The sequence below is a fragment of the Vipera ursinii genome (genome assembly GCF_947247035.1).
Source record: "Vipera ursinii genome assembly, chromosome: 1".
In the NCBI taxonomy this organism is placed as follows: domain Eukaryota; kingdom Metazoa; phylum Chordata; class Lepidosauria; order Squamata; family Viperidae; genus Vipera; species Vipera ursinii.
In genome coordinates, this window is record NC_139512.1 from 111,098,598 (window position 1) to 111,170,686 (window position 72,089).

General features: G+C 39.6%; 1 protein-coding gene across 1 annotated transcript; it reads right to left on the reverse strand.

Annotated features, from left to right (window-relative positions):
• Positions 1-22,040: 22,040 nt before the first annotated feature.
• On the reverse strand, positions 22,041-49,364 carry LOC310633166 (SITS-binding protein-like; the record flags this gene model as incomplete). Its single annotated transcript, XM_083350847.1, has 10 exons — positions 22,041-22,214; positions 25,464-25,643; positions 28,995-29,116; positions 33,776-33,912; positions 36,911-37,179; positions 39,119-39,322; positions 40,320-40,470; positions 41,112-41,319; positions 43,878-44,049; positions 48,897-49,364. 10 exons carry the CDS (start codon positions 49,362-49,364, stop codon positions 22,041-22,043), a joined length of 2,085 nt encoding a protein of 694 aa, XP_083206973.1.
• Positions 49,365-72,089: the final 22,725 nt, after the last annotated feature.

Below are 72,089 nucleotides of genomic sequence, written 5' to 3' on the forward strand. Positions count from 1 at the left end.
TCCCACTCCTGCCCAGGCCCCCATAGGCACCCTTGATGCGAACGATGTAGAGCTGGCCACGCCCACCCAGTAGGCCACACCCACCCTGGCCATATCCACCCGGCCCCCTGAGGGCAACCGCAATGCTGATGCGGCCCTCAATGAAATTGAGTTTGACACCCCTAGGATATGTAAACATATCTGCAGAATTTATTTGTTAACTTTTTTGCTCCCTTGGCTGCTCTTATTGACAGCTATAACTTACATAAGTAGAGGGCCTAACCAAAACAGATGCATAACTTTTTTCTGTTTTCAGAAAAAAAAATCTAGATCTCTTGATTCTTCAGTATGTCTGTGGCTGAAGGATTTAAGTAATTGTATTCAGTTTTGAAGCCTTTCTTGTTATCACGATTGTCTGTCTGTTGGGAAGGACTTGAATTTCGAACCATCTGTCTTGTGGGAGAGGCTAGAGGCACAGAGCCTCATTTGTATTGGATTTATATATATTTTTCATCTAGACCTCTTCCTGTACTTTAATTATTTCTTGTTACTTTGTAACTTCATTGAAAGTCTCATTAATGAAGGAGCATTTCATAAAAAAGCGAGAATAAATAGACGCAACATACAGTGATCCCTGAAAATTTGGAAAATAAAATATTTGGGTGTGATGTACAGGATTGGGGAAGAATTAGATGAATCTGCAAGTCATTCTCAAAAGCTTCCTCTAAAAACAGATCATATACAGTAACTTTTACGGAACTGGACCTTATTTAGAGCTCTTGAGGTGAAGTGGTTAGATATTTGCTGGAATTCGTTGCACAACATACCTGCTGAGCTCTGCTGAACAGAGGCAACAAATCACATCTTCAGTCCGCCTCACTGGAGAAAGATGGATTAGGAAACATTGAATGAGTTGATTGTCTTGATGGGAGATCCAATCTAGAAGCCCTCAAAACTATCTTCTTGAAGAAAAAGCAGAATATAAATGTAAAATGTTTTCCAATAACAAATACATAATTATCAAGTCATGTACACTTCCTGTGTCTTTAGTTGTGATGCAGATGAACATTGATAAATATGTTCACTGCAGGCAGTTTACAATTATATGAAAAAGAGTTTGCAGTATTTCTGGACAGGGAGGTAAATTTTCATTCCTTTTTTTTTAAAAAAAAATTCTACAATGAGCTAGCTAATATATAGACAGCATTGCCATCTACTGGACAGAGAAATAACAGTTGTTTAATGGTTTTCCATAATCACAGCTGAAGGAAAATATTTTGAAATACAGGATTTGAATTTGTTATTAGTTCCACAATGCTGTAACTATAAACATTCTAAGAAATCTTAAAATAACTTCATTATAAGCATTGGTTGAATATTACTTCCAAGAAGATAATTGGGAAGTAATAAAACTAATATAGTTTCGATATTAAAAATCAAAAGGGACACTTAATATTTTAGAACACCAATGGCAAGATTTTAAAAAGAACAGTCCTCAGTTTAACAGCTTAAGAAGAAAACATACTTAATGAGAAATAAAACAGACAGCTATTTTTACAGCCTGCTCAACTGGAAGTCCATTCAAGTACAATGGCTTTCTTCCATCTAAAGGAGACCTTGTTAATATACAACCTTAAATTTATCCTTCCCAATGTACAATTATCATGAATTTTGTAGCCAAGAGAATTATTCTAATGTGTCTGAGCAATTTTACCATTTTGCACAATTAGCTTTTCAAGTAATTCTTGGCATTCCACCTCCTTGCAGTCAGCAAAACTCCACAGCAAAATCATGGAGAAAGGGGTACTATAAGACAGATAATTAAAATGAAACAACCTACCAGATAGTATTGTATAGCCTTGATGGGGTCTTGTTCTCAAGTGGAATAGTGCTATAAGAAGGGCCTTGGACCATGACAGGTGTGTCTCTTGGCAGAGCTTGCCCAGTAGAGTCTTAAGCTCCTGTTCTGGTGTTCTATTCCCTCCCCCCGCCGCCAGGGTGTGTGAAGGTGTTGTGTGATCCCTAGGGCCTGAGGGATATGGGTGATGACCTGTGACATAAAGTGTGTCCCTCAGTCCATGTCCAAGACACTTGGAACTCCAAACCTGGGCACAATATCTTTCAGTAGGTGTGCTGTCTCAAGGGCCTGGTGGCAGGGAAAAGCTTCTACCCAGTGGGTGAGCTGGTCCCTGCATACTAAAACATATTGGTAGCCATTTGCCTGAGGAAGCTGGATATAATCTAATTGTAATTTTTCGAAGCGGTGTTGTGGTCATGGTCTTCCTCCTGCATATATGGCTTTTCTGGAAGAGACATTGTTGGCTTGGCATATTTGGCAAGTATTGGCTATGCAGGTGGCTTCACTATATGCCCCTGGGATGACTCGCCTGATGGCATCTACCATTGCCTGAATCCCGATATGGACCTTTGAATGCAGTTTTGGCGTAGCAGTTGTAACAGGCTACGGGGGCTATTAGTCTGCCATCTGGGACCCACCAGATCCCATCTCTAAAGCTAGCCTTGAATTTCTCCATCCATGTCTCTGCCTCCCACTCCTCTAAAAATCTTTGTGTTGACTCCTGAGGCTGGGAGGGTGATTGATGCTGGCACAGGTTGGGTGGTGACCCATTTTGCGGTGGCATCTGCGTGCTGATTCCCCTTTGTGACTGGGGAGTCATCCTTCTTGTGGGCTTTACAATGATGACTGCCAGGGCTGAGGGTAGCTGGATAGCTTTCAGCAGCTCAGAGACCAAAGCAGCTGGGTGATTAGATGCCCTGTTGAGGTTAAGAACTCTCATGGCTTCCACAAAGCCCCTGTTGCATGGCAAACCCCAAACACATATCCAGAATTGGTGTATATGTTAGTAGACCAGTTCCCAGCTGCTTTGCACGCTTTTGTTAAAGCTAGAAGCTCAGCCGTTTGGACGCTGTAGGAAGAAGGCAGTGGGAAAACCTAGAAGTTTCATGGAAGGAAATGACTGCAGCCCCTGAAACTTGTGTCCTCTCATGTATATAGGACGACCCATCTGTAAAAAATACTACATCTGGGTTTTGCAAAGGTACAGCAGTCAAATCGGGCTGGGGTAGTTCCACGTCATGGACCAGATGGAGGCAGTCATGTGAAGTTTCATCGGACTATTCCATGGGTAGTAAGGTGGCGGGATTGAGCATAGTGCATCACTCAATGGTCTGAGGTGAATAATTCAGCCTCGTACCGGGCTAGCTGCTGCTGGGGGAAAAGCCTGAGTTTGGGACTTGAGGAGAATGGCAATGGCAAAAATGTCATTTTAGGACTAGGGGATGACCTAGGATCAAATATCTTGAATGCTTAACTATTTCTATGGTGGCTGCTACAGCTCTTAAGTAGGGGACTGTCCCCAGGTGTTATGTACAGAGGGGATGTCACACACAGATAAGCCACTATCACCACCAGATGGCAGGGTGCCCTGTCAGGATTGGCAGGGCATCCTCTGGCGGGAAATCCGGATATTTTTTTATTTTATTTTTTATTTATTTTAATTCCATTTATATCCCGCCCTTCTCCGAAGACTCAGGGCGGCTTACAAGCTTAGCAGTAGCCTTCATTCTATGTATATGCCTGCTTATTAGGGCTTTCACACACACCCCAAGCGGCATTATTACAAAGTCAGCTTAATTGCCCCCAACAATCTGGGTCCTCATTTTACCTACCTCGGAAGGATGGAAGGCTGAGTCAACCTTGAGCCTGGTGGGACTCGAACCTGCACTAATTGCAGGCAGCTGGTGTTACCTAAGGAGGCATTAGCCCACTGCTCCACCAAGGCTCTTGGGATTGGTGCAATGTATACCTGGCTAGGTATATAAAAGGGTAGTTGCCTTTGTTCTCCCAGTCTGTGCTGAATCAATCAAGTGTGCTATGTGAACCCTGTTGTCCTAAGTCATCCATCTTGGCCATGCGGTCCAGAACTCACGATCTAACACCAGGGCCATTGGATCTAGCTGGATCGAATAATAAGCCTCTGGTCATAGTGGGGGGGGGCGGCAAACCTCTGTACCAACACACTGAGCCCACCCCCCTGGTTTTCATGGACAAATGGGTTTGTGGTAGTCTGGGAGACTAGTACAGGGGCTGAAGCTAATTTTGTTTAATTTTCTGGAAAGTCTGAGCTAATGGCTTTGTCCATGAGATGGGGTCTGTCATGTCTTTGGCTGTTATCTGAATTAGGAGTTTTGCTAGTTCCCAAATGAGGGGATCCAGGGGTGACAGAAACCCAGGATCTCTAAGAGGGCTGTGACTTGTTGCTTTGTGTGTGAGTTTTCATACCTAGGATAATCTTAACCTGTACTGGGGCTAACGTACAAGTCCTTTGGGTGATGATTTAACCCAAATAATTAACTTCCTATTGTAATTTTGTTAATGAGGCCCCTTCTCAGATAGGGACAGGCATATGTGATGGGTGTCAATTTGGCAGTCTTCTTTGGATTCTGAGGCCAGCAGCAAGTCATCCACATACTGGACTAGAGTTGATTTTCAGGGTAGGAGAATAGATGAGAGGTCTGCTTTCAGGATCTAGGAGAAAAGTGTGGGGGACTCTGTATAGCCTTGGGGAAGGCGAGTCCAGGTATATTGCTGATCCTCCCAAGTGAAAGCAAACAGGTACTGGGAGGTGAGGTCGCATGGAATGCTAAAGAAGGCTGCGCAAAGGTCCACCATATTGAAATAGGTGGCTGATGCTGGCACGTCTGTGACTATAGTGACTGGGTTTGGCACTACTGGGGTCCTTGGTATTACATGGTTATTAATGAACCTGCATGAAACTGAGAATTGGTTTGCCATCTGGGTTGGGTCTTGGTTTTCGGACTGGAAAAATAGGGGTATTACACTTGCGGAGGACTCCCTGTTCTAAGAATTCTTGTATTAATTCCCTGATTGGCACGACCAGGGCTTTTTTTCTCATAGAACGCTCAGAACGGAGTTCCGGCACCTTTTTTGGATGGAACCTTGTAGGGTAGGCAAAGCGGGTTGTATGACATGTGTGAGTTCCGGCACCTTTTTCTTTTACAAAAAAAGCACTGGGCACGACTGACTCAGCTTGGATCTTAAATTGGGAATGCATGGATGTGGCTTTGCTTTGACTTAGACTTTGACTGGGGTGGCTCCCTTCATTAAACCCACTTCGGTGGAGTCCCATCCCACAGGGAGGGAGGCAAGTCCCTGAGGTCTGGATGCAGCTGACTTTCTTCTGTAGCGAGGTGTGTGGCTAGGAGGTGTGCCTATTTTGCTGGGATGTCTAGTGTGAGCCCTTCAGGGGTGCAATTGATGGTGACCCCAGGTTTGCACAGCAAATCTCTGTCCATCAGGGATAGTGGGGACTGGGGGCAAACAGTAAAGGAATGCTCAGCAACTCAAGAAGCAAACAGGATAACTCCTTTTCCTAAACCTTACCCACAGCCTACTCCTACCTAGGAGCAGCTCCTAGAAGCTTCAACTTCACAGTTACATTTATTGCTTTTTAGATTCTTAGCTTTACCTTTATGTAGGGGATATGGGGAATGGCCTTGAAGGATAGGAGGGTGAACTGCTACTAAGGCAAACAATCTAACTTAAAAAAACATCTCAGACAGGCCCCTCCCCATAAAGTGAGAGAGGGGGAAAATCTAGCTGTGGACTAGATTTTCTTTTCCTAGTGCTGCATCCCAGCTACAGAGCAGGAACTTGCTTCCACTGTATTTCTCCTATTGAATATGTATGACTGTGTAGTCAGGCAATCTGTTTTTTTTAATTGAAAAGTTTTTCAATACATTTTATCTTTAACAAAACAACCCCTCCCCACCCACCCACCCCCTTCCCAACCCAACCCAACCCTCCCCCCCTCCCCTTCCCCCCTCCCCGACTTCCCAGAGCTAAATACAAGGTATAAAAGTAAAAACAATCATAAACTACCATATGCTAACAACAATAAGCTATTAAGTCTACCGCACTTTAGCTCCTGTAAAATGACTACAAGCAATATAAATATCACATCAATACTTATTCAAATGCTAAATGAAACTTTTTAGTCCCATATTTATTCTGGATATAATCAATCCATTTTTTCCACTCCACAATATATCTCTGTTGCGAATGGTCCTTCAAAAGCCTTGGTGGAGCAGTGGGCTAATGCCTCCTTAAGTAACACCAGCTGCCTGCAATTAGTGCAGGTTTGAGTCCCACCAGGCTCAAGGTTGACTCAGCCTTCCATCCTTCCGAGGTAGGTAAAATGAGGACCCAGATTGTTGGGGGCAATTAAGCTGACTTTGTAATAATGCCACTTGGGGGGGTTGAAAGCCCTGATAAGCAGGCATATACATAGAATGAAGGCTACTGCTAAGCTTGTAAGCCGCCCTGAGTCTTCGGAGAAGGGCGGGATATAAATGGAATTAAAATAAATAAATAAATAAATAAATAAATAAATAAATAAATAAATAAATACGCCAAAATCTTTGCCATTTCCGCCAGGTTGGAAACTTTTAAAGTCCATTCTTCTATAGTCGGCAGTTCTTCCTTCTTCCAATATTGCCCTACTAAAAGTCCTGCTGCCGTAATTAAATTCAACATCAATTTAATGTCCACAACAGTAGTATCAGTAATAATACCCAGTAAGAACAATTGCGGAGAAAACTTTATCCTTCTCTTAAATATCTTCTGCATATTCCACCAAATTTTGATCCAAAAAGCTTTAACCTTTTTACAGGTCCACCATATATGAAAATACGTTGCATCTTCACCACCACACCTCCAACATTTAGGCTGGTAGTTCGGATACATACTTGCTAATTTTTTGGGATCTAAATGCCATCTATAAAACATTTTATAAAAATTCTCTCTTAAATTTTGGGCTTGCGTAAATTTTACATTTCTCACCCAAATCTTTTCCCAAGTATCCATTGTAATAACTTCTTGAATATTCTGAGCCCACTTTATCATGCAATCTTTAACAAGTTCTGTCTCTGAATCAATTTCTATCAATGCAAGATATATCCGTTTGATATGTGCTTGACCCTGATTTCTAATTTGCTTTACCAAATTTTCATCAGTCATTGAAAAACCAATTTTCTGATCTTCTTTCCACCTGGCCTGTAGTTGCCCATACTGAAACCAGGTTTGAACAATCTTTTCTCCTCGTAAAAAGTTATACGGCTTCAAATGCCATACATTACTTTCCAAACTTAAAATTTTCTTATATGTAGTCACATCATGTTTAAACCCAACATTTATGTTTTCTATTGCATGCTTCGGTATTGCCCATAAAGGTATCTTATAGTTTAACTTGTGTCTATACTTTTTCCAAACTCGCAACAGAGCATGTCTTAAAATATGCACCTTAAACACATTATCCACCTTCTTATCATACAATAAATATGCATGCCAGCCAAATAACAAATCATGACCTTCAAGATTTAATAATCTTCCTTGCCTCAAATATACATCAATATCTGCTTCATTAATCTTATCTCTAGCATATAATTTAGAATAAAAATCAACAAAAGTTTCCTTAATAAGGTTCTGTTGATACACTACTTTACCCTTATGTTCTATTTTATCTATATTAGAAGCCCTTTGCTTCTTCCTTAACATATAAGCTAACCATCTACCTGGTTTATTGGCATTACAAAAAGTATTATGTCTAGCAAACCGTAGATTAGTTGCCACCTGATCAGCCATTAACTTATCAAACTGTCCCCTTAATAAATTAATAACCTCTTTAATCTTCACATCCGATGGATTCAAAATTAAGGCCTTTTCTTTTTCCCTAATTTCATTCTCTAAATCTTTCCTCCTAAATTCCAAATTACGTCTGTATTTATTATTCATATATATTAACACACCTCTCATGTAAGCCTTACTAGCGTCCCAAACCATTTTAGTCAGGCAATCTGTTGACCCCTGTAGTTAGTGGAAGTGCTGTAGCGTGTTTGCTGAGTTCAAAAGAGGACAAACAGGGGTTTGAACCTTATTCTTCCCTACCAAAACCAAATGACCATACCCATACCATAGTCATTTTGTAAGATAACCCATAGCCATAACCCTCCCAGTTTGGTTAGATTGGCTTCAGGCCACTTTTATAGATGGTAAGGGATCGTGAGTCTTAATCCATCATTGAAATTGCAGCCAAGATGATTTTCTAAGGTCCCAACATTTATATCTTAAAAAAATATTTTCAATTTTTAAATCTGTCCACATTACAGCATATTATGATGTGAAAAGCAAAGCCTTTTGTCTAAGCTTGAAACAGCTTGACTCCAGATTCCATCAGAGTGGCCAGCAGTCTCCCCCCTTTTCTGCTGTAGAGAGCATTTTGTGACAGCTGTGAAGTGTTCAATGGACCTTGCTCTTGTGCAAACAAAACTGGACTGGTGGTGACAAATTTATCCTTGGTGTAGCATGCTTGACTCTTCCACATTTACAGAAGGAACAATTTTGAACCCTGAAAGCTGAAAAGCATGATGTTGACCAAGATTTAAAAACCAAGCTGGAGTTTTGTACCTGCAAGTGTAAACATGTTTTGCTAAAGTATCCGTTCAAAAACAAGAAATAACTTTTTCAAATTTCCCAATGTGTTTTTCAATATTGGGAATAGGAACACTGAATATCACAAATCAAAACCTTACTGCGTCACAGTTGCTTACACGAATCCAAAATTGAGTAAAGATTATTCAAGTGGCAACTAAAATCTCAAGAGAAAAAAAACTGGCTATCATTTTAAAAAGCTGTCACTGGGTAGAATTATTTGTCCAAAAGATTAAAAAGCTCCAAATGTAGCAAAACATAAATTCAATTTTAAAGAGATACTAGAATTTTACTTTAGAATTCCAGAATAGAAATAGATTAATTTAGAATTAATCCAGGACAGTGAATCTTAAATGTGTGTTATCTTTGTAAGATAGAAAATTCTAAAAATGAATGTTATGCTTAACTAGAACTTTCAAGCATAATTAATAAGTTATTGGTAATGGTAATGGTAATGGTGTTTAAGGCCCTACATGGCATGGGTCCGGAGTACCTTAGGGAACACCTGCTGCCGGCATCAACTTCCCTCCGCCCTGTGCGTTCCCACAGAGAGGGCTTCCTCAGGGTGCCACCGATCAGAGAATGCCGATTGGTGGCCCCCAGGGGGAGGTCCTTCTCTGTGGGCGCCCCGGAGCTATGGAATCGGTTACCAGTTGAGCTCCGGATGGCGCCCGACCTTCGCTCCTTCCGTCGCGATCTAAAGACATTCTTATTTGAACAAGCTGGCCTGGCCTGATGGGGGATGGGTGGTTTTTTTATTGTTATTCTAATATTTGTATTCACTGTTTTTAGTTGGGCATATGTTTAATTCCTTTTAACTTTTGTATTTTTGTATTTTTTATATATTTGCCCTGTTCACCGCCCTGAGTCCTCCGGGAGAAGGGCGGTATATAAATAAAATTAATAATAATAATAATAATAATAATAATAATAATAATAATAATAATAATAATAATAATTTAAAGATCCCACTTCTGCCAGAAGGTTGCTTGTCTAGGTCACAAAAGAGGTCTGTTCCCATAAGGGTCCCAGAATGCCTTCCTTTCTTGTAATATTTGTGATGCAAAGTCAGAGTATGTAGAGCCATTACACAGTCCTCAGAAATCAGAAAGAAGGAAAAAGAAACCTAAAACAATTCTGCCTTAATTTTGTTAAGTATAACAGAGAGTTGACCTTAACTTTGGCTGGCTTTTAAGATCTTGTTATAATACCTTAACTGCAATAAAGTATATTACAGAACTCCAAGTTCCTTTTGTTTGCAGACCTTGCTTATCTCGAATGCAAGACAGTATGTAAGGAAATGGCAAACTTTCATGTCTTCAAACTTTTATTTTTAGTTGAATGGATTTTGATTTAGTGGCATTTTAATTGTCTTTATTTTTTCATTCTAACATTTGTGTTTAAATTGTAAGTTGCATTGAGTAAGGATGTCATCTAGCCAATTGGGTGCTGTTCATGAGACATTTTCCATGCTCTTCCCAAATGGTATAATACACAGCCTTTCAGACAACTTGAAGCATCTGTGCATCTTCTGTTTGTGGCAAGAGGATGCCTTGGAGTGGAAGGCCAGTGGATCATCATACAGATTGGAGAAATCACGTTTCTATTAGGCAGCAGAAGAGCTTTTAGTCTCCTTGCAGTTAAGTGTGAGATGACATGAGGCAGGAATAGGAACTGAAGTTGATCTTCCATGTTTGAGGAAGAGGAAGAGAAGAATAGGAAGGGTTCATTATTCTAATTAGGTCTCTCTGTGTGTCTCTGTTTGTATGCATGCATACTTAGGCAGTTCCATTGAAAATGAGACTTGTGGAAGAGAAGCTGAAACTAGTTATTGCAGGGGACCATCCTCTAATTTAGCTAACACCTTATGACTTTAAATGTTACATCAGCAGAAAATGGGATATACATTCAATAATTAAATAACCTTTGATTCTAACATTCAGTGACAAATTTTAAGACCAGTCTTCTATCAAATGCAGCACTTTTCTACCATTTCCTGGGAAATTCTGATCAATAATTGACTGGAAGATTCACCTTAAAACAGCCTGGGGTTTTCTAAATATAAATATTTACCAATTATTCGGATTGGATGTAGGTCATGGGTATGGGGAAAGGACATCTTAGCTAAAACCAGTTCTCGGAATTCATTGCTTTTTTTAAGCAGGCTGCTTGGACATTTCAGCAAGAGTAAGAAAAGCAGACCAATGGGCAGGCTTGCCATGTATTTTCCAACTTATCAGGAAAGGACGGGAAACATGATGTCCCTCCTCTGTTACAATGACCATAGGTCTGTCACATGAGGGGCTTATAGTGGTAGGAAGAGTGATCAGGATATAGCCCAAGGACAGGTTATCTGTGGTATCCCTTGTGTTGCTATTTCTGCCATTCCATATGATTTGGCAAGATGGGCATGGTCCAAGTCCCTTCTATCAAACGACGTCATCTGATGAGATTCTGGTAGCATGGCTACTCTGTCATGGTGCCTGCCCTATGGAACTGTCCCCCTTTACCTCCTATTACAAATCTTTGAGCTGGTACACCATCCGTGGGCTTGGTATCCTCTTTTCAAACAGAGTTCTGCATATACCATACAAAAATCTGCTTTATTCTCAAATAGGTCTTTTGCCAAAAGCAATCAAAAGAAAAGTCTACACGTTCCAGTTGGTCTTCTTGCAGACAGAGCTTGAGAAAGCAGTGCTACAACTATTGCTTAGTTTGCATGTCAGTACAATCATTTTTGCATTTGGGAAATGTGCCATTTATATTTATAGAAGGTACACGAAGATTCTTGCAAAAATCCACCCTCAAGTCTTCAGAGTAAAAGCTTTATTTATTTTGAGAATAGGGTTGTTTAACTTTTGCCTAAACATAATGTCATATAAACTGAAGAGCTGTGCAGTATTGCACATAATTTACTATCCAGTCTTCTAGGCGAACATTTTGTTAGCAAGCACAATGGAGCATCAGACTTCTACTGAACTGAGCAGGAGTTGACAGAGTTCAGTTCCCACACACAAATTAGTTTGAGAAAAATTCAGGGGAAAGGTAAACCAGGGATGATACGAATCCCTTGTTTCTGCTCACTCCAGAAATAGTTTCGCAAAAGCATTTTTTTTTCATTTTGTCATCCATTAGATACTTCGGAGTCAATGTCAGAATTCAGTTTGGAATTCAGTATAAATCCAATGTATAGTTGTTGCTCCATAAATACATGATGTCACTATCATCATGTCACTATCACTATGTCATCCTATGCAGAGTCTTGTCTTGCCATGGCATTTCCTTTGTCTGACCTTCCTCCCATATCTGCTGCCGCCTCAGGCATTCTCTTAGTAGCTCATCTTTGGGTGCCCTCAGTGGTGGGAGTCAGCCAGTTCGCACCACTTCGGCAGAACCAGCAGCTAATTTTTTGTTGCCCAGGCTCAGAATGGACTTCTGGAAGTAGCACCCACACAGAGAACCGGTTGTTCACATATTTGAATCCCATCACTGGGTGCCCTCTTGCTGATGTACTCTTGGATGCCCTGGGTTTAGTCCAGGGCAGTGGCTTTGACGTTTACCAAACCCTGTCTCTGCCCTCTTTCAAGCTGATGTGCAGTCTCTGGGTTTTAGACTCTGGACTCTGAACAACTATAGCAAAAAACTGAGGGGGATACTAACATGATAACAGCCTTTATTTTAGGTACTGACTCTTCTAAGTTGTTGGCATAAATATGGGTCATAAATGCCTAACATGGAATATAAATGGAGCAAAAAGAAGACAATTGTTCACTGTTTTAAAATATTGAAACAAGATGTAGTCTGTTTGCAAGAAACAACAACAACAACAACAACAACAACAACAACAATAATAATAATAATAATAAAAAGTTGGAAGGTACCTTGGAGGTCATCTAGTTGAACCCCCTGCTCAGGCAGGAAACCCTATACCATTTGGGACAAATGGCTGTCCAGTCTATTCTTAAAAACTTCTAGTGTTAGAGCATTCACCACCTCTGGAGGTAGGTTGTTCCACTGGTTAATTGTTCTAACTGTCAGGAAGTTTCTCCTTAGTTCTAGGTTGCTTCTCTCCTTGATTAGTTTCCATCTGTTGCTTCTTGTCCTGCCTTCAGGTGCTTTGGAGAATAGCTTGAGTCCCTCTTCTTTGTGGCAGCCCCTGAGATATTGGAACACTGCTATCATGTCCCCCCCCTCGTCCTTCTCTTCAGTAAACTAGACATACCCAATTCCAGCAACCGTTCCTTATATGTTTTAGTCTCCAGTCCCCTAATCATCTTTGTTGCTCTTCTCTGTACTCTTTTTAGAGTCTTAACATCTTTTTTACATCGTGGTGACCAAAACTGGATGCAGTATTCCAAGTGTGGCCTTACCAAGGCATTGTAAAGTGGTATTAATACTTCACGTGATCTTGATTCTATTCCTCTGTTAATACAGCCTAGTACTGTGTTGGCTTTTTTGGCAGCTGCAGCACACTGCTGGATCATATTTAAGTGATTGTCCACTAGGACTCCAAGATCCCTCTCACAGTTACTATTATTGAGCAAGGTACCCCCTATACTATACCTGTACATTTGGTTTTTCCTGCCTAAATGTAGAACCTTACTTTTTTCACAATTGAATTTCATTTTGTTAGATAGCGCCCAGTGTTCAAGTCTGTCCAGATCCTCCTGTATCTTAAGTCTGTCTTCTGGACTGTTGGCTATTCCTGCCAGCTTGGTGTCGTCTGCAAATTCGATGAATTCCCCATTTATCCCTTTGTCCAAATTGTTGATGAAGATGTTGAAGAGCACTGGGCCCAGAACAGAGTCCTGGGGCACCCCACTGCATACTTCCCTCCATGTAGATGCGGTTCCATTGAGGACCACAGACTGAGTATGGCTGGTCAGCCAGCTACGAATCCATCTGGTGGTCATTATGTCTAACCCACATTTTTCTATCTTATTAAGTAATAGGTTGTGATCTACTTTATCAAGTGCCTTACTGAAGTCCAAGTAAATTATATCCACAGCATTCCTCTGATCTACTAATTACATAACATATTTGATTTGCAAAAATGTGGGTAAAGAATTTATTTCAGCAAGAGTAAAAAGAGAAATTGAGTTGTTTTGTATATAAATCTCCAATTACATCCCATGTAATATTGATTGATGATCATAATAAATATGTGGGGATGGAAACTACTTTACACGGGGCGTTGTATAATTATCTGATATGACATTCTGCCACAAATTAGGCAGTCATGCAAAGTATAGTATGTAATTAAATGTTGCAGCGCAACTGCTTATATGTATGAATGAGTATAGAGATCAAGTTTTTTTTTTAAAAAAGCAAAAACTGCTGAAAACATTGCTGAGAAAACTCTATTCAGGCAAATGTTACAAAGTGAAGTATTCTCTAAGAAAACAATGCAAGCTTTTTTAGGGGTGATGAAGCAGCAGATGGTCCAAAATACAAATTACACATTTCTGAGTTCCTTAATGATGTAGTGGATGAAACAATTGTGGCAATGAAAGGAGTTTAGGGAGAAAGGTGGAATCATATTTCCTACCAATTCATTAACAAAAATAATTGGTGGAAGTATTGAAAAATGATGCAAAACTGTATCTTCACACCATAAAACAGAATTGATTCTGCCAGACTGATGACTGTAATAGCATTTCTTTAAAGTATATATAGCTTCAGAATATCATCAATGTGTGTCTGCTCTAGATGTCTGTCTGTCTGTCTATCGTCTATCTAGTACAGTGATCCCCAACCTTTCCTTGACAGCCTGGTGTGGTGCAAGGGGAGTGTGTGTGTGTGAGTGGCATGTGCATATGTGTGCACACAGCTCCATTGGTGCGAGTAGCATGCGTGCTATCCACTCGTGTGAATGGACCTTTGTGTGTGAATCTTTGCATTTGCATGTGAAGCTCCACTTGTGTGAGCAGTGGGCACTTTTGCTTATGCATAAAGCTCCACTCGCACAAGCGGAGGGAGCTTGAATGGAGGGCTTTTGTGTTTGCGTGTGAAGCCCCACTCGTCTGAACAGAGACTGCTCACACACAAAACTGCATTCGACTGAATGGAGCTTCAAGTCTGGGCACAAGTGCTCTCCACTCAAGTGCCCTCTGCACACGTGATTGGAGCTTTGTGCAAGTATGCTTGCCTATTGCTTGCACAAGCCGGTTTGAAACAGGCCGTGGCCCGGGGATTGGGGACTCCTGTTCTAGTAGTTTGCATTCTTCTCATTGTACAAGTAACAATTGTATCTGATGGAGGTCATTTACAAAATTGAAAATGTTATCTGTGTTAAATACCTAGTTGAATATGTAATGATCTCAATTGAGAACACAGTTGAAAAAGAAGCAGATTAGATTTTACTGAGGATTTTTCATTTGAAAAGGAAAAAGCTTCAAAAGTTTCATTTCAGTAAACTATAGCCATAATGTTATCTTATGAAATCAAACAAATACAGAAATTCTTCATCTCATGTGTAGGACTTCAGTATAACCTTACCGATCAAGAGCATCCTGTCATACAACATCACAGTCTGGTTTGGAAGCATCACTGCTTCAGACAGGAAGGTGGTGCAGAGAGTGGTGAGGATGGCTGAAAAGATCATTGGCAGTTCCCTCCCTTCCATCAGGACGTAGCACAGAAGCTATGTTTGAACAGGTTCCGTACAATTATCTGGGACACTACTCATCCTCTTCACAACCTGTTTTCCTTGTTACCTTCTGGGAGGAGGCTTCATGGTATCCGTAGCAGAACATCCAGATTCAGCCATAGTTTCATTCCATACAGCATTAACCTTGTGAACTCTCAAGCTTCCTCCTTCCATTATATATTCAAGATGGACAGTATTTAATATTTTATTGTTATGTATATGTAGGGGTGTGGGTCTATACATATGTTGTATGTAGTATGTTTTAGGTGTGTGTCATGTATGTGTTTCACTTTGAGAGCGGGCAACTAAATTTCATTTTTGATGTGTGCCATTGTGCCCACAGTAAAATGACAATAAAGATTATCTTATCTCTTATCTTATCTTACTATACTTTCTATGGTCTAAGCAGCTGAGGTTTTGTCTTCAGGATACCTATTCTGGATTTCACTTTATAGGAAATAAGTATCTGCAGTGGAAATGAAAATTTGGCACATCTTCAGTTTACAAGATATGACTAAAATAATAAAAGAAATTATCCAGAAAGTGCAATTAAATAAGGGTACTGATTTAAAAGTCCTTATCCACTAGATGTCACTACAACCCAGCATTCAATTGCATAACCGATCAGCATCATGGCAAGAAATAAAGTTTGATAAAGGATAACTTGAAAAAGCCATAATGTCTTAGTTGGAATCACAAAACCTCTCAACGCAAACTTTTTGCAGTTAAATAGTTACACTAACTGAATGAAATCATATGCACACTGAGCTGATTTATTAATTAATTTTTTTAATGTATGGATTATGTTCCATATGAAGGAGGTTTCTGCTGTGCATACTATAAACTTCAGAAATCAGAATCAGAATAACAGAGATGGAAGGAACCTTGTAGGACATCTAGTCCAACCCCCCACCCAAGTAGGAGACCATACACCAAGGGTAGGCAACCTTGGCTCTTTTATGACTCGTGGACTTCAACTCCCAGAATTCCTGAGCCAGCATGGCTCAGCATGAAAACCTCTTCCTTCCCCTCAGCATGTCTGGCTCAGGAGTTCAGGGAGTTGAAGTACACAAGCCATAAAAGAGCCAAGGTTGCCTATCCCTGCCCTACACCATTTCTGACAGATGGCAGTCCAGTCTCTTCTTGAAAGCTTCCAGTAATGAAACTCCCACAGGATCTGAAGGCAGACTTCCACTGGTTGATTGTTCTCACTGTCAGAAAATTTCTCCTTATCTCTAGGTTAAATCTCTCCTTGATAAGCTTCCATCCATTATTCCTTGTCTGGATTTCAGGTGGTTTGGAAAACAGGCTGATCCCCTCTTCTCTGTGACAGCTCCTCAAATATTGGAAGACTGCTATCATGTCTCCCCTGGTCCTTCTCTTCACTAGATTAGCCATGCCCAGATCCTGTAGCCATTCTTCATAGGTTTTAGCCTCCAGTCCCCTAATCATCTTTGTTGCTCTTCTCTGCACTTTTTCTAGAGTCTCAACATCTTTTTTATAATGTGGAGACCAAAATTAGTTGCAGTATTCTAGGTGTGGTCTTACCAAGACTGTACAGAGTGGTATTAGTACATCATGTGATGTTCATTGAATCCCTCTGTTAATGCAACTTAGAATTGCATTGGCTTTTTGGCTCATCCGTCGGAAACTTGACACCAGCACACTATTGGTGCATATTTAATTGATTATCCACTAAGACTCCAAGATCCCTCTCACAGTTACTGCTATTAAGCTTGGTTTCACCCAAGTGCTGTGGGGGTCCAAGAGAAGCGTCCAATGGACTTTGCTCTGTTTTGATGGAGGCCCAACCCAGAGTGACCCCTAGGTCGGGCTTGGGGCATTTCCTGACAGATTATTCTGCTTTAATGGGGCAGATCCAGCAGCCAACACCCATTGTTGCTTCCCCATAGTATAAACTATAGTTCATACTTCCCCATAGTATAAACACAACCCCTCTCAAACATCGTCTATTCTTCTCCGCCACTGATAGGTGGGGCCTGGTGGCACCTAATTCCATAGGTTCTTCCCACAGAGTCAGGTTCTTGTACACAACTGGGGCCACCTGGGTCTCCAGGGAGGCACAGTGACTCCTCCGCCACTGCAGCTGAGTGTCGATCCTTAAACCAGAGATGGACCAACGCATTGAGGTTCGGGGGAACATCGACATGGACCAGCCCATCCAACAGATCTTCCGACAAGCCATCCTGGAAAGCATCCATGAGGGCAGCTTCATTCCAGGCTGAATCTTGGCTAAGCAGCTGAAACTCACTAATGTATTCCAATAAAGGGTGTTGGACCTGCTTCAGGGCTTTTAGGCATCGAGTAGCGGTCTGTGTCTTGATGGGGTCCTCATATATGAGCCGAAGGTGGTCACAAAACTCCAGGAAGTCATCCAACAATAGATTAGGCTGGAAAAACAGGGGTGTGGCCCAGTGGGCCTCAGCACCTGAGAGAAGGCTGATCATAAACCCCACTTTATCCTGGTCAGTGGAGAAGTTCTCTCCTCTTGGGCTGATGAAGAGCTGGAATTGTTCCCCAAATACTGGAAACCTGGCATGATTGCCATCAAATTTTTCTGGCGCTGCCACTGGGCATTTCCAACAGGGTTGTGGAGTAGGTGAGCTTGAAGCTGAGCAACTTGCACTGACAGCAATGTCACGTGTTGGAAGAGCTGGGCTTTCTCTGTACGTAGCTACTCCATGTTAGTAGGGAAAAGGTAGCAGACAAACTGTTCTGACCCAGCCCTTGTGAGTAATGATTAATGGTTTATTCATGAGTAGAAGCCCCTTTTATTTACAAGGCAGGAACCAGCTAGGTTCCCAGGACAACTCCTGTTAGCAAGTCTTTCAAGGCTTAATCAAGCCGTAGCAGTCTCAGCTCACACTGGCTGAAGCATTTTCAATGTCTATGAATGTCCTGCTAGTGTCAATTAGCACTTCAAACATAAACAAATAGCCCGGGGAAAACCTGGGTCTTGGCAGGGAATCGTGGCAAAGAAGTCCAACTGATTGAAATCTCCAGTAACATGAATAACAGCCAACCACTCCCAAACCACTCCCGAACCATTCCTATTTATGTTCCAGCCAGGAAGGGGCTAGCTAATGTCTCCTTCTTTCTCTTAAGAGCTGGCCCATAAACCTCCGTTGCTCTGGTCTCCTCTCCTCCTGGCAGATACGTGCGTATGGGACAGGCCCCATCTGCTGCTCCTCCCCACTCAGCTCAGGCTCCAGCTCTGCGCCTGGTTCTGAGTCTTCTTGCTCATCGGAGCCTTCTAAAAACTCCAATGACAACCCAGGCACCCCCTCCTCATCCTCATCCGACTCAGGTGCCAGCTCTGCTGGCAGACGAACTACAACAGCAGTGCAGATATTGTTCCAAGATTCCAATTGCTTTCTCAATTCCGCCATCTGTTTCAGGATGATGTGCTGATGACAGATATATTTGCACATCTAAGGCCTTCAGTAGCACTTTCCAGAACCTGGCCATAAATTGAGCCCTCCTATCCGAAATGACCCTATCCGATAGGCCATGCAGCTGGAAGATATGCTGAATGAACATGCGAGTTGTGGCACGGGCTGTCGGCAACCCACGACAAGGGATGAACTGTGCCATTTTGTCAGCATGTCCACTACAACAAACACTGTCACGAACCCAGAAGATGCGGGCAAGTCCATCAAGAAGTCCATGGACACTGCTCCCCAAGATCTATTGGGCATCAGCAAAGGCTAGAGGAGATACGGTGGGGCTCCCATCACCGACTTGGTCCGCCGGCACTGTACACAAGGTGTGACGTAGGCCTGGATGTCGTGTTGCAATACGAGCCACCAGAAAGTACAGGAGACCAGATTCAGATTCTTGAAGAGGCCAAAATGCCCTGTCGCAGGTTTGTTGTGCCATTGAGGGAGGATGAGTCCCCAGAGATCCCACAAAATCAAACAGCAGTGTAGAGTCCTCCAAAAATTTAAATCCTTAACTTTCAAAGGTAGTTTCCACAGTGATTTCCAGTTCCCTTCCTCGCCATCTTTAAAGTCATGGAGCTTCAGAAATGACAAGAGTTCCACAAAAAGCAAATGACAAGTTGCAACTAGAGGAAGCCTCTCTTGGCAAGAAAGATAATTATATAGAAAAATTAGTGTCTAAGAACCTGTGGCATCCTTTATTTTCCATTTAAATGGCCGGTTCTTCCACATTGAACTTGCATGGTTGCCCTGCCCCAGCCAGGGACTCACCCAATTACTTCTTCTTCAAGAAGCAGTCTGAGAGTGTCCAGCTACTCAGGGGAATAAGAGGGTTGATTTCCAAAGCTTCCCCTTTCCCAGGGAAGTTTCTTCTGGCTTAGAAACTGTTCTAAGTCTAAAACTGTAGAGAATCTTTAGGAGATCTAAAGACGTTTCCTACCGGCCAGGAGCATCTTCCTGCGGAAGTGCAATCTTGCAAAATTCTGTTATTATGATTTTACAATAAAAGTAGTATTGTCCTATATTGTTTGGGTTTCCTAGTATGATCTATCTGGAAGGCTGACAGTGCTGAGGACAAAATGAGAACACTTCCTAGGTTATTGCAGTGATTTATTTACTACCAACGTCTGTCAACCAACTGGAGAACAAATATCCTGGACAATTTGGGGAGCTTTCCAATTACCTTTTCTGTCTAATTTTTTTTTTTAAATTCTAATTTAAAATGCTTTTAATGTGCTATCAGCTACAGAAATAGCCAATTTTCTGTATTATATGTGTTTTGGTTTTAATATGATGTTTCATTTGTTTTTCTGTGGTCATGGTATACACATGTGATAATATATTATCCAAGAATTCACTTTACAAATGGAGGCTGGATAGGTGTGTGTATGTATTTATGTGTGTATCTGTGTTTTAAAATGTTATTTGGTTATACTTGCTTTAAAGCAGACATGTCAAACTCGCGATGTCACGTGACATCGCGCAACGTATCGGAACTTTTTCCCCATTGCCAGCAATGGGGTGGGCGCGGTTTCTTTGTGACACGTCCGGCCCACAGGCCAGCGGTTTGACACCCCTGCTTTAAAGGGTCTGTTCTGTGAATTTGTTTTGGAAATGGTGCGGTTGGTAAGAGAAGGTGATTTAGATACAAATGTGTGCTTGGAGTGGTCCTGGATCTGGTCTCTTGGAACTAAATGGTAGGCTGTACAATATTGGCTTGGATGGAGCCAGATCTATATACCAGGAATTTGGCTGGCTGCAGAAAGCAAAGCTTAGGACAGAACTGGAAGAATTTAGTTGTTATTGGCATAGCAACAGTGAAAACATCTGATTACTAAATTATCTCATCTGGCAGTGACGGCAACAAATAAGGCAATGGACTCATCTCTGCCGTTCGGTGGAGTTGCGGAAACAAAGGTCAGGCAGGTTAACATTATTGGCATAATGACAAAGGTAAAAGCTAGGATACCTGACGAAGCTTCTTGAAGCTTCACCGCTTCAAGAAGTGGAGCTCACAGTAATGGTGGAACTGAGAGGAGCTGCAGATTTTACCACCATCTGCACTATGACCCAGGGGACACCTTGGAACCAGCAATGTTGCTAGACACTCCGAAGCTTTATTTAGTCCAAAAGGCAGCAGTCCAGTTGCTCTTGTCATCGTGAGCCTATTACATGTATGCTCTGGGCTCTGCAGAAGCTTCCTATTAGCTTCTGGCTACAATTCAAAATGCTGGTTGTTAGCTATAAAGTCTTTTCTTTCTTGGCAGCAAGAAAGCACCTCCTCCCAAGGATACGACCCACCTAGAAGAACCTGCCGATCCTGATTGATAACCCAACATCTAGGATTATTTGACTTATTTTACACTTATAGTTTAATGGCTTATAATGTTTATTTGAGTCTTGCTGTGGATATTTTTAATTCCGAGTGCCTTGTGTTTATTTGCTCTTAGTTATTGTAAACTGCCGAGACTCTGATCAGTTGCAGTGGGCATAAATGAGACAAATGAAATGTAAAATGCATGGATGGATAAGGCAGATAATGGTTTAAGTATTTTCATTCACAGAGTTTAAAATAAGTTTTGGTTCAACTAATTTTGAAACTAGGTTGGTCAGGTAAACAAGGAAAGCTCAGCATTTTTTTATTAACCAGAGTAATTTAATACCTCCATCATATCCTTGATGCAAATAATGTATTGTCTATTCCCGTGGTGGCAAACCTATGGCACATGTGGCAGCATGCAGAGTTCTCTCTGTGGGCACACGTGCCATCACCGCAGTCCTAGGCCTTCAGTCCTGTCCATGAGCAACCTGCATCAAAATTTCCCCGGGCAAGTGGCTTTTTAAGCTGGGTTTTATAAAACCTTTTCGCTTTAGGTGTCCACCAACATGTGCAAAAAACAAAAAGTTCAATCAATTAATTTCAACTTCTCACGGGGAAAAAAAAATCTCGCAAAGTTGTAATTGATTGATTGAACTTTATTTTTAGTCCCACACAGCGGCAGAGGAAGTGATGCATCGGAGCTCAAAAAAAGGTGCTGCGTTTTGGACAGAGAGGACCACTGGTTGAAAGAGAGGCAATTTATGTTAAAACTGAATGGCCCTCTCTCAACAGAGCGGGGGGGGGGGGAATACAACATCATCTATCTCCAGTCTACAACACAGTCCTTTCAGCAGTTCCAAGAAGGTTCCACACCCATTTGCACTACTGAGGTGACCCTGATGACACAGATAAGCCTCCAGGTGGCCTCAATGACTCTCTAAAAGAATGCAAAAGACCAGCTGTCTGCAAGGAGTGTAAATCCTTCCATTCCCCGCCATCCGGTCAGAGCTGAAGAAGCTTCTTGGATGAGAAGTGAAAGGTCTTCAAAGAGAAAAAAGTAAGTCCAGTTGTCTCGTGAAAGAGTACGTTTGGGACTAGAGTCTAGGAAATCTTAATAAAAACAGGGACATTCATAAGAGGCACTGAATAATTCCTGAGGAAGCTTCCTCCATAAAACACCTGAGCAGTGTTGGTATCCATCCATTTCTGACCTTCTCTAGGTAGGTAGATATCCCTCTGGAATTGTCCTTGTTCTGTTACTGGGGCAACAATAACCTGAATTTAACAAAGATAATCTCATTAATAGTATCTGAGACACAAAATGTGTATAAATACACTTGGTCTTAACAAAGAAGATAGGAACCTCACTTGAAACATGTCCACAATTATTTGATCAGACCAGCTCGAGGCACATCACAAAGTTGCCCAGACACACTTTAAAGCAGTAAGAGACATTTTTATCCTGCATCTGTAATTCCAATTTTTATATATAATAAAAATGTAAGGCTTTTAATCGTAATTTAGTTGTTTTTATTATGTGATGATATATTTTGACTATATAATATGGGAATTTCTCTTTTATATAAAGTAGCAGTTTCAAAGAAGGAAATCCAGAGGGAGATAAAAAAAAACCTGCTCTGCTTATTTTTAATATGTAACAACCAGATGTTTTAAAGAATTAGACCAAAAATATTTATTTAAAGGTTTCCCCTGAGGCACTGATTTTTAAATCAACACTGCAAATTTAAATAGGTATCATTATACACCATAGCACTTCAGAAGCTTATCAAATACAAAATGATAAAGAAGATACAGGATCTAGGCTGCAAAAATTCAATAGATATTGTAATGCTATGATAAAAATTTTCTTAATAGGAATAAAGACAACACTGGAGATCCTGCCGTATAGCAGTATTATAGCAAAAGATATTAAAGATCAATGTCTTGTTGCCTTGATACAGCAGCAATTAATTTTTTTAGATGAGTCATAATCAGCAAATAATGCTTTAACATTTAATTAGATATTGGCTGTATTTGAACTTTAACTAAAAAGTAATTAAAGCATTAATTATTCTCTCATCTCTTCCAGATGCCTATTAATGCTACCGTAATTAATGATATCACATAGCACACAATTATCTTAATCATGTAGGCAAACAATATTTGAAATGGTTGGGATTATTGTGGACCAGACTATCTCATAGAAATATACATTATAAACAGGAGAGCTGTGCAATGCTTTGGCTTTGATTCAGAAAGGCACTTTAAGTAATGTGTACATAGCACTGGCTTGCAATTTCTTATAGCAGTTTTGATTTTCCACATATCATGAGGAAATTGCAGAGGGTAGACATGCAAATCAGTGAAATGACATGGCTGCTTTAAAGACTAGCAGACAAAGTGCTATGCTCACACTCCAAGACAATTTTTGGAAACAAATCTGAATAGCCTTCAACACTATTTAGATCAAAATGGGGCAACCACATTATTCACTTCTCTTGTGCTGATCCCTAACCTGCCATATAGGGATGCTATTAAAGGGTTATATCCTTCTTTACTGTGGGCAAGGCAAATTAAGGAATGGGATGGGTGGATTCTATCATCTTAGTTTTGCTCATTTTCAATCAAATGTCACTAGTTCATGAGAAAGCATCCACCAATCAACCTCTTAATTGGGAGGGAAATGGGATACAAAGAAACAGTTTTGATAGACTGACAGATCTGATCATCTCTTCAGTCTCTCCAGGCTTTGCACAAGGCATTTTTTGGGATTGGGAGAAGAGGTAGGCAAAGGGAATGACTTGACTATTTACCAATTGGCTCTCCAATCCTATGGCATTTATCCATGGGATCAGAGACATGGTACGTAAAAAGCCTGTTTTTTACTCACCGTTTCTTGGAACACTGTGCAGTGGAACAGCAAAGATCCCGCTTCAGTGTTCAGCCTTCCCACTGCTTTTTGACGGTTGATATAAAATAATTGTCATTAAATCAGTCAAATCTTTTTGTTCTTCCAATTCTATCTGGGTTAGGTAGAAAGTAGTAACTGGTATTATGATTGTCCTTTGATTAATTGAATTCTCAATATATTGTATTTGAAGGCCTTTAGTGTCTTCATTCTTGGTGTTGTTTTATTCAGGTGCTGCTGCTTTTTGGGTTGCAAGTTTTGTAGTTGCCATTAAAGTTTGGACTTTAAGGTCTTCTGTTGGTTGCTTTTGTTGTTCTTTGAAATCTCCTATTTTAGTATTAGTTTCCACTTCTTCTATTTGATTTTGGGTTCTTTTCCTCATTTAAAATCAAAATTTGATTTGGTGGCTTTAAGTTGTCAGATTTTTCTTGCAGTTTGGCTTTAATTTGCTCTGTCATTGCCAAAATCGTGTCCAATATCAGTTTATAATCAAGTGGTGGGATGTATTCATCCATTTCATTGTTGTTTGCAGTTAAATCTTCCATGGAGGCTGTTTTAATAATAGTCATAGATTTTCCACCTCCTGAAAATCTATTCAGTGCCAGGTGTTCCCACCCTTATCTTAGTGTCAAGGACAGCTCTGTTATTCAGTGAGCTCTCACAACAACAAAAAAAGGAAATTTACTTGCTGTACCAGGTTTCGCCACAAGATGTCATCAGTAACATATAACTTGCAATGTAGGGATTTTCTTTTCTTTTCTTTTTCCAAATTAATATAGAAATTTTGTAGGATTAGTCCAAATTTTTTCCTTAATTCACAGCTTAGAGAAAAGATAGGGTAGTGGATTCCCAGCAACAAATAGAAGCTTTTTAGTAAATACAGATGAAATTACTTAATTTCTTTCCTGAATTAATTAAAGTTCTTTTGTAGCTTTGAGGCTTTAAGATTTGTTCCCAGAGTAGATATTCGCCGTTTTCTCAAAAAATGGGGAAGGAGGTTTTCAGGAAAGTCCCACAGGAAGATGGTTAGGGAATAAGAATGTTAAAAGCTCACCCAGGTCCTCCAGATTGCTTCTTAGTGCTAGGTAGTGCTTTGGCTTTCGGCAGCGAGCAGCTTAATGATCGGCCATCGTTATGGCTGGTCTCTTCTTCTTTGGGCAAAAGGAGATGACTCTGGATTCCAGCGGAGGGCTGCTGCCCTTCCGTGATCACAGGAATGTCCTCCTCTCGGTAATCGCCCCCCCAGGGTGATTTTTGACCCTTTTCAGGGTCCTCCAAAAAAGAAAGAAATGGACAGCAGGAAGCAGGCTGTTCCTGCACATCCAGAAGTGCCGCGTGCACAAACCGGAAGCCGGGAAGAGTAGATTATGTTTTGACAATGTCAGTTTAATAAATACTTTTTGCTGATGTGCTATATAATATTCTTTTAAAATATTTTCAGAAGTGATACTGTGATGCACTCAGGTTTTGGTTTTGTTTTTTTGTTAACTGGAGAGAGATTTCCAGAAGACTTTAGGGAGCTGACATTTTCAGGTATTCTAATACACATGTAAAATGGTGTCAGCCAGCCCTTTGGAGCTGACCTAAAATATGCTAGAAAAGAATCCATGTCTTACCTCCTCGCCTATGAGAAACTGGTCATCAATGGTAAAGGCAGCTGGCTCAGTGGGGCTGAGCCACCAGGTGGGCCGAAAAATTGGATCCCCCCTAGATAGCCATTCCTTGCTGTATTTCTCAATGAGTGGAACCACAAAGTTCTGGTGTCTCTGAATATAGTACCTGGTGAGGTTCAACACCTGAAAGAAAGGAAGGACAACAGAACAGCTTTCTTTAAAAAAAATACAAATCAAAATAAAGAAAAGGTTGTTTTAAAGTAGTAGATGCAATAAGCATTATTTGCAAATGCTTCACCGAGTAGACACAGAATTAGGCAGAAAACATGGACTTCTTGGTATTTCATCAATTTATTCAGCTTCTCATCGTAATTAGACACTGATGGAAATTTCCTCCTGAACTGAATGTGGTCAGGTTTTATCATCATTACCAGTGGAAGCAGCAATTGCACATGCCTCCTGGAATATAATCTAATGAAACACTTCAAGAGAGGAAAAGGACAGAAAAGCAACTTGTCTAAAGTCAGCTGGTTCAAAGCCTAGAGTTCTAAAGACAGGTTAAAGCCAACAGAGAAAGAGGGAGGGAAGGGAAGGAGAAGGAAGGAAGCAAGGAAGGAAGGAAGCAAGCAAGGAAGGAAGGGGAACAGAGCGGAGAGGAGAAGAGGGAAGGGAAGGGAAGGGGAAGGGAAGGGGAAGGGAAGGGAAAGAAAGGGAATGGAAGGGCTTCCAGAAGTTTTTCAAAAGGAGCAAGATTGGAAATAACTACAGTGGGGAAGAATTCCAAATGTGGGAGGTAGCAAGGCACAGCTAATCGACAGAAGAAAATGCTAAAGGACTAAGAGGAAGGAGGCCCATATGCAGAGATTGTACCTCTGAAAGGACAGCAATGTTGTAAGGCTTCTGGAAATCTGGGCTAATTTGACGACAATAGCAATAGCATTTTAGACTGACATACTGCCCCATAGTGTTTTAAAGCACTCTCTGGGTGGTTTTCAATGTCAGCATTATTTGCATATTGTCCCCAACAATCTGGGTTGTTGTTTTACTGACCTTGGAAGGATGGAAGGCTGAGTCAACCTTGAGTCCCATCAGGATCAAACTCCAGACTGTGGGCAGAATTTGCCTGCAATATTGCACTTAACTACTGCGCCATTAGAGCTCAGGACTTTACAGCATTTCCCGTAGAGTAGTGGGGTAGGGATTTCCACATTGGTGGCCATTCTCACCTTGCTGGCCTCCTGTCTTACTGCCCTCCCTCTTTTTCCATAACTGCCTTACTATTCCTCTGATACAATCTCCAGTTAAGACCTTTTACAACTGTTTTTTTCCTTGCCTTGAAAAGAGCCACAGGAAGGAAAGAACAAGGAATGGGGAAAGGTGCCAATTAGCTGCCTTTTTAGTGCCTCTTCATGGCCAGTTGAAGGGAGTCCTGGCCAAGGCAACAAGAGGAAAGTGAGGGCAGTTCCAAATGTCCCGCAAAATTACTGCTAATGATTTGGATTGCAAAGCTGGCAATCGCATGGAAAGGCATGAGGAGAAGGCTAGTAATAGCTAAATTGAAGGAAAGAAGTAATACAAAAGGAACTGAGGGTTGGGTAGAGGGACAAAGAAGGAAGAAGGTAAAGGAGGAAGAAGAGAAGGAAGGAGAGGAACAAGTTTGAATTGGCTAGCCTATGAATGGCATTGTGGAGATCACAAACAAGATTTTAGCTAAATTTAGAATTAAAGCATGAGGCTTAAAATGATAGGTTGGAAGCACAGTAAAATATTATTATCACTGATGAAGGAGGAAAGTTAAGAACATAAATTAGTGTTAATAAATTGAGAAAAGAAAAAAGCAAAAGTTTGCAATATTAAGAAGGAAAGTATGACAAGAACATGTACTAGAATTTGAGGACAAAAAGAGGCATTCTGTAGAGGCATAAACACTCAGACTCACAAGAGAATAGAATGTGAAATAGAAAATAGAAATAAAGAGGAAAATGAAATGGATTGTTTGAGAGGGCCTTCAGGGATTTCTACTGTATCCATCTTAAGCTTGGAGATGATTAATCCTTCCAAAGAATACATTGGAGAGATAAAAACAGTAGGGGCCAACAGAGTACATGAGAGAGACAAATCTTGATAGTTCAGTGGGAAGTTTCAACAATTTTGTAAAGAATTCTGGGAGAGTGATTTATGTCATCAAGTTTTTGTCAACACTTAGGGATCAGACGGACAGATTTTCTCCATGATGATCTGTCCCTAATCTGGTTCTTCGGTTCTTCCAATTATACATTTATCGCTACTGTAACTGAATCCATACACCTTGCCTCTGGTTTTCCTCTCCTCCCCTTTCCTTCTATTTTGCCCAACATTAGGGCCTTCCCAAAGAGATGGATCTTTGCATAATATGCCCAAACTAGGATAATTTGACCCTGGTCATTTGTACCTCAAGGAAGAATTCTGGGTTGATTTGTTGGATGATCCATTTTTGTAAACTTGGCTGTCTGTGTATTCTCAGAAGTCTTCAAAAGCATCAAGATACATTTATTCTAATTACATTGAAATAATTTAGGATTCATATCAGAGGAGAAATAATGGATGGCAAGCTACTATCTATCTGCATTAGATCTCAAGTTTTAACAACTAAAAAAAGGACAAGGACATTTTTTTTCAGAGGAACTTGAAAGGTAGCAAACAACCAGCCTGGAAAAAAAGTTTTTTTTTAATTTTAGTATCATTAGAAAGCAGATGATACCACTATAATGGCAGAAAGTGAAGAAGAACTAAAGAGCCTCTTGCTGCGGGTGAAGAAGGAGAGTGCAAAACCTGGGTTGAAACTAAACATTAAGAAAACCAAGATCATGGCATCCGGCCCTCTCAATTCCTGGCAAATAGATGGGGAAGAAATGGAGGTAGTGACAGATTTTATTTTCCTGGGCTCCAAGATCACTGCAGATGGGGACTGTAGCCAAGAAATTAAAAGACGCTTGCTCCTGGGGAGGAAAGCCATGGCAAATCTAGACAGCACACTAAAAAGCAGAGACATCACCCTGTCAACAAAAGTGCATATAGTCAAGGCTATGGTCTTCCCAGTTGCAATGTATGGCAGTGAAAGCTGGACCATAAACAAGGCTGAGCACCAAAGAATCGAGGCCTTTGAACTATGGTGCTGGAGAAGACTCCTGCGAGTCCCTTGGACTGCAAGGCGATCAAACCGGTCAGTCCTAGAGGAGATCAACCCTGACTGCTCTTTAGAAGGCCAGATCCTGAAGCTAAAACTCAAATACTTTGGCCACCTAATGAGAAGGAAGGACTCACTGGAGAAGAGCCTAATGCTGGGAAAGATTGAGGGCAATAGAAGAATGGGACGACAGAGAATGAGGTGGCTGAATGGAGTCACTGAAGCAGTAGGCGTGAGCTTAAATGGACTCCAGAAGATGGTAGAGGACAGGAAGGCCTGGAGGAACGTTATCCATAGGGTCGCGATGGGTTGGACACGACTTCGCAGCTAACAACAACATCATTAGAAAACAAAAAAAGTTTACCTACCCTATCACCACAACAGACCCATGGTGGAATCCTGAAAGACATGACTGGAAGGAAAGTGACAATTTGGAGCCATCTAATATACAGCTCTTCATCAATCAGAAATTCACCTGGAAGTGTTCCACCTTTACAAAACATACAGAAAACTAAATTAGCAGGCTATATGAAATGTAAGATAAATCATTAATATTCAGCTTTAATTTTAGATTCAATAAATGAGTACGGTAACCTCTAGAGTGAACTGATAATATAATTCAAGTCATTGTAACATCACTTCTCTGTTCTCTCGATAACCAGGGCAGTATTAAAACATGACACAATCAATATCATAGCCCAGATCTGCCCAGTTCCTGGGCTTTTACAGTCTCAATCCTTTAACTGCTAATACAGAAACCAGGGAAAGGTGGTGTGGGATGGGGGGGGAGCAGAATTGCTGTTAAAAACCAGCATTTTTCCAAAAGAAACAACTGAAGATAACAAATAACAAAGAAACTAAACCAAGAAAGGCCTGACCCTTCATACATTTTGCCACTGATTAAATCTGAACAGGGCAAGTGTTCTGAAGCATGTCAGAAAACTGTAAACAGTATAATGATTGTAGTGGAAAATAACATTTCTGACTATCTGACTCTTGAGAGAGAAAGCAATATAATTGGCCTGATTGGTTTAGGTTATGAAAAATTAAACTGATACACATTTCCAGCTGGAACAGTACAATACAGTACTAATATAAATAGCTGAATTTCAGATAAATGACCCAGATAATTTCCTGTTAAAAGAAGGGAAATGTTTCATCTCCCTCTGTCAAACACATGCTTCACATTCATTTTTCAGGCAGCATTCCTCTTATATAACAATAGTAATAAAAAAACAGACAAAGCTATAAGAGTCGAAATAGAGGACTGATCCTTAAATGTTTCATACTTCTGGGCCTTTTATTTCTTTTCTCTCTTTTTTTTTTGCTAAACATTATATTCCTACTAACACATGTTTATTGCATCTGGATGACTTAAAGACCAACCCAACTCAACAGTAATTATTTTCACTTTAAACTACTAGAATTAAAATACCATTTATTTATTTATTTATTTATTTATTTATTTATTTATTTATTTATTTATTTATTTATTTATTTATTTATTTAATTTTTATACCGCCCTTCTTCCGAAGGACTCAGGGTGGTGTACAGGGCAATAAATATTAAAAAGCAAAGTACAAAAGTTAAAAAACAATTAAATAATTTATGCCTGATCTATACAATAGTTAAAACCATATTAAAAACCCAACCCCAAACCCATCAGACCAGGCCGGATTGCTCAAATAAATAAGTTTTTAGATCCCGCCGGAAGGAGCGGAGGTCGGGGGCCATCCGGAGCTCAACCGGCAAGCGGTTCCATAGGTCTGGCGTGCCCACAGAGAATGCCCTCCCCCTGGGGGCCACCAGTCGACATTCTCTGATTGGAGGCACCCTGAGGAGGCCCTCTCTGTGGGAGCGCACTGGACGGAGGGAAGTTGACGCCGGCCGCAGGTGCTGCCGTAGGTAATCCGGACCCATGCCATGTAGGGCTTTGTAGGTCATTACCAGCACCTTGAATTTCACCCGGAGGGCAACCGGCAGCCAATGCAGCTCGCGGAGCAAAGGTGTAACATGGGAGTATCGGGAGACTCCCAACACATTGAGAGTCTGTAACTCTTGATCAACCCAACATCTCTGATATCAAGACAATGAGTTGTTTATTTATTCCCCATATTTCTGAACCACTCATCTCCCTCAAAGAGGGACTCTGGGTGGTGTATAATAAAATATAAACACGGCATATAAAAATTAAAATGTTAGAATTAAAAATTTAAATTAAATTTAAATATTTTTAGAAGGGGCAAGAATAATTAAACCTGGTTAAAAAATAATTTAAAAGGTGAAGGAAGGGCTCTCAGGGTATCAAGTAGACCCACAGCTGCCTGCTCCTTTCAGCTTCACAAGTGAGGCTGCAAAAGCGAAGAGCAGGAGAATTGGGGGCCTGTCTCACCTCTGGGGGAGAATATTCCTGGTGTGTGTGTGTGTGTGTGTGTGTGGGTAAACAACAGGGAAGGCTCTCTTCCTAGGTCCTACCAGTCAGGTGTGTGGCATGTACGTGTTTCACTTTGAGAGCGGGCAACTAAATTTCATCTTTGATGTGTGCTGTTGTGCCCACAGTAAAAAAAAATGACAATAAAGGTTATCTTATCTTATCTTCTTCTGCCAACCTAGCAGTTCGAAAGCAAGTAAAAAATACAAGTAGAAAAATAGGGACCACTACGGTGGGAAGGTAACAGCATTCTGTGCGCCTTTGGCGTCTAGTCATGCCGGCCACATGACCACGGAGACGTCCTCGGACAAGCGCTGGCTCTTCGGCTTTGAAACGGAGATGAGCACCGGCCCCTAGAGTCAAAAACGACTAGCACGCGTGTGCGGGGGAACCTTTACCTTTACCTTTACGGTGGGTAGGTAACAGCGTTCCGTGCGTCTTTGGCATCTAGTCATGCCGGCCACATGACCATGGAGACGTCCTCGGACAAGCGCTGGCTCTTCGGCTTTGAAACAGAGATGAGCACTGGCCCCTAGAGTCGGAAACGACTAGCACGCATGTGCAGGGGAACCTTTACCTTTACCTTTACCTTTACCTTTACTCTTATCTTATCTTATCTTATCTTATCTTATCTTATCTTATCTTATCTTATCTTATCATCTTATCTTATCTTATCTTATCTTATCTTATCTTATCTTATCTTATCTTATCTTATCTCATCTCATCTCATCTCATCTCATCTCATCTCATCTCATCTCATCTCATCTCATCTCATCTCACTTCTTTAATTGAGAGGGTCTGCAACATACCTTCCCTGCCTGACTGAGTGGGACAGGCCAATGTAATGGGATGAAGCAGGTTCTGTAGGTAGGCCTGGCTTTTATGAAAAATAAGGCCACCTTTTACAATACAAGGAAATTACTTTGTTATGCAAAATCGAATTATATCTGCAAGTAAGTTATAGCATGTCTCGAAGCAATACATTATGCATATTCTGGGAATGGCCTACAAGAAAGCAAAGTGCATCAGGCAAACTGGACAGAAACATTTGAACTAGCACAAGTCAGACAGCACCGCTTTCCACACTTAGGTCAGGAAATGTAAGACTACGAGGATTTACATTGGCCAAGAGCCACTGGAAGACAACAACATCATTTCCACCCTCCAGAAATGTTTGGTGGCCCATATTCAGATCAGGGCCATCTAGCAAAATAGGATATGTCCTTATTATGATGTGCAAATTTACTTCCTCTGGGTTGTAAACCATGGCTTAAGGCATAACACAGTATGTCAATCTAGTTTTTTGTGTTTTATTCAATGAAGCTTAATTTAAAAAGGCAATGCTATTACAGCATGATTGTTGGAGATTATGGGAACAGAGTTTAAAGCAGTCTATTCCAACGTTCAGAGAGAATCTTGAAATTACAGAAACAATTTTTTATTCTAGGCAATCTGAAATCATCTCAGGCTTTTAGGTAAATTTGTATGGATATGGCTTAGGCCATTTTTTTTTTACAATACAACTACGGTATTTGCACACAATCTGCCCTGTTCAATTCCATTTTCAGCAGAATGCCTTTCCCCAGGCTTGTGATGGATGCATTTGACATTAACAGCTAGCTTTGCTTATTCGGTGACAGATTCCTCATTGCTCCTGAGGCTGGTTGCCTTCTTCTTTAAGTTTAGGAAAGGGCTTCAGTCTCTTTGCCCAGCTTTTAAGCGTCTGTCTTTTTTTCTGCTTGCGTTCAATTATTTTAAGACTAAATGTTGAGTGCTGCCTGAAGCCATAAAATGAAAGTCAGTAGACTAAAAGAAATAAAGTTGATGACATATCCATGGATTTGGAAAAATACCATGTTTCTTGTCCTCCACAAGTATAGAAGATAAGAGGTGACATTTTAGATATGCCCAATTGCTTTATTTTAGATTTTGCAGATGTACAGAAAGCTTTTTGGCATAACTTGAGCAAAATGGTGCAAATTGATGGCTAATGAAGAACAGCCAAAAGTATCTGGGAATTTTCATTCATAATCAGATATCTGAAACAAAGTTTCATGTCTTATCAAAGGAAACTGCCTCTTAATCAGGTGATTTGTCAACATAACACATTATTATGATGATTGGCTTTACATCTTCAGTTTTCAGATCAAAACAATTTTAGCTCTACTTGGAGTCTGAAGGCATTAAACCTGGGACACTTTCACACAGAAAACATACTATATCTTTGAGCTCTGGAATACAAATGTAATCCATGCTATGAATCAATTGCAAAACCAAAAAGCCTTGTGTTTTCATCAGTTAGATGAATGAAGCCAGGATTAAATGCATATGGATTTTTTACTTATATCCTTCAAGTGTTTTTACTAGTACGCAGACTAATGCCTAATAACTGAAATCAAATAACTCCAGTGTGGTGGCAAAATTGGACACTGATGTCAGATTGTGTACATTTGTCTCCCAGTAGGTATGTAAAAAGCTGCCTTTTATTGTCAGACCAGTAATCCATCTAGGTATACAAATTGACTGGCAGTGACATAGTGGAGCTTCAGAAAGGATTTTTTTTCCCCCTGAACATTACATAGAAAAGGGGGCACTGGATTTGTAGCTTTCTGTTTATAAATATTTATAAATTTATAAATATTGCCTGATTTTTCATTTATGTCTGTAGTAGCCTTTTAAAACAGCTTTTGAAAGAAACAGACCATATAATAATATTACCTATTGCCTCTGGAATGAAAAAGTTATAACCAAGAAGACTATAATGAAGCACAGATGGAATAATCCCTTTCAAACCAGCGTAACTCCAGTCAGATTGTCGTGGATTCATTTGGAAAAAGAGTGGCAGGTGGCTGGATCTGTAAGCAATACAAATAATTATACAGTAAACACGAAGTTACTCAAGTGCACAGTAAGTGCTTACTGGAAATACCAAATGCTGCATCAAAATCACAAAAAGTCAAATGGACCTTGAACATGGAAACAGACTCTACTTTTGATGTATTACTTCTTGTTAAACAGAAAGGATAGGCCAGAATAGATGATTGCATACATGGCTTTGGGGGAATCAACCGTTCCTGTATTCACTAGAATACAACAAACAGAGGAGGAGTGCATCTAGTTGAAGTTTCCTCTCTAGAATCCCACTAGAAAACGAACTTGGTCAAAGGAGGGCCATGGAATAAATATTTTCCGATGTGCAGTTCAAACTCATATGAAGCTCTTTTAAGACAGTTGGGGGATTAAAAAGACAAGAATTACATCACTCAGAAAGCATGGAAAGCAGCTATTCAAAAAGTTCAGATTAAAGGCTGAACTCAAAAACACGAACTGGCATTTCTATTGTTCAGAACTATCCCAGTGAAATGACAGCATTAAGGTTATTAGAATTAATGCTGGGGTCGTTGACTTGCATGTGTAGAAAACTCCTTTTAACAGAAAATAATGGGGGAAAAAATGAGATGAAAACACGTGCTTATGTGGGACAGAGCAGAGAAAGGGTGCTTGCAAATGCATGGAGTTAGGAGACGTTTGAGAGATATTCATGCAGGATTTGGGGAGGTCTACAACAGTGATGGCGAACCTTTTAGAGACCGAGTGCCCAAACTGCAACCCAAAACCCACTTATGTATTGTCGGATGCTAGGTGGGTGTGGCCCATTGGGTGGGTGTGGCCCATTGGGTGGGCGTCGCTGCTGTGGTAATGGCAGACTGGGACTAAAAAGTTCAAATGCTGCATCAAAATCACAAAAAGTCAAATGAACCTTGAACAGGGAAACAGACTCTACTTTTGATGTATTACTTCTTGTTAAATCGAAAGGATAGGCCAGAATAGATGATTGCATACATGGCTTTGGGGGAATCAACCGTTTCTGTATTCACTAGAATACAACAAACAGAGGAGGAGTGCAGCTAGTTGAAGTTTCCTCTCTAGAATCCCACTAGAAAACGAACTTGGTCAAAGGAGGGCGTGGCCCATTGGATGGGCGTAGCTGCTGTGGTAATGGCAGACTGGGACTAAAAAGTTCAATTAATCAATTCCAACTTTGCGAGATCTTTTTTTCCCCCTTGAGAAGTTGAAATTGATTGAACCTTCTTTTTTTTTGCACACAGCAACAGAGGCCTAAAGCAAAATGGTTTTATAAAACCCAGCTGAAGGCCTAGGACTGGGGTAACAGTGTGCGTGCCCACACAGAGGGCTCTGCGTGCCACCTGTGGCACACGTGCCATAGGTTCGCCACCACAGGTCTAGAATTTTGGTGGAAGAGCACTTTCCTAGACCAGGAAGGAGCTTAATTTAGAGTGTAAAAACTTCTTGAGTAAGAAAACAAAGGAAGGATCCTTATTGAGACTGTGATCAAAGCAATCTGCCTAAATCATCTAGTTTCTGGCACGGGATGGTAGATCTCCACAAAATTTCCCATCGGCAGGAACTCACAATTGTGCTAAGGGACTAAGGGTCATGACACACCGGCATTCTTTCGTTCTTCTGCTTAAAATGAGGTGAACTACCAAATGATGTTATAGTGTCTTTGCCCACAGTAGCCAATACTTTATGTACTTATTGTGAAGTCGGGATAAGTAGGGTGCTTGTTTTGCCTTCCTTTATTGGCCAGCCTGAAGGAACACATATTGTCTTAAGAATTAGCAAATAGTGATAGTGAGGATGGACAGGACAATCTGTCTGTGAAGGGGTTGAGAAGGAAAAATACAGCTGTGTGTAAGTGTCCTAGGAAAATAAATCCAGCATATTGAAATAGGACTATAACTTTGAGTCCCATGAGCATGTCTACTTTGCTTCTAAGCAAAACCAAAACAACTCTGCATTTCGCAGCTGAAATAGAGATCTTTTTCAGAGGGAATCAATTTTTATTTATGGATGTTCAAGTCACACTGTACAAATTCAGAAAAAGTTACTCAGAAATTGAGTCCACGTTGGAGGGAGGGGGGTTGGCAAAGGAGTTCCCTTACTTTTCCAATTGTAGGCTATTAGAGAAAAGGATACACTGTAAAAGGAATCACAACCCAACTGTTGAACCCATCTTGATCCCTATGTGCACTTTCACCCTCTTGGATTGTATGCTATGTCCCCTCCAAAGGAATGGGCTTTCTCCATCCCAGTGCCTTTAACATGGGATGTAAACTATGAATCTCATCATTTACTGCTCCAATGTTTGCCATCATCTTGGTACCCTAAAGGTCCTGCATCACTGTACTATATGTTTTGGGGGATAAGATGGAACTCTTTGTCATTTCCAAAATGCTGGAAAGATCATTTATTCCATGATATACTGCTTTTTCATTGCAGAAAATTAATGGGAAAATTGTCCCTTAATAAATATGCATGATAAGTCTTTCCACTTGTAACTGATAGGGGGAAAGCATTATTATAAAAAGTAGATGGGCTTCAGGGCTAGTCAGCGCTTTCCTTAATTCTTTCTTAAACTTTTTTCTGAAAAATAAACGAACCCAATGTTCTTAATCCCATATCGAACCTAAAAAAGGAAGAAGAAAGAAGAAAAAAAGACATCTTTGAGGACAGCCACTTTCCCCAAATTAGCGCTCTCTGCAGTGTGTGTGTTTGAGGTCATTTCCCAAATTCCCATGATACTCAGACAGACAACATATTTGGAAATGGGAGAGAGAGATCTAATTTGGGGAAGGTGATTGCAGAGAATTCTAAACCAAAGATGTAGAGCATTGACAAGTATTGTCTGTCTCCAAGAACTTTCACTTTCTTTTCTAAAGACATTGAAGAGTCACTTTGCGGCGAGATGGGTGACAAATTTAATAAATAAATAAAAGATTGGCTTGCCTTAGGACAAGAGACAGTGTGAGAATGTTTCCTGAAACCAACCTTGTAGCGCCAGTAATTATTGATGAATTTCCCAACATTGTTGCTATTGAGCCCAAAATACGAATGTACTGATCCCCACGGAGTTCCGCAGGAGGTGGGATCGCTTGTTCCATAAATATGTTGCCTTCACTACCTTCAAAAACCACATACTTTGCTCCCAGTTGTTGTTTCAGGAGCTTCACCTGGCCCAGGTACCAGAGTACTGCAGCCTGACTGGTTACATTCAGACAGGCTGAAAACTGCCCTTTCCATTTGGTGAGGAGTGGCACCTGTAACAGGGAAGGAGGACATAAGAAAGCTGTAGCAGAAGTGGAGACTAATTCCTATAAACTGATTAGCCAACAGCATGCAATTCATCTGCTAAATTGGAGGACTAAAAAGGTCAGCTTTGATTATATAATGTTAGACTTATAGAATTTATGTACGATCTGCAAGTGGGCGAATTGGGTGAACAGAGGTAAAAAACGTAGCAAAGAAAAGTCAATAGATGAAAGGTGAATGAATATGTGGTAGCATAACTGGTTTGCCAAGACAGAAAAGGTATAGTGAATAGTGTTCACCATATAAATTTTAATTTTCTTTTCCTGTTTCTTATCTCAGGCGTATTGTTTCTTTGGCTTACTGTTTCTTATTGTTTTTCTGCACACAATGTACACTGAAAGGAAATAGCATGATAGGTATATAGTTATTTAACAGCATTTTTGTACTGCTCCAACATAAAACATTCTGGATCATCATACAAGATGCTTTGTGTATGCGATGTATAAAATATTTCCATGCCAAAGTTTCCATTTCTTAATCTTTCATAAATCGCTTTGGAGTATAACTGTGGTTATCTTTTCAGGCAACCCAAGAATGCTGAAAATATGTTGAAGTCACTGCAGTCCGATCAGCACTTGTTTTCTAATTGATCAGGAAAAGAGTATTGCCCAATGAATGTCTCTCTCTCTCTCTCTCTCTCTCTCTCTCTCACACACACACACACACTGACTTCCCATAGATTCTGGAGAAACAAAAAGTCACTCAGAGAAGGAAACACAATACAGGTAGTCCTCAACTTAAGACCGCAATTGAGCCCCAAAATTTCTGTTGGTAAGTGAGAGAGTTGTGAATTGAGTTTTGACCCATTTTACAACCATTCTTGCCACAGTTATTAAGTGAATCGCTGCACTTGTTAAGTTAGCAGCAAGGTTGTTAAGTGGGTCTGGCTTCCCCATTGACTTTGCTTGTCAGACGGTTGCAAAAAATGATCACATGACCCCAAGACATGGCAACCATCATCAGTACGAGTCAACCGCCAAGCGTCTGGATTTTGATCACATGACCGTGGGGAATTCTGCAATGGTCGTAAAATGTGAAAAACAGTCAGAAGTCCTTTTTTCAGTGTTGTTGTAACTTCAAATGGTTACTAAATGAACTGTTGTAAGTCAAGGACTAGCTGTAGATCACACATGTCAAACTCGCGATGTCACGTGATGTTGCGCAACGTATCGGGATGGTTTTGCCATTGCCGGCAATGGGGTGGGTGCGGCTTCTGGATTATGTGTCCGGCCCGCAGGCCGACAGTTTGACACCCCTGCTGTAGATGTTTAGGGTTTCCCCAAGGTAGTCCAGTATTTTGCAAAAAAAAAAAGTGGTTAATCACAGACCTAGTCACAAACACATGAGTAGAGGGATGCTGTAATATAAGTGCAAGGACTGATCAAAAGTCCCTTTTTTCATTGCCATCTTAAGTTCAAACAGTCACTAAATAAATGGTCATAAGTTGAAGATTACCTATAATGTGATTTTTTTCCTTCTGACATTTGCTAACTCTAAAAAAAAAAGAATTAGAAGTTCCTGCAACCTGAACTGGGGTGCTTGCATATCCCTCCATCCTGATTAAGCCATAACCTGCCTATGTCCATGCAAGCAGATAACAACAAATTTGAAAAAAAGGTAATACAGAGGGAGCTGAGTAGGGTTAAATGCCTCCCTCTTGCCATAACACCCAAATCCCAGCAAAAGGAGAATCTGCCCAAATCAGCTGGAGTGTAGCACAATTTTTAGGACAAAACAGTAAATTGATCCAATCGCTCACCTGTTCTTTATACAAATTTTGGCTTTCATTTTCCTTTAAAATAAATCAAGTGGCCAAATAATCCTATGACATAAATGACCATTAAATGCAATGGGCCAAATAAAAGAGACAACATTAGCAAATTGTACCGAATAGTCACTGGATTCAGAATGGTGGCTCAACCAAAATTCTTCTTTCCCTTCTTGCAGGGACCTTTGGAAAATTGGTGAGTTGATGCTTGTATAAGGGGACAGAGTGATGGAAAGTTTTAGTGGTTTCATACGGAAGTAGTTCATGCTAAATCTCAGTGCATGCAGCCTTTTTCTTCTGAGCAGAGGTAAATAGATGTGATCCTGCAAGGGAATGAGAAGAGAGAACAATGAGACTGTACCTTTGTTGCAGAGGTCAAGAACTATGCTATATGGGTAGTAAGACTAATTGCTTATTATGTAAGCCATTGCTTATTAAAGAGAGCTCCAGCTGCGCACCTAAATTATGTAGCCAAGAGAGATTTTCCAGTTTCCTAATTAGTACCTCGGCATCAAAGCAGAAACCCAGGAAAGAGCACAAAAGAGATATTGTGTATAGATTGGTAGGCAAAACTTGAATAAACTCTTTGGTGGTTGTAGTTGAGGGAGCTGAGCATGCTTAGATGGACTTCTGCTTATGAGATCATAACTTTCAACAATGCTGTAATACAGTATGCTTCTATCTTGGATGTCACTGGGTGAATCTGGTCAGGGCCTAGATAGTGTGTTAATAGGAGCCTCAGAAACTGCTTGTCAGATTTATGATAGTATCTAATAATAACATCCATGTCTTCTCCAAATAGTTGTTTCAACAGTGTAGTTTAGTCTGAAAGTATAGCCCAAGGAGTATGGTTCTCTGACCTAAAGAAACAGCACACACCTACTATATTAAATGGATTCTTTCTTTCTTTCTTTCTTTCTTTCTTTCTTTCTTTCTTTCTTTCTTTCTTTCTTTCTTTCTTTCTTTCTTTCTTTCTTTCTTTCTTTCTTTCTTTCTCTCTCTCTCTCTCTCTCTCTTTCTTTCTTCCTTCCTTGCTTCCTTGCTTCCTTGCTTCCTTGCTTCCTTGCTTCCTTGCTTTTTCTTTCTGTAATAATTTAAGTCTTTGCAAGGTGTTGAATCTATAACAATTACAGCTAGTAAGTATACCAATAGCTATTAAATACTGTCATAATCAAGGAAATACCCAGTGGCTTAGAAAAAGATTTGTTTGCCAAGCATTTGAAGAATGATATTTTGAACTATGATTTATTGCAGAATATTAGAATTAAAAATTGTTGAGGAATGAACTTTGTGAATGATACTTGGATTTGCTGCACATACCAAATTTCGAAGTACCATTGTAGACACTTCACTGAGAGCAATTATGCCCTCCCCAAGATTATGTGTTTGAAGCTTATTGTAGAAAAATCTCAGTCCTCGCTCCATTTGAGCAAAAGAATCAGCCATATCATAATACCTCCAGACTGGTAACCTGTTAAAAAGAAATGTTTTGCTTGATTTAACAACAATTGAATTGCCTGGACACTTATCTTGGTTTCCAAGGGTGAGGGACACAGTGGCTAGGGTGATTATTAGATGGGTCAATGTCAGGCGCAAAAGATTATGTCCATCCAAATTAAAATGGTTTATTGCTACTGACACCTAAGCATATGAATATCCTTAACTAACAGTTAGCACCTGCTAGGAGTTAATGGATTTAGGATGACTTAGCTCACTTGTGGTTATGTAGAGATTCTAAGTTGATCCCTCTTTTAATTCCACCCCCACATTCTGCCACTCCTTCCCCTACAGTCGATATGCTATACATATAGGCACAGGACTTTTTGTTGATAGAGTTCTCCTGATTTCTTTATGCTTTTCAACTATTTTAGGTTTTATATTAGTCTTTTTGTACTCTACTCAAAAGGGCAGCAAAATATGTCCCTGTATCTTTGGGAGCCATAGTGAACTTTTCAGTCTGATTTAGGATCAAGCTATATGTTTCTGACTTTTTCTCCCAGTCTGAAGCCCTTTTAATATGTAAGGACAACAACTCCCAGAATTCCTAGATTTTGGCATTAAACAAGTGCTTGAGATATCAGACAACTCTACAACATTTCACTTAATTCTTACCTAAGTATGTCTGTATCTGGCAACCTTGGTTGTTGTCTCGGAAGTCGACTTCCCAGTTCCCGATGAGCAGATGTGATATTTTGACTCACACACACAGTGTACTGCAGGGAAGCCATGTCCGTGCCAGGGGTATTTTCAAGGCAAAAATGTTTGTTTCTCTCTACTGAGAGAGAGATTGGTGTATCTGAAGCCATCATCATGGTCACTCCTTCAGTGATAATACACAGAAAAGCATTGTTCATGAATCATTAAATACTTTTTAAATATAATTTTTCTTTGCGAAAGATAAAGTTCCAAAGTAGTTTGCAATTACTTTCTTCTGACATGTTATTTTCAGATTCCCAGTATAGTCAGCTAAGCTAGCATCTGCTGAAATAATGTTTGATGGACACTGTGAGAAATAAGAACCGTCCCCCATCCCTCTTTGAAGATGTTGATTTTTCAAAATACGTTTTAGTTAGTATCTTAATTTGTCAACCCAGCCTAGTGCTGGGTTGTTTTGGATTACAGCTCCCTTCACATTTATTTTTGTAAATGGGAGTACTAATACAATAGAGGACTATGGGTCTTTATGTATGAGTGTGTATACTGTATGATAAAGTCACACAAGCCTTATACGTATGACTACATTATTTTATTTATGTTACTTATGGGTGAAATTGCATAAACATTCTGTTGTTTACAGATGGAATATTGCTAAGCACATTGGTTTGTGCTTAAATTGTAAGCCGCCCTGAGTCTTTGGAGAAGGGCAGGATATAAATGGGATTAAAATAAATAAAAATAATAGATATAATTAATTCCATAGTCTACAAACTTTGATGGAAACTCTGAGTACTTAGATCTCTTTTTAATCAATAGTCTCTCCAAACCAAACACTATATGAGAGAGGCGTTCCCTGATTTTCAGACTTGTTGACCCTGGCAATAAATTCTCTTCACAGTATGATACTCAGTTCTGAACTGTGGCAAATCTTTCTTCAGGAGCAAGCATTTCCCCTTGATCTACTAAAATGGGACAGGCCAGAGACACTAGGTTACCAGAAGTTCAGTAGTTCACACTTAGAACATTAAAAATGCTTTACAATGTAAAGTGTGGCAAATGTTTTTAATGCTAGTGTGCTGTTTATGCCACTTAAGATGGAAAGGAAGGGTGAGATAGGTTCTCCCTGTCTAGTCCTTTTGAAAAAGATATTTTAAGATATGGAAAGTACCTGCATCCAACAGACTAGGACTACCCTACTCACTTTTGGACCATACTTCTGCCCTATTCTTAGATAGATTTAAAGTTATAATTCCATTCTGTACATCCCCTCTTCACATATTTGGAACCTTGTTAAAGTTTCCCTTGACAATCAGACAATTCTATGCAGAGTTACAAATCAGAAAAAAAAACACCTTTCGTCTTTTGTTTTCTCAGCCTAACAGTATTAGGGACCGGAAAGATGTACATGCCCTGAGGAATCGAAAGCAGGCACACTAGTTCATGCATTTATTTGAATTTATATACAGGTAGTCATTGATTTATGACCACAATCAAGCACTTGCTTGTCAGAAGATGGGGATCACATGACCCTGGGACACTGCAACTGTCATAAATACATGCCAGTTGCCAAGCATCTAAATTTTGATTGTGTGACCAAGGGGATGCTGTTGTAAGTGTGAGAGACGATCATAACAGTGGCAATTTTTCAGGGCTATTGTAACTTCAAATAGTCACTAAGCGAGTAGTTGTAAACCAAAGACTACCTATAGTGCCTAACTCCCAAAACTAAGGATGAGTTACAAATCAGGGATACAATATATAAAGCTCATCTGTTAAAAAGATAACAGCCTAGTACCAATAATCAATCAGATAACTGCAACTGTGTTACCAAAACCCAAGTGAAATACTATCATTATGACTATCATTTTGACAGCTCTGTGGAAAGTCAACTTCTTGGGGTATGTGATGCATTTCATGGGGTACGTCTTCTACATCAACTGTTCTGGAGAAGGACTGTCTTTGGTCCTGCCATGCCTCTTCAATCTCATGTAAGTTTTATATCCTAAGCATAGCTGACTCAGGAATTCTGGGAGTTGAAGTCCATGAGTCATAAAAGAGCCGAGGTTGCCTACCCCTGTCCTAAGCAATCCCTCTCTTCTTGACAGCATAGGCTGGGCAGATTCCTTCCTTTTCTTAAGATAAGAACTCTTTTGAATTGAGCTTGATTCTTAGAAGCTAATTCTGAGGTGCCCTCTCAGCACATTCTCAGAGTTGTCTCAACACATCTGGAAGTCCTCATATGAGCAAAGATGGCCTACTCTCATGCACCGTTGCACAAGCAAGTAGATACCATTGTGCATAATGCACAGACTGAACTATGTTATTAGAAATATGACAAATTACTCTCAGTTCTGGGGTGGCCAATACTTAAGGTAAATAGCTGCCCATCTCCTCTTAGTCTTTCAGGAATGAAGAATAATACTTAGGACCATAATAAGATATCCCAGATAATAAAGCAGCAACACTTCCTCCCACTAATAAGGGCGAACAGTGGTAGCCAATGCTGGCCAGGCTGTTTTAGCATTGGAGCCAGAAGACTATACAAACATTTCTGGCCTCTTTCTGATAATCAGTTAGGACAACAAAGTAGTTATCCATTTTGTGGTAGTCCATTTTACCCAATGCCCTGACAGCTGTTTTTAACTAAAGTTTTCAAAAGTGTGTGTGCTATTGTATTTAGACACCACAATTTAGGAAATCAAATAAGACAAGAAAACTTACCGGTGGATCCCAAAAAATATCTTTCTAAGACAGAGCCAAAAGCATTTGGGCTTTTACTAAGGTTACTGATAGTGAACGGTTGGGACTTGATGTTCATACTATTCAGAGGCCAGTGCTGTCTACTGACACTGGCTCCCCCATACCAGGAGACATTTATCATGGAAAAGCAATCCTGTAAAACAAAATACAAGATTTTAAAAAATGAAATCTTGTGCTTTCTTGAATGCAGAGATTTTTTAGCCCAATCAGCTTCTGAGGATGGACTATGATCTGGCTGGGTTTGATAGAATGAACGTATCATAAAAGGCATGAGGACAGCTTGCTAAACAAGGTCACATACACTGGAGGATGAAGGTCCTCTTTCCTGAAGCCTCCTGCCTTACTTCACTTGGTGAGGACACATGAAGAGGGCCACTAAATGAACAAAGAGCTGGGGCAAGGACATAAAAGTGAAGGCATTCCTGGATATTTTCTCCCAAGCCACTAAGTGCTTTTAAAAAAACAACACAAAAACACTAAATTGAGCTCAGAAATTAACTGGTGATCATTGCAGCTGATGAAACTCTGGCATGATAAGATCATATGGTTTGTTCTCAATTACAACTTTGCAGCTTTGTTTTGAAAGTCCCACATACCACAGATCGCAGTTATTCAATCAAGAGGTTACTAGAAAATGTATGTAATTGATACCGTAGTATAAGAAGTCCTCGTCTTACAAACTTTTATTTAGTGATTGAAATTACAACAGCACTGAAAAAGTGACTTTTGACTATTTTTCACGCATCGATTGCGGCAGTCACGGTCACATGATCAAAATTTGGACGTTTGGAAATTGGCATTTGTTGCGTGCCATGAGGTTGCAAATGTCTCGGGTCACGTAGTCATCTTTTGTGACCTTTTGACAAGCAATGGAGAAGCCAGATTACTAACTTAACAACTACAGTGATTAACCTAACAACTGTGGCAAGAAAGGTTGTAAAATGGGGCAAAACTCAATTCTCTTCCTTAACAATGGAAATTTGGGGCTCAGTTGTGGTTGTGAGTCGAGGACTACCTGCATTTTTGTCCAGAAGAAATACAGCATGCTATAAAGGACACTTCAAGTCACCAAAATCCAAGTGCCATTTCTTTCAACCCTAAATCAGAAGCATCCCCAAGTTATGGGACCGATTTTTCAAGAGGGGTGCAAATATTTCCAGAACAGATTGAACCCTACTGTGATAGGCAATAATTCCCTTTACTTGTCTGATATAAACTTCAATGTATTAGCCTTCATCTAATCTATTATCATAATTCTTTTACTACGTTATTATCTATCTGGTGATCTGCAGTTCTCCTATATCTTTCTATGCTTCAGGGAAATTATGAAGGATTCTTTTCCTTATATTTTTCAAATCCGTGAGATGGGTAGCCAAGGTGGCTGCAGAAAATTGAAGAAAAATGTAGCAACAACTAACTACCCCTCCATCCATTCACTACTTTATACAGTAGTAATGAGTATATTTAAAAACAAAAACGCACAATTGTTATCCAAATAAATTCTAAAGCAAGCTTAGAATGAGGTGGAAAAATAAGAAGCCTATTCTGTCGGGGAAGAATATCTTTGTGAAATTAGAGAATGGATTTCTTTTCTTTTTTTAACCATATTAGCTTTTGGTAAATGTAAATGTATTTTATTTTCCGTGGCTCCCTTTATGAAAAGGTCTTAGTAAAGCTGAAATCCAGTTACGAACGATCTCATTGAAAATATCCTTTTAAATTAAAAATATATAATTAACAGGATTCTTTAGAATAACATCATTAAAACTATGGTATCCTTATGCAGGGTCAAAAGTTTTGCTATTACAAATTGAGAACGATATTAGAGAACTCCAAAGGATGTGATTTAGAAATGACTGCTGAAGGCAATGGTATATGGCAGTGTAAGCCAATTAAAATATAATGTGACCTGATTAATCCATCCTGCACTCCTATTATTAACAAAGATTTACCATGTTGCCATAAAAACAACAAGCAGGCAGCATATAATAATAAGTCCCTTGAAGGGGTAATTCCTGTATTTACTGCTTATTACCAGAATTATTATCTTTCACTCGATGTTACAAGATGGCTGTCAGGATTTATTACATGGCCAAAAGTTCAATTCCTGTATTAGAAATACTTCTGTATTGATTAAGGTAATACTTTCTTCTTGAATCCTCTGCTCTCTTTAATGTAGGTCTATTAAAACTAGCACTAGATACAATCTCTTTAGCTTCGCTGGCATACAGAAATGCTGCTAGTTACAGAACTGCCATTGTTAGACTTTTTGTTTGCCTGTTATCCACAAAGTACTTCTACTGTATAGAAGGCATCAGAATGTGAAGAACGGCTTTGTCTGAGCAGATTCCATCTTCAAACCAATCCATGGTTGTTATAATATCAGTAGAAGGTTCCTGTATCTTTATGAACATGAATAATCTGGATAACGACATCAGCTTCACACATAGTTATAACTGATTCAACTCTGAGCTTACTAATAACTTTGACAAGAGGCTGGAGTTGCCTTGTTATGTCTCTGTGGTTCCTCAGGACAGAATGGGTTCAGTATACTGAGTTAAACACCTCTTTGACTCATTCGTGCTCAACAGTGGTATTCTAAAAAGTCTCTTCCCATCAAGTCCAGCAGTTCAGTCTCACAGTGGCCATCAAATTGCACAAAGAAGCTTACTAGTTTCCCAGCAAATGGCCTTCACTGTTAACTAGGCTAATAGCTATTGATCCCCATGACTTCCATGAAATGGTCCAACCCATTTGTTAAAGCCAGTCAGACAGCACTACATTTTGTGGTAGTAATTTCCAAAGTTTAATTATGCACTGTGTAAAAAAAACACTTTTATCTGTCCTGATTCAACTAGGATTTTTTTTAATTGGGTGACCTTAGGTCAGATCTAAATGTATGGATTTCAGAGGACTAGGTTTTTTACTACTGGAGTCATTTAAAATTGATGTTTAAATGTTAAGAGTTGTTTTACAGTTGTACTCTTTCAAAATGCTATTCAAATAGCTTAAACTATTACAAAATTATTAAAACTGCCCAAATCAGTCTCAAGCATATTTTAAGTTGGGATCCAAAGGGCTGGGAGATGAAAAGCTAGCTAGCTGGAAGTTCCTTCAGACAGTTCTGGGACTGTGGACTTCATTTCTGGGAGTTGAAATCCACAAGTCTTAAAGTTGCCAAATTTGGAGAGCCCTAACAGAAGGTATAACAAGACCTTTTTAGAATTTATATGTGGTCTCTTGTCTTTCAAGTTACCAAGATCTGACTCTGAAAAGATTTGGCTTTATTTATCCTGCAGTTGGTGGATCTCTTAAAAAAAAAGAATTATGATTCATTGTGATGGACGAAAGTTAACCTAGCATAATCCTCTTGCTTAAAACAGAGCAAATTCATTCAACTGTTTATATTATTTCTGTTATGATTTCTTCCTTCTCTTGCTGTCTTTCCAGAATTTTGAAATGGAAAAACATTTCTCACATAGCATCAATTTTGAATTTATTTTCCAGGAATGGCTAATATATTATATTAGTAAATAATTCCCAAATGAGGCAATTTTCTGAAGCTGTGAAACTGTATGGCAATTCAGATGCCACTGTATTTCACTGTTTTCCACGGTATCTCTTTTTCCTCCTTTCCCCATAAAAGTGTTGAGAAGAAAGAAAAAAAGACAAAAGCTCTACTTAATGCCTTTTGATTGACAGTGTATACAAAGAAACCAGAAAGGGGGCAAAAACCAGAGATCAGTAGTTAATTAAAAAGACACATTTTCATTAAAGTTTCTTTAATTAACATTGCATTTCCATTGTCCTTAATCTCAAATATAAAATCTCTTAGCTGCAATATTCATTTTGCAAAATCTCAATCGTGAAGATATTTGTTTGGAAGGAGAGCTAATTTCTCATGGTAGACTATTTCCAATTGTGTAAGCCCATACATGCATCTGAAAACATATCTTTTCCAGCTTTGCATGTCCAAAAAACAGCACAGTTCTTACATTTCGGTTCTGGTAGAAAGACATCTGTTAGTTTTGAAATTAATCTAAAGCCTTCTCACACATTCTCTTACACGTGGACAGAGTAAATATAGCAAGGAAGATTTCTGCTGTCATTTGGACATTTAGCTTTGGTGACCACTCATACACAGTACCTCAGGTTGTTATTTTTTACACTATTGTACATTTACATATTTGATAGAGTTATTGTAGCATCTTCTCAACAATTAAGCTATGCAAGATAGCTTGGATTCAATAATTTCATACTGATGGAGGTCACATCCACTTAATCCAAGGAAAGAGTCAACATAATTTGCTTTGTTGACAAATTTCGTGGTGCCTTCCAGACTCCTTTTGACTCCAGCCTTTGGAGTAGGTGTGGCTGGTGCCTGCACAATAACCTTTTTTTGGGGGGGGGGGTGTTGTTGTTGTTGCAAGAACTAGAGGAGAACAGGGGAAGTTCAGTTAGCAAATGGAAGGGAAGTAAAGTGACTGCCTCATTTTTAGAAATGAAGGAACCACATTCCTTCAAGAAACGGCTCTGAGAGAATGATTTGCTTGAAGCTTCATTAAATGAAAGCATCTTCCATTAACTCACAATTCTGCACTGAAATCACTTTGGGATTTAATTATAGTATAATTGCCATTTTAAATTTCATGAGCGCCAGCTTTATATTATCCATTACCTCCTGCATCTTGAGATTTTCATAGCATTTATGCAGAAGAATCCCTCTCTAGATTTTTTTTGACATATCTTTGTATGGTGGGAAGGTAGAAATAAAGATTTTCTATGTTTACAATAAAAACTAAGTTCAATGCAGCAACTGTTTGCTATTGTAGTTATCAGTCTGAAATCCAAGCTGGCCAAAATCCTATTCTTTCTTCACATCATTACTATCTTGACATCACCACAGCTGAATTTGCCTTGTTATAAAGTTATTTTGAGAATATAATAGAAGAAAATAGAAGAAAAGCTATAATCAGTTACCTTTACTTTCACCTGGCAGTGAAGGGGAGTCCAGTTGATGTTGTAACATTCACTGTTGGGAGAAGAGTTGGAGTCCATGAAGATCTTCAGTTCAACTATAGCTTCCCAGGTGTAACAGAATTCAGACCGATTCTGCCAACATATGTTCTTTATGAAAGGTATCTCCACATCTGGGAAGCTTCGCATGTGAATCTTTAGCAAGTTTCTTTCTTCTTTCAAAGTCTGAAGGATGAGACTGTGATCTTTTCGATCCCAGATCAGACCACTGGTACTACTTCTCAGGATCCAGTTTGTGTTTGGCTGATCCACTACTTGCCAATAAATAATCCCAATGGTCATCAGAAGGAAGACCACTACCCCAAAACAGGCAATCACTCCTTTCCAGGTTTCATTCATTTCCTTTAGGCCAGAATCCCACATCACCTCTGGAATTCCACTGAGGTTGTTCCTAGGCTGATTGTAAGGCATTGTTTTAATCAGCAAAGAGACAGAAGGAGTAAAAGGAAGAGGAGAAGATTTAGCAAGGGATTTCAGGGCCCCAAGCTTTCTGTTATTGAATTTTGCAGGAAATTCTGTTCTGTCTCCCAACTCCACCCCACAGACCCTGGCTATCTATCAATAATTCCACACTATTGGTACCCAGGAAGGGGAAAAACAAAAAGAACTGGACAGAGTAACACTCCTGAAAAGTTTTCTCCATCCATTCTTCAAAAAGAGGCTTAAATCTGGGGAAGTTATTTGAGCCAGAGCTGCAAAAGCAGTGTAAAGGGAGGGAGCTTGGAAAAAAAGAACTGCAAATATTGTGGAGTGCCAGGTCCATTTGTCCTGCCAGATTTTTCCAAGGTGCTTGACATATCTCTAGCATGTCTGAGGTTGGCTAATCAGGAGCGCTGTCCATTGCTGATGGAGGCCTGAATGCTCCCGAAACCCTTGGCTTCAAAGAAAAAAGACCCACTTATTGAAAAAGCAGGTTTTAACCAAATGTTAGCCTAAACACAACACACAAGGAAGCTGCTCATGTTTAGTGCACTATTGATTAATTTAGTGTAGGGGTGTCAATCAAACTTTGAAAAAAATAACTAAGGAAATCAAAATAAGAAATGCCTTATGATAGTCTATGGGTGGTAGTTAACCACAAAGAAAGCTAAGCCTCTTTTAATTGTGTCAAGTAAGCACTGGGTCCTTGAATAATTTCAATAATTTCAATTATTCAATTGTTAAATGGAATGTATGACTGATGTTATTTATTTGATGTAGACATTCAATGAACCAATATTTGCATGCACTTGAATTACTTAGGCCTGTTCAAATTTATTTGGATTACATTATGTACACTCTCACTTATTTTTTTTTAGAAGTGAGTGTCCAAGGATAACAGCAATAATACAATAGCGCTGTACACAATTTTGGCCTCTGTTCCCGCTCAGGCTGATTTTACAGCATTGTCAGAGTTGAAGATGAGATTATTTTTGGCTCTGTAAGCAACAGCGTATTTTTCTTTGATTTGCTGTAGTTCTGCATACATTGTATGTGTTCCATTTTTTTCCTTGCCTTCCAGACTGGGGTACAGCTAACCATTCATTTTTAATTACATCCTTCGTAGAAATTCAGAGTTTGGTCCTAGATCTTGCTTCTTCCTCTATGTGTTGTTTAGAATTTAATCTCACTCACCACCACCATCTACAGCAACATGCAATATTTTGCAAATGTACCCTACTGCAAAATTACTACTGCAAAATTACCTTCCGACGGGATCTAAAGACCTACTTGTTTGAACAAGCCGGCCTGGCCTGATGGGTTTGGGTTTTATTATTGTTTTAACGTATTTTAACTTATTGTTGTAAGTTATTGGGCACTTTGTTTAATCTTTTCTTAATTTTTGTATTTTTGTATTTTAGTATTTATTGCCCTGTTCACTGCCCTGAGTCCTTCGGGAGAAGGGCGGTATACAAATAAAATTATTATTATTATTATTATTATTATTATTATTATTATTATTATTATTATTATTATTATTATTATTATTATTATTATTATCATGCTATTACAACTGACAAGGACCTTTAAAGGCAATGAAGGAACATGGGCAGGACATCTGGGGATATTTTAATACATTTGTTTGTTTGTTTGTTTGTTTCCTTTTGCAGTCAAGTTCCCCTTCCATAGCTTCCACATTAACAATTCAGTCCGATTTGTTTTCTCATTATAAGGCAAATGCACACAGATACGTGAACTGAAAAACAGAGAGAAGGCTAGGGCTAGCCATTTATTTCATTTTGGCTTAGTGGGAGACGCCACTGCAAAAGTTCACCTTGATGTTGGTCAGCTAAAAGAAAAGAAGACGAGTGGTGATTGCTTTGCTGTGTTCATTTCGAACTCAGCAGACCATCAATAACAACTTGGTTGCAAACTGTTTTGCAAGGGTTTTGCAAAGGGAAATCCTGATTGTGTGGAAGTGTCTTTGGTTCCATCATGGTCCTATGCTGCCAATTACACACACCCGGCTGCTTTGTGATAATAAACTCAACATATTTATTGCAGTCATAAATCTTTTACTGGAGTAACCCCAAACATCCTGCAGATTCAAGGCTTTTTGTGTATGGGGGGGGGGGCGCACACACACACACACACACACACACACACACACACACACACACACACAAACCACCAAGCCCAAGTTCCAACTTTAGCAATAGAGTCAGGAGAGATGAATCTCTGGTACAGGAAGATCCAAGAATAATTCATTTCCAGTCCAAGGTTTCATGTAGTCAACAAGAGCATGCAGAATTGCAGGTAGAAAATTCTAATGTTGTTGACTACAAGAGCCAATAACAAAAGCTATCTCCTGTATGTAGCCCTTATTATTAGCTTAGGTAAACTGAGATATATTGCTGGGCTCCAGTCCTTGCCTGGTTCAGGCATTGAATCAGACGACTCAGCCGGTATCTCTTTTTCCTCTGATGTACTTTCTTTCTTTCTTTCTTTATTATTAAAGAGTTTTACAAAAACAAGATTTTACAATACATCCCCAAATCCCACCCACCCCAAACCACCCCCCTTCCCCCCACTTCTCAGAGCTAAATACAGGGTTATAGTTATAATAATCATATTCTAACTAAAGATTATCCATAATATAAAATTAACCAAATTCATAATGTGCTTTAACTCCCCTTTAACATAGATACATACAAAGTACTAACACTAAAATTAATAACAATATCCCTCTAAAATCTACTCATAAGCTAAATGGAACTTTTTAGTCCCATATTTATTCTGAATATAATCTATCCATCTCCTCCAAACTGAAATATATCTTTCTTGTGAATGATCCTTCAAATAAGCAGAAATCTTAGACATTTCTGCAAGATTCGAAACTTTAAACACCCATTCTTCTATAGTAGGCAAACTATCCTTCTTCCAATATTGTCCCACCAGTAACCGTGCTGCTGTTATCAAATTCAACATCAAATTGGTTTCTTTAACATCACAATCTACAACAATACCCAATAAAAACAATTGCGGAGAGAACATTATCTTTCTCTTAAAAATCAGAAGGCTCACACTGTCCCTAACAATGGTGCACGCTGGAGTTCATCCCCTGATATAACTTTTATATGACTGATTTAATTCAATTTATTTTTAATTAAAAACTAAAGAACTACTGTACATTTGAGATGCTGCTGCCTTTTTTAAACAACTGACAGCCTTTAAGATCTACATTTGTAGATCTCCTTCCCAAAACGTACGTCTCATGTGTCAGTGTTTCCTGCTATCGATTTATTCATCTATTGTATTGTTGAAACTTTCCAGGGGAAAATATTAGTCTCTTTTTTATTCTTTATGATAGCATTCATGATAATAAGTTTGAATTCATGTATTATTTCAGTAATTCATGTATTATTTCTTTCTAAGAAATAATTTTAACTTAAATATTTTTATTTATTTTTTTATTTTTTATTTTAATTCCATTTATATCCCGCCCTTCTCCGAAGACTCAGGGCGGCTTACAAGCTTAGCAGTAGCCTTCATTCTATGTATATGCCTGCTTATTAGGGTTTTCATACACTCCCCAAGCGGCATTTTTACAAAGTCAGCTTAATTGCCCCCAACAATCTGGGTCCTCATTTTACCTACCTCGGAAGGATGGAAGGCTGAGTCAACCTTGAGCCTGGTGGGATGCGAACCTGCACTAATTGCAGGCAGCTGGTGTTACTTAAGGAGGCATTAGCCCACTGCTCCACCAAGGCTCCTTACACTCCTTACAATGAGATTGACAGTGTAATCTTAAGGTTAAATACCTATGGGTAGGTTTCAAGATATTCTGCTAGGCTTATGCTTGATGATGTAGTTTTAGGCTGCTTACATATTTAGACTCACTTGACACCAAAGGGATTTACTGCCAACTAATATTATAGAGCATTGTACTCTGATTGTATAATTTAGACATATGAAAATTTAAGCTGAAAAGATAGTACAGTATGCAAACAGAAAGAATCAGAGTTTGAAATCAACTAGCTAATGTAGTTGCACAACCACACTGCTTCACCAAGTGTAGCAAAGGAGAAAAAGTCTGGAAATAGGATTTTGATCGCTTTTATAGTACACACTGGATTCTTCTTGCAGAAAGAAAAAGTCCACAACAAAGACCTGCAAATAGAAAGAGAACGACTGTGGCAAAAGAAAGCAAAGGTAGTATCAATAGTCATAGGCATCTTGGGTGCAATCCCAAAACAACTGGAGCACCGCTTAAATACCATCGGCATTGACAAATTCACTTTAGTCCTTTAGTTCAGCACCATTGTAACTTTGAACATTTTCTGAATGAATGGTCATAACCTGAGGACTAACTCTAATTGACTGCTTGAAGGGCTGCCCAGTCTAGGAAAGGGTGCAAATAGGGGACTAGATGGAATTGTGAAACTGCCCCCCCTCCCTTGACTGTAGTTGCCACCTGCTGTTTCAGCAGAAGCTGATTGCATACATTCCTGAATGGGGAAGTGCAACCACATCCAGGAGCAAGGAAGGAAAAATCCACATCTAGGTGATCCTTACAATGACATTCAGTTTTTGTAGGATTGAGACAAAGTTGGTTTCTTCTTATCCACACAGCCTCCAGGCACTGGGAAAACACTTTGCCTCATTTGCCAGCCTGGGATCGAAATATATAATTGGACATCATCAACAAACTGATAATGCTAAACTGCAAATTGGTGGGTTTTATGTAGCTGTTGAACAAGAGAGGAGACAGCATCAAACTCTGTGACATCACACAAAGAAGAGGGCTAGAGAGCAACCACAACCTCCCCCCCCATGGAACTATCCCTGGGGGAAGGAAGAGAAACATTGCAATATGATAGCCCTATTCCTGGGATGAGTTCAGAAGGATACCATACTCAACAATACTGAGAGCATCTGGGAGGTCAAGGAGCATGAGGATGGAGGCACCCCTTCAACCTCAGCTCTGCCATGAGTCTTAACAAGTGTGACTAATACTATATCCGTACTGAATTCTGGCCCGACTGAAGCGATTATAGAAAATATGCTTCCTACAGGGTCTTCTGCAACTGCAGCCCACTGGATGCTAGTTGTCTAAGATAGTTGAGTCCAACAATGGTTTCATGAGAAGAGGGCATACCACCACAGGGATCTAGTTGCAGATCTCTCCCATGACCACTTTCACTCTTCAGGAGAGTCCAACACACAGGTGGTTGAACTAACAACAGAGAACCCTGTTCCCCTCCTCAAGGGTCACCAACTCAAATTCCTCTCAGATCACACCACCTGCCTGGTCAGAGTCCAACTCAGCATGGATCTGACTGACTTTGTCCCTCAAATAGCCAGATTTACACACTTATGTTCAGACGTATCTTCCTTTTCTGTAAATGCGGTTCATTAAACTGCCAGGGGCCTCCCTTATTTTATTTTATTTTATTTTTATTTTTATTCCATTTATATCCCGCCCTTCTCCGAAGACTCAGGGCGGCTTACAAGCTTAGCAGTAGCCTTCATTCTATGTATATGCCTGCTTATTAGGGCTTTCACACACACCCCAAGCGGCATTATTACAAAGTCAGCTTAATTGCCCCCAACAATCTGGGTCCTCATTTTACCTACCTCGGAAGGATGGAAGGCTGAGTCAACATGCTTTTAAAGTGTTTAGGCACACTTGTTTAGGGTTGTCATAAATAAACAAAACTGAGAGATTGCTTCATACAGTACAAAAGAGGTTTATTTAAAAATGTAATAAAAAATACTGAAATCCTCCAAAGTATTTCCAGCTGCTATGCTACTGCTCATTTGCTATGTTCAAAGCCCTCTGTGAGGATGAAATATTACCATATCAGCAATTTTATAAGATGGCAATTTAACAATAGTGTAATCATAAATGCAAGATGTTGCTGTAGCCATGTAGAGACTGGGAAAGCAAACTTTAAACCAGGGGTGTCAAACTTGCAAGTCGCGTGACATGAAGCGACATATGGCGACTTTTTTGCCATTGCTGGCAATGGGGTGGGCGCGGTTTCGCTATGATGCATCCAGCCAGCAGGCCAGCAGTTTGACACCCCTGCTCTAAACAATGCAGATAGGGAGAGAGAAGATCCAGGGGTAGGATTCTGAAAATGGATAAGCCAGGAGGCAGGATTGGGGGGGGAAAGTTCCTGCCAATGAAAAAAATGGACTGCCAAAAGGTCTACATAGCTGTAGCCAACTAGCATTTCAGCTAAGTGACCCTATTCCCACACTACAGGTAGTCCTCAACTAATAACCATAAAGAAGCTTGCCCATCATGATCATAAGTCATGATGGTCATAAAGGGAAACCATCAATGTGATTGACAATCATTAAGCAAATCATTAAGCAAATGCCATAGTTGTAAAGCAAATGCCACAATCATAAAATAAACCCATTGTTCACTATAGGTCGGTTTTCCCCAAAACCAGAACTGGGAAAATCATGTAACTGCAGGACCTGCAAATGGCCATAAGTTTGGGCTGGTTGCAAAGTGCCTGACATGCGGTCACATGACCATGGAGGAGGGGTGCTTGTCTGAACGTCAGAATCAGGTTATAAGTACCCCTGATGAGGTCTACTGTAACTGAATGGTTGCTAAGCAACTAGTTGTAAGTTGAGGATTACCTCTATGTTTAACTGGGTTAATGGGAGAGAGAGTTAACACTAGAACGGGGTCTATTGGCTCAGCCAATTAATTTCCATGGAATCAGTCACTTACAAGGTTAAATTAAGTCTACGCACTCAGATTATCATGGCAATAATCTGAAACCAATCAGTTGACACAGCTTGCATAGTCCTCCAAGAAAAAGAGTGGAGGGGAAAGAGTAACTGAAAAAGTAAACTTCTTTACATGGGACATGCTGCCAAGGTTTAGCAGCATATAACACACTTTCCCCACATTGTTCAGAGTGTTGAACCCACACAGGACATTGCCTATGTGACCAATGGGAGAGAAACTTTGCTGATGCTCTCCTGATAAAATGGCTCATGAGACGGCTTGGTTCATCCTAGAAAAAATGAGGGCAATTGGGAATTGGAGAATGAAATTAAACTGTTAAGAGGAATGGATTGAGTATATCCAGAACAAATGTGGGACAAATGGATTGAGTATATCCAGAACAAATATGGGACTAAAAAGTTTTATGTAGCATTTGAATAAGCCTTCCCTTCTTTTCTCCCTTTTTTTATATATTTTATATTAATAGTGTTTGTAGTTATCCTATATGAGCTAGAGAGTGATAGATTTTAGAGTTTACGGTTGTTAGTATATGGTTGTTTATGATTCTTTTTTTTTGTTTTTTATACCTTGTACTTAGCTCTGGGAAGTTGGGGGGGGAGGGGGGGAGGGGTAAGGAGGGAGGGATAGGGGAGGGGTAGGGGGGTTTGTTAAAGATAAAATGTATGATAAAACTTTTCAATTAAAAAAAAAATGAGGGCAATATCATGATTTTTGACCCAGCTAATGTGATATGTGCTACAAGACCCAGAGATGGAATGGAAATTTGACTAGATTACACATATTGCAGAGCAGGAACAATGGGTTTCTTCTGAAAATTATATATATTTTTTTCAAAATATTGTTGTTCTTGCTACAATGGAAAGGTTTCACTCACATATGCATAAAGCTTTGAGAAAACAGAACGATTCAGCAGATTAGTTATGTAGCTAGATTTCTGTGTGCTTTAGTTTTCTTGGTTAAAAGTCATGTTTGGAATCCTGAATGAAATAAAGGGAAATTAGTTTATTAATAAATGTGAGTCCATGATAGCAACAATCCTAAAAGGAAAATAATTGTCCTTCAAGAAAAGGGGGCATCTGTCAAATGAAAGAAAAGATGGGAATGGAAGTTCTTAAATCACTATTATTTATAGGAAAATAATTCTCCCTTCTCATATGTCTCATTTGTCACTAAGCTGGAAGGAGGGAGTAGTGTCCACAAAATCACTGCAAACATATACATTTTTTGACTAAGCCATGTTAGATTCTTATAAATAATAATTAGATCTGTTCCTCACTGGTCACAGAATTTACCTTCTGGGTTGTGTATGTGTGTGTCTATCTTTACATGGAGATGTGCATGCACACATGCACAAACCTATCAGTTGAAATCATCATTTCCAAAAACAACTTTGATGGTTGTTTAGAATTCTTCTAAACTAACAATAGCTGACAAAATTCTTAAGGAAAAAATGTTAGATTATTTTGATTCTGTATTATAGATGCTGAAATAAAAAGGAAACAAAACTCTTCTTTCAATACACCCCTTGCTAAAAACAGGCAGATGAGCATTATTTGGTCTCCATGCATCACAATGGAAGAATCCTTACCTGATTGTAATGGCCTGTGGTACTCACCTGTTCCAACCTCTAAAACCTGTTGACCATATTAGAAAGGTAAGAAAAGAACCAACAATTCCTTCAACAGATTGGTTTTGTATAATCCAAGGCTTTTTAAAAACACTGCAAGCAAAATCCTGGAGACGTTTTGGCAGAAAAACAGGAGGCTTAGTGCTAATCTCAGAGCAAAATGTATTACCAATATTGCTTTCGGCTTGATACCCTTGAACAATCACGTTGCTGGGTTCTGCAAACCACCGTGATAGGCTACCAGTGATGACATCCTAAATGTTTCTATGACATAATTCACATCAGCCTGGTCCCAGTGTAATAGACACAAAGGCAACCTCTCCAGTTCTGATAAAATCCAGGCATCCAAGTTGGCCAGATTTGTTATAACTTGCATGTGATAAAACCCAGCAAAATGTTTAGAAAATGCGCTCAGCAGAGAAGTCAGACACAGCACAAGCAGGATGTTACCATTTTTTGAAAGATGGTAGCTGCCTTACACTGAAGGTTAAGTAAATATGCCTTGTTAGACTAAGGAAAATTTTGAGAACATGGAGTTCTTTAAATATATATATATATAAATATGTGCACATGCTTGCAAAGTTTCTAGAGAGTGAAATCTATCAGAGAGATGCATATAAGAAAGTTGGTAATTTTATTTAGAGATTTTTATTGTTTGGAATTGGTTGAGGATTGAAGCTTTATGTCTCTGTAAGTGAGTGTTCCTAAAAGCTGGAATTTGATGTGAGCAATTACTAATGAGCTAGTTTTATACACATAACAGAAAGGAGAGTTAGTCATAGGAAATAATTTGTAGCAGCCGGCAGAACCTTTGTCCTTAGGTAGGGCAACTAAGATCATATGCAGAAAAAGAAAAATGAGAAGGATGTGTTCTCTGATTAGCCATCTTTTAGACAAGAAGCAAGGAGGGTGCTACAGAGAGCGGCTACAGAATAAATCCTGTGTTATCTGCCCCCCATTTCCCTCTTATGGTCAGTAGGTCAATGAAATACTGAAGAGTCAATCAAATGGGCTTTAAACCACCAACACAATTAAACATGTAATAGCTCTATAGAGAGATTTTGATTCTTCCCACTTCCCAAGAAGGCGAAGGTGAATATGAATGTCAGATCTAACATTCTACTACTTTTTTGGAGATTTAATGTAATTTATCGGCAGATAAAGTTTGGATTCAGAAAATAGTTCTGTTGGTGAAAAAGCAGGGGTCATCTTATTTCCCTCTCTTCAGGAGGGCACCCCAACTTCTTGGATAGCAATTGGCAAACTTTGCTGCCTTTTTATTTGGCCAGTAGCAGTTGTCCATTGGCTCAAAAGTATCTAATAAGGGAAGAAGTTCTTTAGTCCAGCTGCTTGATCACACACCGTGTGTTTTGGAAGGCGTGACCTTCTCAAGGGCAGAGTTCCAAAACTAGGGCATGTGAAGGCTTGATCCAAAGTTATAATATGTTTTGAAGTCTTGCCAAAATTCAAGTTCTTCTAACATCTAGCTGTCAGGTTTCCAATGTATGGGCTTTTCAAGTGACTCTGAGGCATTGTTTACCTTAAAAGTCCTTTATTAGCCTAATACACCGGCAAATGCTTGTTCGAAGGAAGCTGGAATCTGAAATCTCCGCCCCTTGCACAATATATTAAAACACAATTCTCCACCTTTCTAATTTTGTCATTAATCCAATTAATTTAAAGAATCAGTTTCCCTTCCATTAGAAAACCTGCCAAGGCTTTATTTTCTTTAATTAGAGAGATGGCCTTGAAGGTGCAATCATTCCCCCTCCCAACCTTAAACTAAATCTTTTAAAGCAATACACAAGTTTAACATATGAAATGGCTACTTCTTCATCTCTTGCCAAGCAATAACATTCGATGTTAGCAGCGTTGACATCCGGCTCCCCTTACAAAAAGGACAGATCCTGTAATGTAAACAAAACACAAGTTAGGAACTGGCTTTTGGTTTGTTGGGGTGTTTCTCATAAAACCTTTTGATAAGTCTGTCAGCTTTCACATCAGTAGATTTCACCCAAATGGCTTCAGACAATGGGTATCCCTTCCATTGTACTAGGTATTGCAATTTTCCCTTAAAGATTCTAGAGTTTCACTTCATAATGGGTCTGACCTGCTACCACGAGGGGTCCAGGTGTTTTCTTAGGGGGAGGTCTTAAAGTAGAGGTTCTAAAAGGTTTCAGCAAGCTACAATGGAACACCAGGTGAATTTTCCCCAAAGGTCTGGGTAGTTTCAATTTTACTGTGACCCAGTTGATGATTTTCACAATGGGGAAAGGCCCCAAGAATTTTGGTCCCAATTTCTTATTGGGAAGTTTAAGGCGTAAGTATTTCGTCGACAAATAGACCTTTTCCCCAACTTGGAATGTTCTTTGGGGAGCTCTCTTTTTGTCAGCTTGCTTTTTGTAGGTCTGAAAGGTCTTTTTAAAGGCCACCTTTGTATTTTTCCAAACTTCTTCCCAACCCCTCCTTAGGCAACCTGGTGGCCCTAGGCTCCCCGGGATCACTATATTGATGCCGAACTTAGTGCGGACACCCGATCGGCATAGGCCACTGCAGCCCAGAACTCCTGAGCTCAAGGCTTCTGCACCACCCCCAGCTGTTGCAAGGCTTCTATTAGCTGAGGTAAGCTCAGAGGTTGTTGGCCTTTCACTTGTGGGGGCTTCCCAACCTCCCATTGCTGCAGAGGCCCCAGGCTGGGGTCCTCTGTCTCTATGGGTCTGGAGGGCTTGGCAGGGGACTCCTGGGTCTGGCAGGCAGTCTGATCTGCAGACAGGATTTTCCACTCACCCGAGTATTCAATCTCAGCTGGCCTGGCTGCTCCGAGGTGCCTGGAGTCTCCGCTGGGCTTAATCGACTCTGATGACCAGTCCAATTCTCCTGGTTGTTTGGGTCTAGCTCCAGCTGGGAGGATTGCTGGAACTCTTTCCCTGCCAGCTTCTTTGCTGGCCCTTCCCCCACTGGGGTGGCTGCTGGTGCTGGGGAGCTGGCTTCAGGCAATTTTACTCCCTCCATTATGGGATCTTCCCCAACTCTTTGCCAGACTGCCTCCCAAACTTGGAGACAGCAATGGGAGGTTGTTTAGTTTAAAAAGTAGTGTGGATTCCAGCTTGATGTCAAGTTTCCGATGTATGGGCTTTTCAAGTGACTCTGAGGCATTGTTTACCTTAAAAGTCCTTTATTAGCCTAATACACCGGCAAATGCTTGCTTGAAGGAAGCTGGAATCTAAAATCTCCACCCCTTGCACAATATATTAAAACACAATTCTCCACCTTTCTAATTTTGTCATTAATCATATTCTCCAATTAATTTAAAGAATCAGTTTCCATTCCATTAGAAAACCCGCCAAGGCCTTATCTTCTTTAGTTAGAGAGATGGCCTTGAAGGTGCAATCCTACTCATTCCCCCTCCCAACCTTAAACTAAATCTTTTAAAGCAATACACAAGTTTAACATATGAAATGGCTACTTCTTCATCTCTTGCCAAGCAATAACATTCGATGTTAGCAGCGTTGACACTAGCTTTGGGACTGGACTGTGGTTTGTACTATTATTTTCAAAGACTATTTAACTTTTTTGAGGGGACATGGCACTACGTGGACTTGATTCAAGGAAGGTTCCATGAAATGCCAACCAAGATTTACTAGCAGAGCTGCCCTGAATTCAGTTCACATTCATGCTAGAATTCTAGATTTATAAACTGCCTCCATCCCATTCAGTTATTTTGGATACAACCTCATAGCCATATCAGTTCATTGGATTTTCAGACATATATTGATCAAAGTAGAGAGATTAGCTGCTGCTAATCCAAAGACTGAATTTAATATTTAGTTCTGGTAAACCTGCACATAAAATCACATAACTTCCAAACCATTTCTTCTCTACTAAAATTTGGAACCCAGATTTCTAGTACTAGCAACAATTTTTCCCAATTGCAAATATCTCTGAAAGTTAGCAACACCCCAATAGATTAAGTAAACCAATGTTAATAAAATAAAATGCGCTAAACAATAAAGTGGCTAGAAAGAAGTCTATCTCTTACTTGTAGTTCAGGATGTCTAAATGTAACACTCTAGGTGGAAAGTCATGCAACTTTCCTACCAGTTGTGTTTGCACAACAAGATATTTCTTCCTAGGTATTTATCTTCCTTCTGCATTTCACGAGGGCAATCTGATCTGTAATCTATTTTATTTTATTTTTTACATTTACACTTCTCCTATCTGTTTGCAAAGAAGGTTGGGAGACTATCACTTCCTTTGTCAATTTCAGGCAGTTTTATTTCTAAATAAATACAAAACTAAAAACATTTTGTGTCATAACTGCTGCTGGCCCTACAGTGGGAGAATCAGGCAAATGCTTGTTCATTTCTGCTACTTTTTCACCTCTCCCTTCCCCAGTGTCACAGCTAAAACATCTACAGAAACCAAGGGAACAGAGAGAGTCTGTTTTTAGCGGGGACTCTAGCACTCAGTCTGAAGCACTGAGGAGAAAGAACTAAATCCCAAGCAAAACTAGGTCCTTTGCTAATAATCACATCACCAGTTATGTAAATTGGGAACCAATGGAGCCTGCCACAAGGATACTACCTCCTCAAGAGAGACAGTAACTCGAAAGGAAGCTGTGAACAAAAGTTACTTGGCTTTCATATAATGCAAATTAACATGAAAAAGTGTAGAACTGTTTGTAGTGTAGGGTTTTTTATTTGGGATCTCTGATGACCTCCAAACATCAATTTTTATTTTTTAAAAAATTGGATTTCTGCTATTTCATGGCAATCACATGATCTACAATCCTGGTTCCCCAGCTTTCGATATTTTCTCCTAATTTGGACTGTTTCATAACTCCATTGGTAAGTGGATAACGTTTTCTCAAGTTACAGCTTTTTTTGTGTGAGACATGGGCTCTAAAGTGCGTCACCAGAGGAAAAATGATCTGCTATTCTTTGATTTTCCTTTTCAGTCAGCAATACAGAACAGAGAGCAAATCAGCCCTTTCCACCTCAGAGGAAGTTGAAAGAGTAACTCTGGATCTTTCAACATTCCAGAGATTTCAGAGATGGTCTGATCTTGAATTCTTGTAACTTTAAAAGCTCTCGTTCATGATTCAAAACAATTAAAAACGGATGCAAAGGATCTAGAAACCAATTTCACTATTTTTTTTTATCAACTTACTTATGAACATACCTGTCAACTGAGTACTAAGTCTAAGGGCATATCCACATTGTCAAGTTGCCTTGTTAGAAGTATGGGCCACAATCTGTTTCTGGAGAGCAGGATTGGATCTTCTACTCTTCCCCAGCACACCATAAATACGACTTTTACATAAGTTTTGCTGCTTCACATTAAAACTCTTAACCAGCTTGGACCAAGTCAAGGATACAGTAGCTATCTGGATTGTCTGCTGTGTCTGTGGTTTCAGTGTTAGCCAGATATGAGTGACAGGAATACCGCCTCACCTGGGTCATTTTGGTACCTGAAATTCCCTAATCTCATCTTCAGCTTCTGATAGCAGTAGTGTTCAAGTAGCATAGTGGTTATGACATTTGCCTGTAAAGCAAAGCAGAAGCTGACAGATTTTCTTAAATTATTATTTTTCTTTCACTGTGTCACTCACTTTGATTCTGGGCTTTTTATTTCAGTCCGAAAAGAGCATTTTTTATTCCATGTTAAATCCAATAGTACCCTGCTAAAACTCTGAAGTTTTTCTTCTTTCTTTTACCCAGCTCTTAAGTAAGTCAACAGAATATGTACTGAAAAGTCCTTTGCAGAACTTATTTGTTTGGACTATTTTAGATCTCTTGTGAAACATTACTATCTAATCTCACTACAAGACTAATGAAATGCTGTACCAGTGATCTTGTAAACAGAAGCAGTAAAAAGGTTATAGCTCAGGGGGAAAAAACATTTCTGGCAATGTTCTGCATGATGGGCAAACATTATAACCACACACCAATGACAGGCTTCTGCAACAGTAGCCACTGCAATATTATGAAGCCAAATCTGGGAAAATGCACATGTATACATGTATTCTCTTCTCTCTCTCTCTCTCTCTCTCTCTCTCTCTCTCTCTCTCTCTCTCTCTCTCTCTCTCTCTCTCTGTGTATGTATACACATGCCAACAATATACACATGTAGCATAGTTACCCTTCAGGGTTGTACTGTAATAATGAAAGGTTAAGACTTTGCAAAACAAGGAACTTTAGAATACTTTGGAAGAAAACTATGGAGTATGAAATACTAGAACATTAGAAAAAGTATGTCCAGCCCACAGCCCCAGGGTCCACATGCAGCACTGGATAGCTAGTAATGTGACTCCACAAGATTGTAAACTTTTAACATTATTACCTGATTTTATTTTATAAAACTGCTATATATTTTATTTGTGGCCCAAGACAATTCCTCTTACTTAGTGCAGCCCATTGAAACCAGAAGGTTGAACACCTATGCATTAGAAGAAAATAATACATTAACAATAACAATAACAATAACAACAATAACAATAACAATAATACAAGCACAGAGAGTACATCTTTTGGGGCAGATCATTAGTGATGTACAATAGCCTCCACATCACAGTCCTTGCTGGCATTCTTGATTATTTTAGAAATACGCTTCTTGTCCCTGGCAGTAGCAGTAGCACCAGGAAGACACCTGACCTCTTTTGAAACCTCTGTTTCCTTCCCTAAACTTACATCCCTTATAACTGAATCACCAACCAGAAGGTGGTTTCTCTTTTTGGATGCCTTTCTGTTCTTGCATGACTGATGTGTAATACCTGATTCCCACTTCTCCCTGTAAAAAACAAGTTCTTCATCTCGGACCACAATCCCCTGCTTATTTGAGTTATCATCACAAATACCTTTACCAGTCTCCTTAATGTCCCTATTAAGATCAGCAAGGGCACTGTATCTGTTGTGCAGGGACACAGCAAATAACAAATAACTAAGACAGAATATCAGCAAATAGCCCGAGCCTGCAAAGATGAAGTGAGGAAAGCTAAGGGTCAAAATGAACTAAGGTTTGCGACCAAAGTCAAAAATAACAAAAAAAGCTTCTTTCAACATGTAAAAAACAAGAAAAAAGTGAAGGAAATGATTGGTCCATTAGTGGGTGAAAGTGGCAAGAAGGTGACAAGCAACAGGGAGAAAGCAGAACTATTTAACTCGTTTTTTGCATCTGTCTTTACACAAAGGGAAAAAAACAGACAAACCTATCAAAAATGGTGCCATAAAAACAGAATAGAAACACAAGATAGGTAAGAAAATGTTAAGTGAGCACCTGTCCAGTCTAGACGAGTTCAAATCACCAGGACCAGATGGATTACACCCCCAAGGTTCTCAAGGAACTGGCAGATGTGATCTCAGAAGCACTGAACTATATTTTTCAAAAATCCTAGAGCACTGGGGAACTACCAGAGGACTGGAAAAGAGCTGATGTAGTTCCCATCTTCAAAAAAGGAAAAAAAATGGATCCAGGAAATTACAGACCTATCAGCCTGACCTCAATACCTGGGAAGGTTCTGAAAAAGATAATCAAACAACGAATCAGCAAGCACCTAAAGGCAAACAAAGTCATTATTAAAGCCAACATGGGTTTGTCAAAAACAGATCACGCCAGACAAATCTTATTGCATTCTTTGACCAAGTGACAAAATTAGAGGATCAGAGGAATGCTGTGGATATAATTTACTTGGACTTTGATAAAGTAGATCACAACCTACTACTTGATAAGATAGAAAAATGTGGGTTAGACAGCATCACCACCAGATGGATTCATAGCTGGCTGACCGGACATACTCAGCGTGTGGTCCTCAACGGAACCACATCTACATGGAGGGAAGTGTGTAGTGGGGTGCTCCAGGGATCTATTCGGGCCCAGTGCTCTTCAACATCTTCATCAACGATTTGGACAAGGGGATACATGGGGAACTCATCGAATTTTCAGATGAGACCAAGCTGGCAGGAATAGACAACGCTCCAGAAGACAGGCTTAAGATACAGGAGTATCTGGACAGACTTGAACACTGGGCGCTATCTAACAAAATGAAATTCAATGGTGAAAAAAGTAAGGTTCTACATTTAGGCAAGAAAAACCAAATTTACAGGTATAGTATAGGGGGTACCTTGCTCAATAGTAGTAACTGTGAGAGGGATCTCGGAGTCCTAGTGAGCAATCACTTAAATATGAGCCAGCAGTGTGCTGCTGCAGCTGCCAAAAAAGCCAACACAGTGCTAGGCTGCATTAACAGAGGGATAGAATCAAGATCACGTGAAGTATTAATACCACTTTACAATGCCTTGGTAGGGCCACACTTGGAATACTGCATCCAGTTTTGGTCACCTCAATGTAAAAAAGATGTTGAGACTCTGGAAAGAGTACAGAGAAGAGCAACAAAGATGATTAGAGGTCTGGAGCTAAAACAGATAAGGAACGGTTGCTGGAATTGGGTATGTCTAGTTTAATGAAGAGAAGGACTAGGGGTGACATGATAGCAGTGTTCCAATATCTCAGGGGCTGCCACAAAGAAGAGGGAGTCAAGCTATTCTCCAAAGCGCCCGAAGGCAGTACAAGAAGCAACGGATGGAAACTAATCAAGGAGAGAAGCAACCTAGAACTAAGGAGAAACTTCCTGACAGTTAGAACAATTAACCAGTGGAACAACCTGCCTCCAGAAGCTGTGAGTGCTCCAACACTGGAAGTTTTTAAGAAGAGACTGGACAGCCATTTGTCTGAAATGGTGTAGGGTTTCCTGCCTGAGCAGGGGGTTGGACTAGATGACCTCCAAGGTCTCTTCCAACTCTACTGTTATGATTATAAGATCTACTGGAAATATCAGTTTTAAATAAATAAACCATATCTGTATTTATATCAGTATACCTAGATTTCTCTGGATGTTTCTGATTACTTTATACCAGGTTTAGAAATTTGGGTGCTCTCCAGCTGTTTTAACTAGAATACCTACAATCCTTGGGGCTACGCTACTTATCAAAGTAGAGATCCAAAATACTGGAGAAGGTATGGTCAGTTGTCAATATATAGGAAGCAGGCACACATGTGAGGATTCAGTGATCACTGAATGTAAACCGGGAAGGGATACAATCATTTGATTGTACCTGCTATTTTGACATGTTCTTGAAGGCCCTCTCATAGGAGGTTTAAGAAAGAGGGGGTTTTGGGGGGGGAGAGGGGTCTTTTACCTCAAATGTTAAACCTACGCAAGTGAAAAAGTAAACTGTATTTTTTTTAAAAAAAATAACCACAGTTATATGTTGCAAGATTAGCAGCTCTGGAATATAGTGTGTCCATGTTTTGTGAAACGTCTGTGATTCCCTGGTGGCTCAGTGTGGATATGAAATCTCAGAACTGACTACTTGTGGGAGATCCTAAGTCCTCTCCTTGTTAAGCAAGGAACCAGCCCCTAACCAGCTCTTCACTCACTGGCTCTTCATTCTGCTGCTGACAACAGTTCAACTCAGTTTGCTATTTCTTCCTTGGAAGTGAAATTCCAGCAGTGACTATAGGTGGATGAGAAAGTGTATGTCGGGATTTTGATAGGCAAGTTTCACTCCTGAGATGATGTTTTTGATTTGGAAATTGGCTGTTTCCTATTCTGAGAAAAATAAGCAAGAGTTTAGTAAGAGGTCACAAAAAGAAAAGGGATGCTGATTTCACAGGAATGATCATACTTTGATTTGACTGGAGTCCTTAGTGCTCTCTGAGCTTTGTTGTTTAGCTGCAAATCTTACTTTATCCAAATATCAGTGCTAGTGATTGTGGGGTTTGCTACCTGTTTATATACAGTATTTGGCCCATACTCACTGATGATGTTACCTAGCTAGGCAAGCAAACAACCAAGCTCAGAGAGGACCAAGGTTTCCCTATTTTGATTAAGTATTGCCTAGAATGTATAAAACCCAAAGAAGCACAGCACAGCACAGCACAGCATAGCGATAAATCAGACTGGAGAAAGTTTGCTTGACATCTAGTTGTGGGTGCTCTGACACTAGAGGTTTTTAAGATTGGACAGTTATTTGTCTGAAATGTTACAGGGTTCCTTCTTGATCAGAGGGTTGCACTACTAGACCTTATGAACTCCAAGGTCCTGTTCAACTCTGTTATTCTGCTGTTCTGATGCATTTTAAAAAATTTCCTTCGATTTTGGTCGTTAAACAATAACTTTCCTTTGCTACAATTTCACTGAGGAAGAATTCATTTTTCAAAAGACCAGAAGACAGATGAAATGCAGGCAATGGAAACTCTATCTTTCTTCCAATAAACTTGGTTATAATTCAGAAAGCAAATGGAATTATCAGTATGCCTTTTTAGAGGAAGCACTTTGAAGATCCTTCAGTCCAGAAGTTGGGTTTAAATGAATCTTTCACCCCAGCCTTTATTCTTATAGAAACTTTCTTCCGTATAAAAAAATTAATGTATTTCTTCCTGCCCATTGGAAAACTAATCTAGTTCCAAAGTGCATTTCATCTTTTAAGTTTTCCTTGAATGGCCTACAATGTTTACTTCTTGCAGCCAAGAAAAACTAATCTCCTTTGACCTGATTGAAGAAAAACATTTCTTTTATTTCCCAAAATGGGGCCTGCCCTTCCAATTTCATCTCTTGTTTATTTTGGGCAAAATCATGCAATTCTTCATGAAGATGAGAGTTTTTCCCCCTTCTCAGTCATTGTATTTTAAACTTTTATGCAGCTTGCAAAAGAAATACATTTTAAAGAACTAAGGTCCCCCCCTCAAATGTTCATATACTGCTCTCTCATTTGTTTTTTTAATGTACTCCCCCCTTTTTTTCCTTTCAGATCTTCCTTAAACACATTTCTGGCCTGTAGTAGTTACAAAATATTTATTTTATATACCGGTATGTGTTATTTTTATAACCCACTTTTCTTTCATAAAAAGCAGAAAGTAATAACAGTTCTTTAAAAACATAAAGCATCAATAAAAATTAAAGATGTGCAGAGACTATCCAATTTATTCTACATCTCTCCAAGGGTTACAAAGCTTAGTAGGTCTATGTGTTTTGAGAACAATATGAAAAGTGAATACAAATACCTTCTCATTTCTTTCTCATGTTTACCATTTCCTAGCCCTGTTTCTAGTAACCTTAACTACTGCCAATGAAAGCTATCAGATTCTTGTTATCTTGTCTGCAATATCTCACTTTTGGCTTCTTCAACTAACTAAATATTGGGGGGAAAATTTTTTTAAAGTAATAGATTGTTTTCTGTTGTTGCTTTAGAACAGAGATCTCCAAACTTGCAACTTTAAGACTTGTTGATTTCAGCTCCCAGAATTCCAGCCATGCTGATTGGGGAATTCTAGGAATTGAAGTCTACAAGTCTTAAAGTTGCCGAGTTTGGAGACCTTTGGTTTAAAAAGAGCTGATGGTAGTTTATTACCCCTTGTAGTTAGTGTACACCAGACCTCTTAGTTGGCCCCTACAAGATCCCTTGAAGTGCTACTAGTGCTTAGAATAACCATTGTTTCAATAGAACAGTTAGAATATAGGAAGCTGTACTGATAGAACGAAGCTACTGAGATTCCTAGGACTCTAAGGTCATATTATGCACCTTAACAAATCCAGTCTTTCCTTCCCTTTCCCTAACACTTCTCTGAAAAAGGACATCACATATATGGCTGTCTTCTGCTAGGCCTGAGAATTGCCTTTCGTACTGAAGGAAATATTTGAAAAAAATATCTGATCCAATACATCTGAACTTTCTTCTTTTGAAGATACTTCCGGTCCAGTTAAACACTTGTTTTGTTTTCAAGTAGCTAACCAAGAGTAAGGCCCAACTATACTCTGACCACCATTTGAACCTCCAAATATGTTAAGATTTCTAGTAAGTTATGGCTCACATATTAAGCAACTGAGCATTCCAGGTTTCTGTTTGTTTGATTTTTAAAGGAATGTATTGAACTGAAAGCCAAAGTTAATTTGAAGTGGAAGTGACTTAGGATGGGGCTATACATATTGTATCTTTTTTTAATCTGCGAGGGTTGCACGTGACATGATGGTAGGTTAAGTTTCGGTTTATGTAGATTGGAGAATGATCTTAGCCATGTCCCAGATTGCTGGATTTTCCTGGTTCTCTATTCCTTAAATATGTAAAAAGAAAGTTCAAGAAAAGGGGATCTGCCCTTCTCCGCAGGCATAAGTCACAAACATGGTTCAATATTTTTTCAGGCTGAAAATAGGTATTATATAATAAAACACATATTGGGTAACATTGTATTCTCAGGTATGAAGACAAAGGAATTCTGATAGTCTTTCCACCTCACAAGCCTACAGGTTGTTAAAAGAAAAATCTTCATCAGGGTCCAGTCCAAGCCGGGAATAAACAACATGGAGACTGCTTTAGAAAGAAGATTGTAGTTTATTGACGAGGAGGGCCAGTCAGAAAGATGGCTCTGGGGAAAAAACTGAACACATGTAGTAGGGAGTGGGTTTTTATACTTTCTTGGGCTTTTGTTTGGAGTTGTTCCTGTGTCATGAACTTTGACCTGAGTCTGAGTGTGCCTTTCTGGTATTCTGATGTGTTAATCCTATTATGTCCCAAAGGTCATATCCTGCTTCTCTGGGGCTGGGGCTGATGACTGTTGAATTTTTTGGTGAGGGATTGTTGATTCTAGGGATCTTTCTTTCTAATCCCAGCTTCCGGGGGGGGGGGGCGATGTTTTCTGCCTTTAAGATCCTTTGGAGAAATATAATATTCGGCCTTTTAATATTCCCAAAAATATTTCTTTCTCTGGGGGGGCTGGCTTCCTACAAGGTATTATCATCATATTTATCACATAAGCTGAAATAGAGATAATTTTTAAAAATTCATCTACTGCAGGCACCAAAACATTGTGGTCTTGCTCTAAACCCCAAGAATTCAATGTCAATTTGATCCAATTAATTTTTGGAGGAAATTATGCAACATCATCATTTTTTGCTTCAGTTATGAACATGCTGGGACAATTTTTTGCAATCACTTATTAGTAGAATTGATGTCCAGCTTATTGGATGCCATTAGTAGTTTAGAATGCCCAAATGTAATTAAAAGCTTGGTTTTCCAATATATTTTGAACTAATTCACATATACACATTTCTACAACCTTTCTAATTATTGCAGTTATGCATAATAAACCCTTTTCTCTTTGACTGACTTTTAAAACTAATGGTTTTTTTGCCTGTACATAGGTAATCCAGTAATTATGATAGACAAGGCCACTTAAATGGCTTGGAAATAGCTCAGATGGGATAGCAATTAAAATCATGGATGAGAATGAAGGGAAGGGATGATGTACTTTGAAGAGCTTGTGGGAAAGAAATGGGATCTTGACTGATGTGCTTGTTTTCAAATCCTTCGTATTCCTCCTCCTCCGCAATGAATCTGTCAGAAGATTTTTAAAAGGCAGAACATGATGTCCTAATGATGTTTCATTAATGTTCAGTATAAATAAACAAGTGAACCAATACATTGCAGGGGAAAAAATACATTGCCAAATTCATACAATTCTAGAGACATGACAAAAAGGCAGTAGTTATGCTAATTGCTTAGTGGAATTCTCATCCTGTGCCTACTCTATTTTAAACCTTGCCAGTGCTCTAGCCTTTTGCTTTAATGATCTGAAGTTTCAATCCCACAACCACATTATCATACTGGAGAATTTCAATTTAAATCCATATTTTTGTTCCCATCCAAGAATGTCTTGACTGAACCTTATTTTCTTATTTATGTGTTTATTTTATTTTTACTTGCTTATGGTAAATTGATGGAACTCAGATGGGAAATTGCATTCTTTCCCTCTGAAGAGATATTTTAAGAATTTTTACTGATCCTACAATGTGAAGTTCACTTGATGATTATTTGAATGGATCTCATAACTATGTGAAACTTTATATTATTACTTTTCCTAGGAGACGGGAGACAGCTTTGACAGCAGCATCCTAGATGTCTCTTTAATTTTCCTTCCATAAGGATCAGAACTGAAAAAGACTGATGGAACATTCTAATGCACTTATCTCACCCAGAAGCCAAAATTACTCCAACATTTCTATCTATTATTTGCTTGTGCACAAAATAATGGTACTAATGGTATATGGGAATGACCTTGGGAAGAGCCGCAGACTAGACAATGATGCAATAAGAGACAGATGAGTCCTCAGAAGGAGTTTTGACATGACAAGTTCCTTGGACTGTAAGGAAAGTGGGGAAAAGACAGCGTATACTTTCAGATTTGCAAGATTCAGTTAATGTAACCTTACAATAAAATTAGAGCTAGTAGTTCTGGTTGTGCTTCTTGTCTGGACTACTTC